Here is a 72,089-nt window from a genome sequence, read left to right on the forward strand (position 1 = left end):
ATGGTGAAGTGCCGTAGGAAGGGTGTGAGAGCACAGGTGGAGGAACAGCTGTTCCCAGTGTGTACAAAGACATCACCAACCACGGCCAGATGGAGCCTCTCGACACCTTGAAAAACACCCTCTGCTTCAAACAAAAGGCCAAAAATGACGAATTGCTTTATTAATGTGCTGGTATTGTGAAGATCTAATTAAATCACATCTGCATCTATATGATTACTTGGTCAGCACTCTGAGTGCTGTTTCCATAGATGGTGGGTGAAATTATTCCATTGATAGACCTCTTCTCACTATTTCTACAACATGACAGCCATTGACTGAACATAAAGTAACATCAGCTGCCATTGGAAACAGTAAGGGCCATTGACCATGAACCAACCATTCTGTCAGTCTGTCAGGCAGTCAATGGGTGTCAGAATGCTAGTGGGACCATTGCTTGTCTGAAATACTTTAGAATACCTGAATTTTTTCAAAAACGTAGGAAATCATTAGCATGGTGTTGTTGGAAAATTATAAGTTTGTGATTTCACAAACACCAGAATTCAATTCCAGGTGTGTTTTTCAGTGAAACCAAAAAACCAAGGCATGTGCTTCATGGTTTTTGGATACAAGTAATCCTTTATTCTGCCTCTTTAAATATTCAATTTACCGCAACCCTTGAGACCTTAAGAGAAAGTATCCATTTTTCATGAGGCACTTGTCAAGCGAAAATGGTGTTGAACTAGGCACCATATTTGTAGGCCGGAGATAGGTGTCAAATATGGCCCTGTAATTTAATAGCACTTTAGTGTAGGCCTCATATCTTGACACTTGACAGGAACCCCAGGGTTTTGTATGAAGGAATGCCTCCACAGAGCTGTTAGATAAATGAATGTTGCATGCACTTATGCTAATGGGATATGTACTGCCTGAGCATTCACTGGGGTGTATGCAGACAGATGAAAGCAGGTGATGAAGGTTATGTATGGCAAATTACTCAGGAATGGGTGTTTTTTATTATACAAAGGACATGAATGTATCATAACAAACAGTGGTTGTGAGAGAAATTGACTGTTTTTGTCAGAAAGGGGACAGGTCTAAATAGTGGTGAGCAGGCTTGCAAAGGAGGTAATGGATGAAATGAGCACTGGTGGCCTGTGAACACTCACTGATATCATCAAATGAAGACAAAGGCACAATCTTGTTGATGCTAAACCATGAGACAACAAAAATATGGAGATATATTGTAAAGATCTAAACACGGACATATTTATAATAACTAGACTACAGGCAAGCCATACGTTTGCTGAAATAGGCAGATGGTATCCCCCTAAGTGTAAGAGGTAGCCTATTATATATTATTTACTAAATATGTTGTTATACTCGGAGTAGTATTAAATCTACATTTTGTTCTGATTTTACTAAAACTGCTGCAACAAGATCTAGCCCCAGTTTGTTTTTGTTTTTTTGTAATTGTCTTTAACTTGAGAATTTAAAGTCACACCTGCACTGCCGTTTTCCTCCGCTGTTAGCCTGGTGACCGCCTGAAGGCAATGATTGAGGGCTGAAACAAACAGGAGAGATAGCACAACGTTGGGTTCCAAACATGCTGAATATACAGCCTCGGGCACAGCTTCCGCAGGGAACAACTGCTTTCTGAGAAAATCACATGCAAGTACAGCCTATACGGTGTGAAAGTGAAACACAACATTTTCTTAAGCAGTCGGTACTGCTATTAGATCTGTCTCTCTGTCTGATATTTAGTGTTGTCAAAAGCAATGTTACAGTTGTAAACGTTCCTTTTGTTGCGCAACGCATGTGGTTATCCGACGCAGTGGTGCTGAAATTGTATTTTACTCCCGGTTTTTCGGGAATTTACCCTACGCGTCCTTCAACACTTTGTAGGCTTACTAGGCTACCAGTGATTCTAGTCAGTGTACAAAACTAAAATATAATTCTGACTCCTACTGTACTTTTGGCAAATCATGCAACAACTAGGAAAAGGGTATACTGATTGTGGGTATTTGTCGCGCGAGAGAGCATGTAAGATAGTGAGGGGTGGATGTGTGTGTGAGATGTGTGTGTGTGTGTGTGTGTGTGTGTGTGTGTGTGTGTGTGTGTGTGTGTGTGTGTGGGTGTGTGTGTGTGTGTGTGTGTGTGTGTGTGTGCGGGGGGGAGGGGGGGTGGAGGAGAGAGAGAGCGAGAGTGAGTGAGCGTGTGAGAGACAGAGAAATAGAGAGTGTGTGAGACGGAGCCAGGTAGAACAGTAAACAGTGAGCAGATCATGTTGTGAGCGCGCGCTTACTGTCCTGCTTCTTCATGGTTCTAAGGTGAAGTACAACGGCTGGAATTTTACCTCGGCACCGGAGCTATTTTCTCTCTTAGACAGGATATACTGTACCAGCTCCTTGGATATCTGGTCGGTTGCGAGCAAGGTGGAAATGTCATCTTTGGCCATCGCCGTCAGTCTCACCGTGCTCTGCGTCGTTGGTACCGGGCTGGCGGGTAGTCACTGTGAGTAACTCACCTTATATGCCACATATGTTAAGTGTTTATAAGTGATGGCATTCGTAGCAGTTGTTATTTGTCGTAAATCAGTAGACTCGGGAGTATGCCAAATTGTATTTCAACGCTATCACCATCAGAAACGATTGACTGACTCACCGGCTAAAGCAGGGTTCAAAGGAATATCGTCACATTCACTGACGATTAATAATATTAATCATGTGTTCAGCGGACATGTAGCAGGGGCAGTATAAATAATGGACTCGCGCTTCACAACAGAATCATTCACACTGCTGTTGAAAAAACAATAAATCCACCCATCCGTTGAAAAGATGCGCACATTTGAAACCCCTCTTCCACCGGCAAGCGGTAGGGTAAATTGTCTAGTGTTTGGTCGAATGTTTGTTCTAATTAATTTCGGAGTCCACGCAGTCACTAGAGGTCAGAAGCAGACAGAGTAGATGGAGGTCAATGAGAGGAGCTGACAACATTATTGAACACTTGGAAGAGAGGCAGAGACATATCCTAATGGATTATGATCTGAATAGGTTAATCCTAACTATAAAACAAGCTGAGACACATGTAGATACACCTCCATAAGTAGAACTGTTGGATGGACACAGTTGCAGATTAAAAAGTAATTGAAAATTTGAGTAATATATTCAAATTAAATATATGTGGAACTGAATATGGTTGCCCTCCAACATGTGAGATATGGCTGTGTGTGTGTGTCTAGATGTGTGTGTGCGCAAATCTGGATGTGTATTGTGTGTGTGCATGTGTGAGTGTGTGTGTGTGTGTCGTATTGGTTGTTGTAATACCTTGATTACAACAGATATGGTTTTAGTAACATTGAATGTCCTTATTTTGCTTTCTTGACAATAAATCGCCTCTCCTTGTGTTGCTGTTGCAATATGCGTTGTGGACTAGCCTGAAGAATCATTGAGGTTTGTTTGTGTCTACCAGTCTGAGCCAACTGCTCTCTTTCAGGATCACTGTCTCAACAAGTCAAGCTCCTGCTTCATGAGCCCTGTCAGACCTCTGTTCATTCACCATCATCCCCCACACAAGGAACGTTTCCAAACCTGAAACTGGAGTAGTTTGAGGTGACATGAACTTGTTTGTGACTCGGTGGTTGACGATGTCAGATGTTGTAGAGATAAACAAGAGGACTTTTGCAGCCAATGAAAGCATCTATTCAAATGTTTTAACCACATCTTTGAAGACAATTCATTAATTTAAAATCCACAAAAGGGCTGTGATGGATGTTCTTGTGGTACACTCCACACAAAGTGTCGCTCTCAAAGCGTTCTGCATATTTAAAGCTGTTTAAATTATAGAAATGCCAGTGTAACTGTAGTTTCCCCCGCTGTGAATTTGAACAGTGTTTTCGCTCCAGCAGTTCAAAGCCGGCACCTGACCTCTGCTCCTCCTCATTCTAAACATGATGATATGTACTCGGAGTGTGTATGACTCAAGATGGATGGAATGTACAACTACAGCAGGTTCCCATTGTCTTCAGCAACATCCACCATTAAGCATCAATCACAACCCTGCCTACTTAGATTTGAACAGGGTGGCCTTGTTGTCACTCCTTTTGCCTACTCTGAGAGAAACATCAAAACACAAGGGTGGATCAATCATGGCAGCAGTTCTCAAATGTATCCAATGATCAGGATTGACACAGTGCTCTAGAGATGAAACGTCTAGATTCTCCTTGAGGACAAGCAAATGGCTGTTCTCATATTTACTTTTGAGAAACTAAAGGAGAGGCCAGAGATCCATCATGGCTGGTTTGTGTGGCCCCTGTGTCAGGTGACAGAGATAATGGCAGCCACATCCTCTCAGAGGACATGTCCTCAGTCGCCCCACCACCCTATCCTCTCTCTCTTTCTCCCTCTGTCTCCCCTCCTTCCTCTGCCTCTTAGTTGAGTGACCCTATGCTACTGCATGTGGGTTGAGAGTTGGCATGCTTTAGGGTAAAATATGCAATATTCTATCTTGGGTCAGTGATGGTGAGAATCAATATCCCTTAGTGGCTAGTATCTTGCAGGGCTTTCTGCTGGGTGGGGGTGTTGACTGGGTGAGCAGGACTCTGTTCTTCAGGCTGGTCTGCTCCAGACTGAGTGGTGCTGCCGCATGTCTACCCCCTGAATGTCTCAATAAAGAGAAGCAGAGAATTGTCCTCCTTCGTTCTCCTTCTGCCCCCCTTCCCTCTCTCTCTCTCTCTCTCTCTCTCTCTCTCTCTCTCTCTCTCTCTCTCTCTCTCTCTCTCTCTCTCTCTCTCTCTCTCTCTCTCTCTCTCTCTATCTCTCTATCTATCTATCTCTCTCTCTTTCTCACTTTCCACCCCTTCTCTCTGTCACGCCCTCTAACTCCCCACTCCAAGAGTCGTAGCTCTGGATTATAACCCACTGTATGTGGAGGCAACTTTGTTATTGTTGGTAATGGGATTATAATAGACTCGGTATAAACTGGGGAATGTTGAGTAGGGGCAATTTCACTCTTTGGTCCAATCTTATTTAGCAGAGCCACAAAAACAGGCAGCAGTTTGTGCAAGTTGGTTGCTTGCTTCATCCAACCATAGTAGACGAAGATGATGGTACACACATTACAGTCTCAACACCTATATCTGAAAAAAGAGAACTTCACATTTAAAGGGAGTGCCAAAACAGTTCTGAGGTGCCAGGAATGGCAGTAAGACAGCTGGGTAGATACTATATCTTTGGAACGCCAAGAGTGGATTTGAACATGTGAGGATGTACAACTGGACCGGATTAAATGTGAAAACACAGGATAAACAGGACGATTGTTTAAGGAGCCGAAATCGGAGGTTCCACCTGTCAGGAGCCCTGCATTACGGCTGCTGACAGGTGGATCTACATAAAGCAGTCCTACATTTGCATCTTCATATCTTCCCCTCCCTTTTTAACAGAATATTTTATTTCAGGTCCGGCAGACCTGCCTAATTTCACATTCCTAATACATTCCCAACTCTGTGGGGGATTGTGGACTTTTGACCAGAGCATTAGTGTGATAAAGTCTTTTACTTCAACTTTTTTATGAGGTCAAGCATGCAAAGCGTTTTAAATGGTGAGTGCCTGCTGGGAGGGAGAGTGTGAATTTGAAGGTTGCCTTGGGCAGGAAACAGTAGGGGGTTTCCATTACAAAAGCTCCCAGTGAAAGCAGAACCGGTGACATACTTCCCCTGGGCCTGGCTTTAACATATTGTTCCAGATCCTGTCAATGCCACAGGGAAAAGGGTCTTGACAACGCACACTCTAGTTGAAAAGGGATTTTCAAAAACAAGAAGGATACACAGACACGCAATTCACACTTATGGACACATGCACACACACACATACACACACCAGAATAGTCTGATATTGCCTGTCAACCTTTGAAGCCCTATTAAATGTAAATTAATATCTTCGTCGTAGATTGAACATTTCACACTGTGGGCACTTTGAGCAGAACTGACCTTGAAAGGTGTGAGGAGGAAAGTGGAAAATACATGACAATAATTTCTTTCACCCCATACACTGATGTCTTCAAAGACTTTCCACCAGCCTAATTTAGGCTATGGAGTGGGCTCGATTCACCAGTGGACATATCTAGTAACTTTCCTAAGACTCTAACTGCCCTCCAGAAAATGCAATTTTGCCCCTGGTCTATTTCCCCATAAGTTAAGACTGATGAGATCAATTAAAGTGCTGGAGGATGTTGACGAGTTGACAGAGTGTCACCATAATTTATTTAGAATGACATCTCAGAGGTGTTTGGTAATTACAAATGAGCACCCGCCCCACCTACACCACCCAATTCCCCCTTCCTCCCCCTCAAAACCATCAACAAGGCATTTCAGCATTTGACCTGCTCTTGAGGAGGACATTGTGATAAAGTTATCACTTCTTGGATCGGGAAAGTCTTCACGGGCATAGCCGCCCCTCTGCCAAGATCAGAGATAGTACAGATTATAATACGCCCCGGTCAGGCTCAGGGGGTATCAAAATGTTTGCATTGGCAAGAAGCTGAGGACAGGGCAGCGATACAGCTGGCAATGAAAAAGGAGCTGTCTTTATCCAAAGGGTTTGATCTAAATCCTATACAAACACAAATGTGGTGGATACAACCTGTACAGCCTCGTTCCTGCTGGATTCATGGTTTTCCTTCCCAGACAGCTCCTTGTCTGAGTGCTTCTGTTTCTGACAGGACGTCTTAAGTAAATGCTGTTTGGCTCTTCTTTTGTGTGGTTGATTATGGCTATTGGCTTGAAAGAAAGCCCTACAACAGCAGTGAAATGGCATTTTAATTCAAAGGCATTCCTTTGGATCAAATCTGGAACAAATTTAGCTTTGTTGACGCTGTGCTGTTGTTTCTTTACTAAGACAGCTTATGGCTCAATGCTTTGAATCCATTGCAATCAGCACTGGACTCCACTTCAGCAGAATATAAATAATTTGAGTTAACCGAGTTTGACTGAAGCCACAGATGTGAAGGAGTTCTGCATCCAAACTGTGGGCAGCCACAAATAATAATAAACCATAGTCCAGAATTATCAGTCCAAACATCCCTGTGGTAAATCTTTTTCTTTTTCCCCTCAATAACCCTCCGTCTCCATTTCTGTGGGGTTGTCTGGTGTCTATAGTAAAGAGAGGAAACCACATCATCTTATTTGCCGCAAACAAGGCCTAAGGCCAGTGCAGTTCAAGGCACCCTAGGTCTCTGTTTTCTCATTAGTCCTGTTTCCTCATCTGATAACCTATTATGAGGAAATCATGGTGGCCTGTGAAGGAAACAACTTGCTTTCATCAACTTCAGAGCTGTGCGTGCAGTTGACAGTAATTACCACACACAAACACATCCCTCTCCTTTGATGTGAGAAATTAATTTCTTTTAAAGAAAATCTCATTTAAATTTTATTAAAGAGGGTCAAAATGCCACATAAAAAAACACACGCACATGCACACAGACAAAGCTCTGTAACACGCAAATACAAACACACCCACACATACACAGCCACACACACACACCCACTCACAAACAAAGCTCTGGAAATATGATCTGAAGCAATTAATTTAGAGAGACGATGTCGCTAGTGCAAAAATGAAAATCTATTTGACTATGTGGCGCCAGTGGAGACTGTGGCATTTACATTCTAAAAGATCAGACACTGACGGCAAGCTAATATTGATGCTCAGAGTGCTGTGTATACAGTAGACCTTAGATAACATTGTGCACATTTGCCCAAAAGTGCACTTTATTTAACAATGGAATTGTGTAAAGAAGTCTTGATAGCATTGGCATGCATCAGACAACAAGTGTACTCAATTTAAACAAATTGTTGTTTGCCTCCCCAGTAGGGGTCCCCCTCCAGTCTAATGTGTACTGAAGGACAAGCTAACGGGCTAGTCACCAAGGCAAACTCACTTCCTGTTAGTCTATAAGCTAAAACAACCAATTGGAATCCATTGTCAATCTCTAAAGGAGCTTCTTAGTCCATGTGAGAAAGGAGTTCCTGCAGTGTCAAATATGATTAGAACCATCACTTTGGATTTTTACTCGTTATGCCTGGCAGGGGATGGAGAAGGAAAAGGTATATGAACAGAAATTTTACATATCCTTCCCAGTCAAGAAATGTATGTTTGGATTCACTCAAACACAAAGATGAGTTCCATAGACAGACAAAGGTGTTTGAAGTAAGAGTTGAATGTGCCTCAGTCCAAGGAGACAACATAAGAAATCTATTGGAATATAGGGCGATTTGTTAGCATAAACGAGTCTGGTGTCATTGTAGGGCAACGCTTGTTTGTTTGGTGTCTGAGATACTTGCTAATTAGCAGTATGGCCTGCCAATCTGCAGAGAGGCACTCTCAAAAGATATGGCACATTTTGTCAGAGTGAGTTCTTTGTTAGGGGTTCTACATTTCCAGAATCTGGTTTCTGAACCATAAAATTATCAAATATAAATCATAAATGAGTCAGCATATTTAAAATGTTCTATAAAAGTAAAGAAATAAATAAACGTATTGGGCTCATTTCTTTTAGATTCTAATAGTAGATAGTGTGTGCATGTCTCTAAAATACATGTATTTGGTTTAAGATCTTTACGGAAATATTGACTTCAAACTGTACATATAAATCCCACATACATATAGTTTGAAAAATATTTACTCCATTGTATGGGCAGGAACACAGAATGCCTATCCCTGCTTTGTCTTATTGATGCAGCTGTTGTACCATGTACATTTCTAGAATGCATCCCCCATGAATCCAATAGCCAGGTTAGAACATAAGAAACAATAATTGTTTCCCTTTTCCCTCTACCAGCAGAAACCTAGCAAGAGAGGAAGGTAGAGAATCCTTTGACTCCCCCTCAGCAGTAATATGCTAGTGTACCTTCATGATTTATGGAGTTGTTGCTGATTTTGTTGCTGTTTGATATTCAGCACACATCTCCAAAGCCTCAGCCTTCATGCCCTTCACTTTGGGTCGACTTTATCATGGGGAGATCCAAACCCAACACCTGAACTGAGAAGAGCCCTTGTCTTGACACAGTCCTCTCTAAGCTTATTTTAGGATGAGAGCCTTCAGGATTTATCAGTACATATCTCGGAGACAGAAATACCATGTGCTCGCATCTTAGGAGACGGCACTTGATTTGAGTATGCACCCATCCTCTTACCTGTCAGGGTGAAAAGTGCTTACATGCAAAGTGTGTCACATTTCAGTGGATAATTCTCTAACACTTTGGGAGAAAATCTCCCTCAGTCACCCACCTGTCTTGTCAGTGTGTTGTAAGCGATTATGTCACCCCAGTCCCCCTACTCCCCCACTCTGATAATTTTGCTCACTAGTCTGTATCCAATAAGGAAAGGTAAGGCACTTTTAGTTTAAGTTTTTTTTTTTGCACTATACTCATCTGTAAACTGGTCTTTAACAGCAGTTGGAGAAGACACAAAAAATGAGAGACAGAAAGCTGTAGAGAGAGACAGAGAGAAAGATTTAGAGACTAATACATAGAAAGAAAGATAGATAAATAGAGAAAGAGAGAAGCACAGAGAGAATAGAGAGAGAAGGACAGAGAGAAAGACAGGGAGAGCTCCGGTACCTAAAATCTTCCCTCATGGCTTGGTGCCGCTAGCGCCAGCAGCATCAGTCCTAACGTGCTGACCACAGGGAAATGTAATTATACGACCACCAACTGTTTTACGCTGAGTCACGGCTCCAGTCGGGGCCTCCTCTATTCCAGCCCGATGACTTGCGCCACAGGGGTGGAACTGAAGTGTTTAAACATGTTCCTGCACACATGTTGAGCTGGCTGATATGAAAATGTTCAAGCTGTGTTCGTAACATGTTATCACCCACTGATAAATAAAAGTGGAAAGATAGCATGTTTGGATCCATTGGGCGTACATTCAATAATTGACTTCAAGTCATATACTGTATGATGTGTAACCTAATTGTAGGGAAAGTCTACTTATCTGTTTTTAGATTTGGAGGTATTTATCAGGGGAGAGGTCAAACATTTGCTATCTCTCGGTCTCTCTCTGTCTATCTCTAAGAGTAGGGAGGAAGAAGTTCTGGCTGCAAGAAAAAGAGAGGGAGAGAGAGAGAAGTGAGATAAGAAGGGAGGAAGAGCAAACAGCCTGCAGCGCAGACTGAAGAGAGAGAGTCCACATCAAATCCCTTCAGAGTAAATTTGCTCTAGAGCTGTGATGTATGTAATGTACATTGGCAGATATCTCACTTCCCGTCCTTATTTGGGTCTTAGATAACAGCTTGAACCACTCGACAGAAGAGACATCTGCTGGCGAGCGATCTGAGTGCAGTCAAATCAGGTCAGAGGAGATCCAGTAGGCCAAAAACAAGCCATCATTCTTCAACATGGCGTACCGTGGCAGAATGTCTAGCAGACAGCTAGTTAGTTTTTGTGAAGGGGAATGTTATCAGCAGGCCTCCAACTGAGAGAAGATCATATCCATAAAACATGAAGCCTCTTGTAACAAATAAGACTGAATGGATCCCTAATGGAGAGAGTACAGTAGTCATTGTAATCAAACTGCTGGCAGTTCCTATTATGTCCTCATTGTCCTTAGTTGCTTTTCACAAACACACACATACATGTACATGCACATACACTTTGCCGCGCACACTCACACACACAGCTCTGCTCAATGGCATCAACAAAGCCTGCTCCTGCAGTAAGTGGAGGAGCTCCACCCCACCTCACTGCTCTTCTTGTCCTGGCAGGGCTGGATCAGGGGAAGAGGAGTCTGACACGCTCAGATCACTGGCCTCTTAATCTCCTCCTGCCTGTTGGAAGTGCTCTAATCTCACACTGCTGGATTTAAACATGTGTGTGTACATGCATGTACGTGTGTGTGCTTGTGTGTGTGTGTGTGGGGGGGGGGGGGGGGTATGAGTAAGAGTACAGGTATGCTACTTTGGGCCTGCAAACAAAATGCATTGTGTTTTTCCATTTGGCATGCCCTTACCACACATAGTCTACATTTTCAGTGAATTATAACTTGTATTTATTTTCTATGATCGTACAATAATCCCTATCCATGATAAAGACTACATTTTTTATGGAGTCTTGTTGGTAGAGCTTTAATGAGCTCTTTTACCATGAACAACTCATTACCCTTTTTTAAGGTGTTAATCCCTAGCTGTTTTTCATGCCTCAGAAAACAGGTAATAGGCTAATGAAAGCCTGTGGGCGATTTGATGAAACAGTCAAGAAAATCTATCTCAGGATTTAAGTGGTGTAGATATAGTTTGATTGGATTTAAGCTCTCATTGACTCAGGACAGGGTACGATACCCAGCAGATGCACTATTGTGACTGGTTGGTAAATAACATTGCAGATAGTGTTTAGGCTCTTGGAATATAAAATTACATGTGTACAGTATAGAGCATAATGAACTGTATGATGTCAAATTGTCAAGAAGCTGTTTACTTATCTATTCATATATCTTCATATCAAAATATATGTTGAGATGGGTTGTTTTTTTGAGTGAGTAGATCCCATGATACAAGGGTGAAAAAGGGGGGGAATGTTTAGGTATATTAAAATGGAAATTAGTTTCATTACATACAGTCAGAAATGGCCTGCATGACCGAGAATTCCCCAGTGTCAATATTGATGTTCAATTATCTTTATCATTTTTGTGTTTTCGCTTTCAAGGCCATCGATTCTTGTGAGAGGTACAAATGCAGTGGTTGAAGAGAATAAGATATCTGAATAAGAATGTGTTGTCAGAAAGGCCAGGAAATGTCATCTTCAATCCCCAGCCAGAAGCGTTTCATCTACTATGTAAATAACATATGATCAGAAAACTAATGCATTGAAAACAAAATTGCGAACACACACACAGTAGTGGAGATAAAAGAAACTCTGGAGTTGGCTTTAAAATATATTTTTTTCAGCTCTATCAAAAGCTGTCAAAAACGATGTCAGCGAATTCCTGTGTGTTTTCTGCTAAAGAGTCACTGTTCAGCAGAAGCCAAGACCTTGGGAGGAAAGGTCTACAAAGTAGGTCTAGGATTTCAAACAAGGCTGATGGTCTTCCAAGTGTCAGCTTTCTTCAGAGGAGCTCCGTGGTGATCTCCCTTTTTCAACCATCACAAAGTAGATTTTCTCTTCTTTTCTTTTTACATTTCTTTGACTAATGATTCATATTACCTGGTAGTGGGAGTAAAGTTAGAAGTCTATTCTTAAAGAAAGGAAAAAGTAACTATACACAGCAATTTTTTCATGAACATCTTATTTTTTCATGTTTGTTCCTAGTAATAGGACTTATATAATTTCTTATAGGCCCATGCTCTAGTTATTGGTTTGTGTAGAATGGGTGTTTGCACCCTCACATACAGAGGCACACCTCTATCCAATAACAAACAAGATGACATTGTAACCAATGGATTTAAAATGAGCATGTTTAATTTAGTTTAGACTTGGAAACACAACAATTTCATTGTTGTAGATTTGTTTTATCCCAGTGCATTGTGGCACCACACATGTGGCAGGTGGGGCTTTTTAATTACCATAGGTCTGTACCTGATGCTACTGTGAGAGGTGACAATTAGTCATTTTTATTGTGGTGATGAAAGTGAAAGACTGCCTGGGTGGGACGCGCGAGGACAGGTTGAATGCTGACCAGAAGAAGAGGAGGGAGACTGGATGTGTTGATGAGAGGGAACATGATTTATACATTCAGTGGGTGTCACCGTATGATTGACTTTTGCTTTTACGTTTTTGGAATTTTCACATAAAAAAAAATATTAACGAATAAAACAAAATGTGTGATGCAAAAAGTCCCCGTTGTGTAGGCTACTGTTAAAACTGTAGACTTGATGCTGATGGCTTTTGCCAAAGGTTTATGGTCCAGGACACCTCCGTCAGAATCATCCGACAGTAGTAGTGATGACAAGCTATAATAAGACCAAATGAACCAGAATGAGAGAGAAGGTGGATGTTGTCTCTTCCTTTATTTACCCCTAGATCTTGTCTTAGCTCTAACCTCAACCTTAACCAGCTTTAGTCCTGACTCTAAACTTGTGTATTTCGAAACAGTCTTCTTTCTTTTCCTGCCACAAACTGCTTTACTGTTATATTTTTTACTATTGCAGTTTGCATAGACAGAGCCATTACGTTAGAAAATGGGACAACATTACATTAAAGGCCTGTTTGAGCACATACTTGTGTAGAAATTGGTTGAAGGATGGACTGCATCTGGCTTGTGAGCAGTCTCAGCACAATATGAAGATAAAAACACCTACTACTTAGATTCATTGAACTTCATTTAAAGCTCTACTTTCTTTCAAGGACTGAGTAGTCCAGTTAAACTTGATACAAACCTAGATGCATGCATATCCATCACCAAGGGCAGTTTTTGAAATCCAGAAGGACAAGAACCAATGGAGATGATGCTGTAAACAAAACAAAAGAAAGAGGAAAGACAGCTTCTTCAATCTTTACAGACGTCTTTGTGTTTCTTCCCTCTGTGTGAAAGGTTGAAAGTTTCTGTCTCAAAAAACGCTAAGAGCTTAAGGACACATCCAAGTGATTCAACATCCTGTATGTTTCTGAGCGGATTTCAGCCTTCTTGCTGTCCATTCCTTTAGGTACTTAGTGCCCCCATAGTAAGATTAAGGCAGGGTATCATATAATTCTCTGTCCAGCACCGCCTCAGAGCTTAGAGTCCAAACCTCACTTTCAACCTGTTTTTCTTATCCTTTTTGTACAGAAAATGTAAAGCCATCTTCCAGGGTTAGAACTTGTCTCGACTGGTGTCTGAACGGTATCCCTTCTGATGTGCCTCGGAAACACTCACACTGAGAAATAACTAGAGATCTCCACAGGCTACAGACATCTCTCCACCTCCTGCCCTTTCCACCTTCTACCCTTTTCTTACCTCTTTCATCGCCATCCCCCCTTCTCCCAGCTGTCACTCTGTGTCGGTAGAGATCGATTCATAAACCCCTGGCCATCGTTTTCTGATGTCAGGCTCACTGAACAGCTTCTAAAAGGTTAATTAGCTGAATAATCAGCTTAAGGCGGGGAAACTAAAACTAGCGCCCATTGGGAATGTAGGCATGCTCATTTTCCTTAGCCTGTTCTGCTATGTATTTAACCACACCAGTCACAGCGACGGGCGTAGCCACGGGGCGGACATCTGGGGAATCACGTCGGCCTTAATTTCAGAGCACTGTTTCCCATGTGCTCTTGCTTGTCAAATCATTCAGTAAAAATGCATGCAGGGGTGAGGCCAGGGTGAGGCTAGCCTCTCAGCGGACGCTGGGAACGCCACTGTTCACCTGCAGATGCCCTGTGGGATGTGTCCAGGACTGTCAAGAGGAAGAGAGGGAGGAGGGGTCAGTGACAGGTCTGCAGTTTAGAGCTCGTTCTCTGTCCAGCTGACGAGGGAGAAAGCTGTCACACAGCGCCGGAGATGAGGAGGAAGTGCTCTCTAATGAGGAGGGGAGAGAGACATTGAGGTGGAGGCGGGCAAGTGTGGAGAAACAGCATCAGGGGGAGAGAGAGAAGAAAAAATATCAAGAAGCTCAGACGTGAGTGGGAGGGAGGAATAGAGTGCCAGGGAGAGTCTAAGGTTATGAAATAGAAATTATGCATATGTAGGAACAGGAACCTTCTTCTATTGAGAATGAGAATTGGGAAATACTTTTTTACACCATTTCCAATACTTACCCAGTGAGACCTGGGCTGACCACAGAAAATGCATGGGACTGGACTCTAGCACTGAAATAATGAAAACTTTTGACAGACAGCACAAGAAAACTATGTGTGATATGTGCCTGAGAAAATCCCTTTAGCAAAACAAGTGAATGCAACACAGATGCTTTGAAGCCGCAATTGAATAATACAGCATACTAATGGATTGTCCCTTGGGTTTTCTTGACACTGCTCCAAGTAGATAAATAAATGTGTCAAGTGACGAGTAAGGGCAAACTGCAAGCAGCAAATGAAGAAAAACTATTTGTGGTCTTTTATCCGAACAACGATTGCTTGTTGTTTTGTTTAGAACTGAAAATGACTCTGTCCCACAATGGCAGATTAAAGAGACGGGTATCCCCTTTGGACACAGACGGATCGCTTCAAACACTTGCAGAGCAGTTTGTTGTCGGTCATTTCAAGGGCTCTGGTTCTGCATAACCCAATCCTTAGAGTAGAACATTCCTCTGGAGATGAACCATGCCGTAATATACTGCAGAGCACAATCAGAATCTTCAAAATTCTATATTATCTGGTTCAAATCGATGATGTATGACACGCATGACTAATCTCTGAGATGAGTTTATTTCCTTTCATTGCTGTCACATAGACGATGAGAGTGAGAAAACGAACTTTTACTGCGGTGCTCCATCATAAAAGTCACATTTGACTGATTACAAAGTAGGTAATTAGACCACATATCCCACTGCACAAAGAATAGCCTGGCTTGATAAAACCTGAAGAAAAGGTTACAAGAGGGAGTATTCCATCGGCACATGCATGACTTTGAGAGGCTGTGTCCAGGTTCATCCCTGACTCCCACCCATTTATCTACACTGTTTCCGGTGTCATTGCAGTGTAATGAGTTGGCTTCCACATTTGTCCCCACACTATGATGTCATTTGTCAGGTATTGCAGGCAGTAAAATCTCACTAGATAGTCATCGATCATTTGCGGGAGGCAGAGTATGATACTCAAGGGGATTACACAAAATAAGATTAACACATTGGGATATCAGTATTGCATGATGGATACGTGGTATATCATACATTAGTCACTTACAGGATTTCTAAATGTTTTTTTGGAGTTTAATGACATATTAAATATATAGTAATAACTAGTCATCTCACAAATACAGGAAATTGCATTTAAATGTAATTAATTTAGCAGATACTTTTATTCAAAGCAACTCAAGTGTATGTTAAACAATTAGGCCCCTACGTGCTGCAGATAATCAAGGACCAGAAGTGCACAGTTCTAACAGTAGATTATACCTCAGTGGTTAGAGCCAAGGAATGAGCTGTATTTGTACACAGTAACATTATCTCAACTACAATATTGCATAACTCTGCTCATAGGACAGTGCAAAAATACTGTAAGATTCAATGAACACTTAAGGTAAACTGAGCCCAGAGGAAGTCGCTAACCTGATGCTGGTGCTGTTTTGTTCCCTCCAGATAACTGTGACAGCCCGTTGGTGTCCACGTTGCCTCCATCGTCCTTTCAGAGCTCCACCCAGTCCTCTCTCAGCACCGGCCCTCAGTACGCCAAGCTTAACAGGCGAGATGGTAAGTACAGTTAGACACAACACTCTCTCGGCTGTTGTTATCAACAACAGCCGAGAGGCCATCATTGTTGCATTATCTTCACATGCAGTTGACTGTAGATTACCTGTGTTTGGTTATGTGAAATCTTGAGGCTTCCACCTTGGTTTCCAGAGATGTCCGAAGAGGAAAACTAGTAGGTTTTTCAACTTACTAGCAAAACTGGGTCATGTGACTTGGGACATTCAGTTAATGGTGAAGACATTAATCAGTGTCCTATCATATTTTGCTACCAATCGGAATGTGCTACCAGTACTGCTGGGTTAGCTACAGTCGCAAAGTCTGGCCGAACACCAGTCCTAGCTTTATGTTCGCTCCCAGAGGAAACATCAAGACTTTAGCTCTGTCAATGAGCTTCCAAATCTCACTCAGAACTGTTCAATACTCAGATATAGGTATTTAAAAATATATGTGTTCCTTAATCCATACCAATCAACCACACATGTTTGATCAAAAGATGGTAAACATTAAAATGGTGTCATTCAAGTTCATGATTTGACTTTGTCGTAAAAAGGTGTTGCCACCTGTTTTAGCTAGAATTTAACACCTGTTTTTGATTACACACTTGCTGTGAATCTTGTGTTGGTTTTCCGAATGTTTTTTTAATATGGACTGACGGAAAATGTTTTTAGACTAGTTGATTTATGAGTGTGTCCACCTGTGACATCTTCATAAATATGCAACAATCAAATATAAACATTCTCATACATATTTTATATGCCACAAACACATTTTGCAAGTCTATCATACCCTAACTGTATCTCAGGTTATTCTTAGCGGTGGCCAACCTCCGCTATGTGTGCCTGTAACAACAGCACGATGCTGCTCCCTGGGGGGCTCCGTAAACGATGCTTCCTCCGTGGTGGAGACTCTGGTTTGATATTCTGCACTCATCTGCTCCCATGGTGTTGTGTCCCAGCCCACAGCGGCTGAGTAATGAACCTTCCTGCCAGAGCTGACCTGTTTCTCCAGCCTGATAGCTGTGGAGCTTGTGGGGTTATACACATATCTTCATGGAGCACATGATACATTATGTCTCAATATCTACACTCTGTTTCTTCCATGTCGCCTTGCATGATCTGCAGAAATCTAACATGAGATCATGACAGTGTGTTGAGGAACATGATTAAGTGCATGCAATGTAACACACCAACACTACCGACCATTAATCTTTGTCTTTCGGCATGTCTGCCTCGGCAAGTTTATCTTGGAAGCAAAGTCAATAGGCTATAGGTTATCAGGACAACACCCCAACTGTATTTTCTCCTAAAATATTTCTATATAACAGCTTGAATAGCAGCTTGAATGTCAGACCAGAATAAAAGCAGTTTTTTTGTTTCATTCTGTTAGCTTTTAATACACTTGACCAACAGAAGATATCTAAAACGTGAAAGATAATCCATGTGTGGATAACAGATAAAGAGATCATACATAGAAAGTACAGACAGGCAAGACCAGACTGAGGGAGCAGATGAACAGACACCATCACTGACGACTTATTGTGTCCTCAGACTCAAAGTCAAGTTTGGAGAAAAGTCTTTTTTTACTAATTATGTTGACTTATGATGGATAAAAAGTTCACAGAACATGTAAAGATGCCCTTCTGCAGACTTTGGCAAGAAAGGTCAGTTCAATTTAGGGAACCATCACAATAAATCCACTATAATCCCATCCAGCCCAGATATAGAAAACTGATTTATAAACCATTTTATTTATTTATAAACTGATTTATTTATAAACCTCAATGTAAACAGCGCAGTTCAATTCCCCATGCTATTTCAGAGTTCATCCATGGTATCCCCATGTAGCCAAGTCACTGTACAGCATAACCATCTCTGTGATCAAACACAGCCGTCCTCACTCTCTGTATTCTCCTCACCCTCTAGTCTTATAGCACAAGCTGAAAGTACTGTTCGCCATCTGTTAGTGGTGCGCGTGTAGCCTTCTGTATTTTCATGTCGAGTGACACCTATGACAGCTCAGTCAGCAAGTTTGGCTTTCTCGCTCACTATCTTTCTCTTTCTTGGTCACTCTTTTTCTTTCTCTCCTCCCGACTCTCTCTCGGTCTCTCTCTTACTACTTCTATCTTCTTTCCTCTCTCTCTCTCCTTCTCACCTATTCTCTCTCCTCTCAACCTTTCTGTCCAATGACTCTCCCTTGTGTGCTCTCCCCAGGAGCGGGAGGCTGGTCTCCCCTGGTGCTGGACAGGCAGCCCTGGCTGCAGGTGGATCTGAGAGACAGGATGGAGGTGACGGCCGTGGCCACACAAGGGCGCTACGGCAGCTCTGACTGGCTCAGCAGCTTCCTGCTTCTCTACAGTGACACGGGCCGGGCTTGGCAGCAGTACCGGCAGGACCACGGAGTTGGGGTGAGTCTTGTTTGGGGGGATCGGTGTCAACGGTATGGTGCTGCTACGTGCTGCATGATCATGGACCGTAATACAAGCTCAGATTTCCCAGATTTCATTTAGGTTTTAACCTGTAACAATATCACACAGTAGTCTGAACACGTCTGATATCAATGCAGAATAGCATTTAAAGTTATTAACTAGTAGAAGAAACGCTCTGTCAGTTATGTTAATCCCCCAAAGTACATACATCAACCAAGCTTCATAAACACTTATTTCAGAAGCTGACAGGAAAATAATGATGGGCATCTTTAGGGACAGACTTCTCTTCCTGCCTGTCAGCGCCCACCTTCTAAATGCTGAATGTGATGTTTAGCTGTACTAAAGATCTGAATCAAGCTGGAAAATGACATTGCTAAATAAGACCTCTTTGCCTCTCAGCTCTATCTCCCCTCGGCAGTTTGAAGCAGTGCTTTCAAGTCTTCTCTTCTTTTCAGAGATACTGTTGGGGAGAGATAGGAGATGATCAAGAATTTTGAATTCTTGCACTTTCTTTGCTATATCTTTTAGAAATTCCTTCAGATGAGGGGTTTTAGCTAAGAGCCTTTTATTCATGACTCTAACACATTGTGGATCACATGATAATCATGGTAATCATCTTCATACAGTATTTCTTTAAAAACTTGTAGTATAGGATAGACTATGGAAACAATGGTATTTATTTCAAGTTGTGAAGTGCTGAGAGCAATGCCAAAGCTCATCTCTGAATGGCAACATATGCTGTGACTGACTCACACAAACATAAAGTAATCCAGTAACAAAATATAATCTGTGAATGGACACACATTCTATGCACGGACAAATATCGGTCCTGCTCCTGATCATTCCTCAGCCAAACAGTCCACTAAATGGAAGACCACAGAGGCAACAGCTGCATATTGCTACACATAGCTGGAAGGTTTGTCTTTAAGTGCACTCCACTTAAAGGGCCTGACTGACTGAAAGCCCTGCTGCAGTGAACAGCCATCCCAGTATTCCTTACTGCATTGATGGAGGTGGAGCCACCATTGGATCCAGCGTGGTGGTCTTTGTTCTGTCAGACTCCAGTAACCCTGACGCTGACTTCAGTCCTCACCTCTCACTTGTTACTTAGCGCCAGGCCAACCTCGATACTCTTTTGAGTGGTCTGCAAAGTGCACAAGACGTTTTGAGTGCTTTCAGCCCAGTTATTACCTTACCCCAAATATATGGATGTTGGACAATCGGAAGATTTGAAAGATGTCGTGTCAATGGTTCATGTTCAAGGACATGTTCTGCTTGTAGCTGCTCTTGGCTCTGTAGGACTTGTGTCTAATTTATGTTAGACTTATTGTGCTGAAAGAACAGTAGGGAAGCCATGGAGGAATTGAGAAATTTTAACATGCATCAAAAACCTATTGTTCGGCTTATGTTTGGGACTTGAACTAGTAAGTGACAAGGAGTAACATACTGATCCACCTGGAGAAATCTAAAAGATTGACATTTAAAACTGACCTGTTAATAAATTATATTACTTGAATTTGATAACCATATGCTTTGCTAATGCACACAATATAATTAATGGTTATAACATATTATGTAGAGAAAGCATTCAATGTAGAAATTCATGAAAAGGATTTCCAGTAAAAATCATAATCATAATAATCTTAACGTTAGACATTGTGAGAAGGATATCGACCAATATCTCAGTTGCTCGAGTGGTCAGTTATTTCCATTAAACAGTTTCCCCCAGGAGTCTCTGGGGCTTTTTGTCTTCATACAGCGACTTTGTCCTTGATAAGAAAAGAATGTCACTGTGGTTCAAACTCTTGTGCTGCTGAGGTTTCAGAAGTTCAACCGCATCATAATTCCCCATGAAAGGTGTCAGAAAAAAAACATATTTTGATGTAGGCGCACAAGGTACTTTTTAGAAGAAGAAAAAAGTTTTTGTTTCTTTAATCAGAGATGGGAGTTGAGAGAAAGAGCTCTGAAAGAGACGGATGGAGACAGAAACAGACAGCTGAAAAGAGAGGCTGAGGATGAGAATAACAACAGAAAGAAAGAAAGAAAGAAAGAAAGAAAGACAGAAAAAAAAGAAAGAAAGATAAAAAGAAAGAAAGTCACACAGACAGAGCACCTTTTAAAAGAATTGTATTCATTGACATGCTGCTGGTAATTTTCTCCAAGTCCCAGGATCAAAGACATTGAAAGACCAGTGCAGCTGCAGCAGATACGTCCCTGCATACAAATTGGGGTGAAGCTAAAACAGCAGGATTCATTAGCCCTGTGTGCTTCTGTCATCTTCCTGGTGACAGTGTGGGCGTCACACTGCCTTAGGCTGGAAGGAAACACAAGCAAACACACCTTTCATTAGTTCCTGGAGACCAGCTCCAAGGTCCTGTTCATTTTGGTGGATCACATGACCAGAAGTCTGATCATGTGTACTCTCTCCCTCCTATTCATCCCTTGATTCCAGCACCATAATCTACCATTACATGGTGGCCTGGGCGGCCTGTAGGTAATCAATATGGAGTCTATTCTCATTTGAGGATTGGGTGGCTTAGACCTTATGGTCCGATGCTCAATGGAGATCTTCCATGGGTTTAATTGATATTGAGTATGTGACTCATTTAGCTGTTCAGGAAACGGACAAAGGGTGTTGAGTTTGTAATTGTTCATGGATCTTCTGAGGACCAAACCCAAGCATTTGTTTTCTTTAGTGATCAATATGGGCCCTTAACGGAAGGATCTCAGTGGTTTCAATATCTATCTGATGTCTTGAATCAGTTCTGAGGAAAAGAGAGAAATACTTTTATTAGGATTTTAGAATTGAGCTTCAGTCTAGCTTCAGAGTACAACATGGAATAAGGCTTTGACTGTATGATTATAAGAAGGTACAATCTATTGGCGATTTGGCTATTTTTTTGTTTGTATTTGACACTATTTGACTGAAATACTGTATGTCTCTGAGCAGCTATGAATCAACAGTGTTTCTGCAATGTGAAGATAGTTTACTTTTATCATTCATATTTTATTCAGAGAAAAACAGCAGCTCTTGACAAGATTTCTAGAAAACCTTCTATGTAGAGGTTAGAGCTAGCTTCAATATATTACTTCCCTCTCTGCTCTCATGAATGAGTCATATATTTTCACTAAAAGTAAAATGAAAAACTACAAAAGAACTTAAAGCTAATGGTTTTAATTGTATTTGTATACAATTAAGATATGTATTATTTAAATCACTAATGAAATTGTGTGAGTGCAGGTTAGCATTATTTTGTCAATCATCTTTCATGTTTTATATTCCTACTTGGGTAACACTTTATCCAACGCTTTTTTTGAAATTTACAAAGTGTTAAGATAATAAACTAACTTATTATGTTTAATAAGGCATAGATAGTTCTCACTTTAGATTAGATCATGCAAATAACCTTCACTAACAGTTAGTACATTCTTTAGAACTTGCATTACTAATCACAAGTTGCATCGTTAATATGTGGTTAAAAAATAGTTGTTAACACATCTGCTCAGTATTAGTGTGTATCATGTATTTAACTTGGCCATAAGTATAGAATATGTTGTTAGTTATTTACTCATGCTTTACTCAGGTTATGTAAATAGTTAACACTATTTGCTAATGCTTTCTATAAGAGCTCATGAACCATTAACTGCTTATGTTACTGCTGGTTTGAAACTATGTTAACAAGCTGCATAAAGTATGGCAATGCAGTAATCAAATACCTTATAAATTGTATTATGAATCAAATAAATAATTTTTAACAGTGTTTATTAATGATTAGCATAGTGGTTAATAATAGCTTAGCTAATTATTTAATAATGTATTGTTAATGTTTTATGAAGGATGAACTAACTATTAGCTAACACTTTGTAAATGCCAAAAAGTGTTGACTTATTATAAAGTGTTACCAATACTTGTATTAAATTAAAAATCATGATTATATTTCAATTTCCTTTTACCACACATCAACAGAGCAGCAGCAGATCACCAGATGTGATGACATCATCTCCCATCTCAAGTCTCATCCCAGGTGCTATTCTGTGTTTTCCCTCTCATTGAACAGAGTAAATAATAGATTTTCCTCAGATGTTTGCCTATGTGCAACTGTACCGGAAAATCTGATGCAGTGGAGGAAAGTAGCACTCCCTTGCCTCCTCCATAGTTCTTCCCCCTGCCTCCCTCTCCTGCTCCCCCCTCCCCCTCCCACCCCTGCCCCTTCCACCGCTGCCCTATCCTCTCTTCCCTCCCCCTCCCCAATGGGAGAGCTTTGCTGTCTTAGCCTCTCTAATAAGCCTGGTAACCATGGCACTCAGGTTTTCTCTGTATTTGACACGTAAACAGTTGTCGGGGTTAGGGGGGGGATTAGAAATAACAAACATCCGGTCATTTCCTCCCGAATGCCCTTCATATTTAACCCTGTGTCATTTCTTTATTAAAGTACTCCTCTATTCTACACTGTTCTACCCTGCTGTACTCTACGTTTCCCTGCTCTTTTATACTCTACACTGCTCTATCCCGCTCTGCTCTGCTCTACCCTGCTCTACTTTTCTCTGTTACTCTTTGCTCTTATGAAGAGTGTCTGTCTTACTCTCATTGGAGAGTTGGAGACTGTCAGTCTCCAACTCTGTATCTGTAGATACTTTCCTGTAAGTTTCCAACACTAATCTAGCATCCTGATTTTAACAATTAATGGTTGTTGTGTTGAATCTAGTTACATTACAACTAGGGTTGGATCAATAACCTACTGGAAGGTAGCTCTGCAACATGATGAGTTTCTTCTAGTGTGTTTGGCTTGATTATGTCTCCAGCAGTAGCAATGCAGCACACGCATGCAGCTACAGTAGCAGCAGAGCGCTCTGCTTCACCCAGGGACAGGCAGTCATTCAGCTGATGTCAGTGACTCGAGAGAGGACCACACGGGAGAGGGGCAGTAAAGACCTCTAATGACAGAGGAGGGAGGATTCAGGAGTTGATACAGGAATAGAAATAATGAAGTCAGGGCGAGGTTGGGAGCTGTTCATGTGGACAGTGACTAACCTGAGCCCTGGGTTCATCTGGGAGCTGGGAGCCCCCTCGGGCCTGAGTCCTCAGACTCAGGCATCACATCCGCACACTAATTACCAGGATGTATTGTCACAACTTTTTTTTCCGATATGGAATAACAAGGAGCATTCTGGGACATGGTTTGTCGTCTTTACGCGATAGACTCCATGTCTCTGGAGGGAGTGAGGCAACATGATGCAAGACAACTGGGAAGGGGGGGTTAGTGTGTTAAGCTTCTTGCTCGCAGGTTTCCTCCCACCTGAGTGAGGTTGTTGTACATCAAGTTGTCAGGGTCACGGATCTTGGTCCCTCAGGTTCATATGTTAAGTGACGCATGTGAAAGTTGTGTTTCCAGTGATGCAATTACCATGGACACATGTAGGATGTTTTTGACCATGTTTGAATCCAAGGTTTTTTATTTATCTGACATATTTATGATGTTGTGTAATATATGGAAAAAATAAATAATAAACGGCATTATTACCTGTTACAGTACAGTTGAGTTACAATTGAAGTGAATGCTGTCCCCTGGAACACATCGCACCACTTAGCACGGTTCAGTTAAGCACAAACATGTAGACTGAATCTCCAGTCGATAGATGTCAATCTGAAGTCCCCTGGTTCCTTTCGCTTGTTCTCAAGGAGCGTAAGGAGAAAATATCTGGTCCCAGTGACTCTGCGACACTCACAGACTTTATCATATCGATCCAAATGTTCAGATCAATACACTGCCAACACAGAAGACATCATCTTAATGAGGATGCATCAGCATTGTCCAAATACAACATCAACAGCATGGCTGCGGAGGTAGTTACATCATTGCCAGGCTACGTGCTAAATGGCCACCCCATAATGACTTTCTGTTTATAAACAATCCATAATAAGCCCATTTATTTCACTTGTGTTTTTCAAGTAAGCTGGCTTGATTGTGTTGGAGAGCTAGTTTTGGCTATAAAGCTTAATTCGACGAAAACAAGACATGTCTGATGCGGCCGGCTAAGTAAGAAAACGAGAGGATGTTTCTGATAGAACAACTGTTCCAGGTGTATAATTGAAACATAGAAAAAAATAAGAAAAAACCATGAGGGCCAGTGAGGTGATTCTGACACAAGCAGGGAAGGAAATAAACAGAGAAACAATAGAGAAATTGCATCATGTAAATGGTTCCAGGGCATTCTAATTCAAACAGCATGCTAAATAGCTCATGCTAAGGAAAAAAATTGAAATGGATTCAGCCATGCTATTTATACTGTAATAACACAGCACTTTGACCAGGGCTGTGCTATTCATACTGTAATAACACAGCACTTTGAACAGGGCTGTGCTATTCATACTGTAATAACACAGGACTTCAATGAGGACTTCATTGTACACTGATGACTGCAGTGGGACAATATGACGAATATTTATGGATGTGTGGGTATGTTTGTGTGTGTTTGTGTGTGTGTGTGTGTGTGTGTGTGTACAGCATTTACAGTATGCATAGATGCAATTTCTCATTTGATGTACTGTACTTCGATATTTCACAAACCTCAGACATAAACATAAAACATATAGGTAACACTTTAGAATAATGGTCCGTTGTTAACGAGTAGCTATGCAGGAAGTAATAGGTAGTTCTGCATTAACACCGAATTTAATACTATTAACTAATATGGAACCAAGATTAACTAAGCAGTAAGTAATAGCTAATTTATGACAAAGGTAGTTCCTTGGTAGGTATTTGATTATTACTAAATAAATATATCCTCATTGAGAACTACTTGTGAACTATGACCAATTAAGAAAGAATAACCAATGAATTACTAATCACAAAAGTAATGTCTAAAAAGTGAACAATTGTGGGGGTTTTTTACTCTTAACATGGTCATAACATTTCAGAAGCTTGTGCCTCAAATTAGTTCTTTGTGGAAACCAGTTTATGAATATTAACGTTATAACACGTCCCCCCCAATAATATGACTGCTATTACGTCTTTCTGCAGCTCAGAAAATATCAAATCCCGGCCGGTACATTTTCCAAATCCAGTCGATTTAGCTTACCGAAACCTATTTGTCCTGAAATTCATGTCATTTTTTCCCTAAACCTATACTCTGGTGCAACTTCAATGAGTGAGTTTGGAGCGCGAAATCCTTTGGCACATTTTTATGGATGGTAAATATCCAGTATTTGGCTAACATAATCCCTTAGATAACGACTAGGTGAATTTCACTAGAATTTCGAATTGTAGAATTAGTGCGAATTTCGAATTGTAGAATTAGTGCGAATTTCGACTGCAATACTATACAGTTTGTATGAATGGGACTTTTTACAAACTAGCCGACAGCTGTACTAGCGTTTTGGGCCATGTCCCTGTTCTCTGAATTGGGTTATCTAGCAAGTTATTTTACAGTCCTGCCATTTGTTCTTTCATCCTTCATCATTTTCATCCCTTTGGAATTGCGTTGCTGTTGTATTTCGCAGTAGTGGCCAATGCTAGACTCATTATAGAGTGAGTAGGCCTATACGTTAATTTGGGTTAGGGTTAGCCATGTACTATTACTTGTTTAGCCATTATGTTTGATTCAGTTTCTCATCACAGTTTGTTGAATGTGTATGTTTCATTCCAAAATACAGCATTTTTTGTTTAAATGCTAGGTTTCATCATTGTGCCAAACAAAAAATGTTTCATTCAGACATATTTTACAAAATTATTTATATTGCATGCCCATGTGCATTTTTGCATTATGTAGGATTTTCTTTTACGATTTCATGGAAAACTTCCAGTGCATATAATTAAAAAAAATGTTATCACTGCAGTTGTTTTATGTAGTAGATCTTGCGAGGTGACATGTTAGTGAGGTGTTAACATGTTTTTCACTTTGAAATAATGGTCCAGATTACAGTTACTGCAGGATGACAGGGTAACGCTTGAGTAATTAGTGAGGAGTTAACATGTTTGTCACTTTAAAATAATGGTCCACATCACAAGTAGTTCCTGCAGGATGACAAGGTAACGCTTGAGTAATTAATGAGGAGTTAACATGTTTGGCACTTTCAAATAATGGTCCCCATCACAAGTAGTTCCTGCAGGATGACAAGGTAACGCTTGAGTAATTAGTGAGGAGTTAACATGTTTGTCACTTTAAAATAATGGTCCACATCACAAGTAGTTCCTGCAGGATGACAAGGTAACGCATGAGTAATTAGTGAGGAGTTATACTGGTTTTCACAAGTTATATAATAAGTCTAATTTTATATTTGACACATACGGTACAGGCATACATTTCTGTGAGGCACTAGTGATATTCTAACAAACATTGTAATCTGGAAGATGTGGTTTTACGCTTATCGCAACATAAATGCAGGATGCAAATTGTTTTTGACAAGAGAACATAAATGTTTATATTCATATCCTAAAGAGAAGTCCTCCTCAGGCGGCTACTGTAACACAAAGGTAGGTCTTTGGAGTCTGAGACATATTGAACTGACACTTAAGAGCTCATAATAGTAAACTAATCCAATCATGAGCGTGTCAGCATCACTTCCTAATTATTAAAAATGTTAAACAAGTTATCATTATTTGTATTATACCATGTTTAAGTTTGAAATAAACAGAGAACATACGTCCATCCTTTGGTAAGAGTAGTCACAATCTCAACCTGTAGCTAATGTATTTGGGGGGGATTTAATATTCATAAACTGGTTTCCACAAAGAACCCATTTGACGCACAAGCTTCTGAAAAGTTATGACCATGTTAAGAGTAAAACAACCAAATTGTTCACTTTTTAGACATGTTACTTTTGTGATTAGTAATTAATTGGTTATTCTTTCTTAATTGGTTATAGTTCACAAGTAGTTCTCAAGAGGATATATTTATTTCGTAATAACCAAATACCTACCAAGGAACTTCCTTTGTCATAAATTAGTTATTACTTACTGCTTAGTTAATCTTGGTTCCATATTAGTTAATAGTATTAAATTCGGTGTTAATGCAGAACTACCAATTACTTCCTGCATAGCTACTTGTTAACAACGGACCATTATTCTAAAGTGTTACCAACATATCCGTAAACATAAAACACATCCATATACATCATCTTGATGCACACACTTTAGGCAATAAAGCTGCATTGCACTTTTCTTTGTCTCTCAATGTCCTTTTAAGAGAAATGCAGAGACCATACATTAGAGACCATACTGTAGTCCAAACTCTTCACACTTAACCAACACTAATCTCTCTTCATCCTGCTCTCTCCTGTATCTGCAGAGGTTTGTGGGGAACATGAACGCTGACGGTGTCGTCCTCCACAAGCTCCCCCACTCCCTCAGAACCCGCTTCCTGCGCTTCGTCCCCCTGGACTGGAACCCCGTCGGCTGGCTGGGGCTTCGGGTGGAGCTGTACGGCTGTGCTTACAGTGAGTACCCCCCTGTAGGACCCAGCAACTTACCTAACACCAGTAACTGTAGGCCCCTAAGACAGCAGACAGCATCTAGCCTCCCTGTAGGATTCCCACCCAGCACCTAGCCCTATACCAGCACATGTAGATCCTTACACAGCACCTAGCCTCAACTCAGTAGTTAATGAATTTCCAGACTTTTGAGACATTTGATGAGTCCTAACTTACCATGTAAAACATAACATACCACATCAGCATGACAGTCATTTGTTTTCATAAAAATGGGAAATGTCATGTAACGGTTGTCTCAGTGCAGGTCAACACCCATCACTGTTGGAACATTATCTGAACAGGGTGGGGCTCTTGTGCTGACGCTGTGCATAGATGCCTTGTGATTACATGAGCTATAGACAGGCAGGAGTGTTCTGACATCCATCATCATCAGCGCCAAGCCACCAAGCCTGTTCATATGAAGCATGTCCTGGTTCCCCGCTAGCATCTTGGTCCAGAGGCTGTATGCTGGAGGACAACCAGAGGAGCAATGCTAGTGTTCCTGAGGCTCTATAGTGCCAGTGTGCTGACCCAGCCCAATGCCAGCAGCTAACAGAGACAGACAACATCAGGCCTGCCTGTTCCTGAGCAGCCTTGCTCAGCTTGGGAAGCCAATGCTGAATAAATAAAGAGGGCCGTCTATGGGACGCCTCTGCCTGCCACTCTGCTCTTACTGGATCAGCAGTGAATTACTGCCCTGTGAAAGACAGTTATAATTATCCCTGAGTGAGGGCTTTCATAGTGCCCAGGCGCTGCACAGCATGATCTCTGTGTCAGTGCTGGATGGTGGTTCACTGTGCTAATAAATGCAGAATGACAAGGCTTTTAACTTACCAATGGAATGAAACTCCAGAGTGCAGTTACAGTGCAAACAGAAAGGCAGAAGAACAGAACCCCAGAGCCAAACACCATCACGTGGTCTGTCAAAGAAGACAGACATGCACTTATGGAAAAGCCCATGGATTTTGCTAATGGAGTAATCATCATCGTTACTAAGATGTGTCTTTTAGTAACGGTAGGTTTTATACATCTTGTAAATGATTTAGGAGGCCAAGACATGGTTCCGGCACGATCGATAAAAAATTGAGAAGTTCGATATAATTAGCATAACTGTTGCCTTTATGGCCTAAATTAGCACATTTCAAACAGAGCATGTCAGGTTTTATTACGCCAAAGACATAAAAGTGGGTCATTATTAGAACGAGAGAGCATCTACCTTCACTTCAATTTTTGCTAAGTGTCTAAGTCATGTACGTGTCCTATTTTCACGTCAAGAAATGGCACCAGGGGTAATTTCAGAGATAGAGAAGGCTTGTCTTCCCTGTTCTGACCATAGACTGTATATAAATATTATTTATTTACAGGCTATGATTCTGACTCATAATATTTTTTATTTTGAAGTTAGCTTGATCTGTAAATTCTCCTTAAACTTCAGAGACAGTTAAAAGACCCCAAAAAAGCACATGTGACATTGTCTTTCCATTCTTGAAAGATACAGTGTATAGTTTGTGTTAAGATTCTGTTTTAAATTCAGTTAAACCTTACAGATACCTAAGGGTGTGTTTGGTTGTCATTGTTTCTACGCATGTGAGTGTGTGCAACATTCTGGGGAATGTGTAAAACCTCTGAAAGCATTTTGCATAGACATGCCTTTGATACAATGTGATGTAAACGCTATTTGAACGATTTAGCCAAACATGTCAGTTATCCCCAGGCTTCGTGCAGACTCTCTTGTTTCTTTCGTTGTATCATGCTCCCTGAGCTCTGAGGAAGAAGAACAGGTGCATGTTAGAGATTGCATTATTTATTCAGATAGTTTTACCTATACCAGCTGGATCTCATTGGGGAAATATAATGTATTCTGGCTTTTAAAAACAGCAATTCAACATTGTCCCTTCGTTCTGTAGCACTGTGTGCAGTTTGAAGCGAAGACTGGCAAATCTAAAGCCATACGAATGGTTTTCACACAGCATGTGTCAGGCAGGGAGGAAAAGTGTGAGAAAATATATAAAAAGTTGAACATTGTTCCAATCAGAAGTGTGAGTGGCAGCCAATTCAGTTCAAAGAAGCAGGGGACTCTACTTCAACTACACTCCAGGCGTAGAGGCAAGCATACACCTAAAGCTCAGTGGCAATGCAGCTAGCTGTGTTTGGGCTATTTTATGAAATGCATTGATTTCTTTGATCTCTCGCAATCCTTCTTAGAATCGTACGTGGCGGACTTTGATGGCAGAAGCTCTCTGCTGTACCGGTTTAACCAGAAGTCCATGTCGACGGTGAAGGATGTGATCTCCCTGCGCTTCAAGAGTGGTCAGGCTGAGGGGGTGCTGGTCCATGGGGAGGGCCAGAGAGGAGACTACATCACTCTGGAGCTGCACCGGGGCCGACTGGCACTCTACCTCAACCTGGGTGAGACTCTCACCAGGGGGCCTGGCCTCTAGGAGCTGTGGAGGGAAGGTGCTTCTGGAGGACCAGTTAACATGGAGTTAGGGGAGCAGTTTGGTTAATGGACTGTGACTGGTGGGTAGTGTGTGCCTGTGTGTCAGAGGAGAGAGAGACAGAAAGAGAAAGACTGAAAGACTGAGAGTGATAGCAAATAGACCAGTGTCAGATAGTGTCAGCGCCTGTGTGTGTATGCTTAGGTGGGTGTTTGTCAGTGTGTGTGTGTGTGTATGTGTGTGCCTGTGCATGGATATGAGCGTGCGTGTGTGTCCTTGCCCTCTCAATGAACACTCCACCTGAGCTCTATTGACTAGCTGGTCTAAGATGGTTAAGGGTTCAGTCAGTAGCTCAGCTGGAATCCAGTGTTCTCAAACAGAGGTTTATGTGCTTGTTTCCAGACGACACCAGGCTACGGTTCAGCAGTGGGCGTGTTGCGGTCACTCTAGGCAGTCTTCTAGATGACCAGCACTGGCACTCTGTCCTCATCGAGCGCTTCAACAAGCAGGTCAACCTAACAGTGGACACCCACACACAGCACTTCAGAACCAAGGGGGAAGGAGACTCACTAGAGGTGGACTATGAGGTTAGTCCTCCTTTCTCCTCAGACTAACTGAACTGAAGGTGGACCACAAGGTGGTTCTCTCCTACGTTCTCAAGCTGTAGCTTCCCAGATGTCCTCTGACTCTTGCTGAGGAACTGTGGAACCTCACGTTAACATCATTAGCAGGAAATCTTAGTGAAGCCCCTTAGGTGTAACCTTTTGTTCTAAAACCATATCAGAAGATTGAATCTGTTTATGTCTGACGGCTCCTTTCCCCAACCCTCTCCTCTAGCTGAGCTTTGGGGGCATCCCACTGCCTGGCAAGCCCGGAACCTTCCTCAGGAAGAACTTCCACGGCTGCATTGAGAACCTCTACTACAACGGCATCAACATCATCGACCTGGCAAAGCGACGCAAGCCCCAGATCTACAGTGTGGTAGGAGCTTGAATGTGTTTCTTTTATAGAGGCATTGTAGGGTTTAAGTGTTGCTGCTGCTGCAGCACACTAACACAGTAATTTATGCCAGGGGACAGGATGCATGTGTGTTTGTGTGTGGGCGTGGATGTATGACAGAGTTGGGCAGGTTAACAACACATAACCGTTCTAAAACAAATGAATCACAGCAGTTGTTGCGTAACAAACTAGAAAGTCTTCACACAGGAGTGGCGCTTCGTGAGTGCTTCCAAGAGGCCAGTGTTGTATTGTCCTCTTTAGGTCTAGCTCTGGAGAGAGATGAGCTCTTGATGATGCAGAGAAGAATGTATCCAGGGATCTCTACAGTCAGGTTATTATTACCTCTCGCTCCCCTCCTGGGGGTAGATTGCATTATTCAAGGTGGCCCATGTCTACAGTGGATGTGTTGAGATATTGTGCCACCTTAGATGACGTGCCCTGGTGGATACAGTACTAGCCTTGGAGGAGTCTTCTGGCTCACTGAGTTTACAGACGCAAACACAGCAGCTTGCCAAACTGCAAGTGTCACATGGACGCTGGCAACAAAGAAGCTAACACAAAACTAGCATTAGCATGAATAAGTTATCGATGGTTCCGAACTACATAGGACACTTCCCGTCGGCCTAAAATGTTGGATTCCCCATGGAGGGCTTAATTAACGTTACTTACTGTTTGCCACATTGAGTCACTAGGATCGATGACGTGTTCAATCCTGCACTGCAGTGACCTTTTCTTGTGTCCAGGACCTCACATCCTCTGCTCTCAGTCGTCCTGCTCTGAGAGTCACAGTGGGGTTGGCAGTGACATTTAACCCAGCTTCCTGCCCTCCCTCCCTTCCCCCACCACCACTCTTTAGTTCCTCCCTGTTTCTCTGCACCCTGCCCTTCTCTATTTCTTTCTCTTCCTCACACACACACGAGCATGAACATACACATACATTCTCTTTGCCCTCATCCACCTCTCTCTCTCCCACTGGAAAGGAGGCCAGTGAGTGTGTTTGTAGTCATTAATAACAGCAAAGCTTGCATCATATTTTTAATTAACCCTGATATGTTGAAAGTTGATCTTGATCGCGGCAAGGTGACTGTGGTTCCTTCGTCTCCAGGGCAACGTGACCTTCTCCTGCTCAGAGTCCCAGCAGGTGGCCACCACCTTCCTGAGCTCCAGCAGCAGCTTCATGTCGCTCCCGGCAACGCCGTCCGCTATGGGGGGTCTGGCGGTTCGTTTCCAGTTCCGCACCTGGAACCCAGACGGCCTGCTGCTCTCCACCCTGCTGGCCCAGGAGCCCCGGAGACTGGAGCTGCAGATCAGCAACAGCCGGCTCCGTCTCACCCACCACACATCAGCCCAGCAGAAATCCGAGGTGTCCACTGGTGAGGCCCTGCCACTGGCCTGCAGGAGCCAACCCACACACACATACCCGGACAACCCTGGGATTGAGAGGGCTCAGAATATAAAAGGGTCTATTATTATTCCACAGACAAACAGAGAGGCGCGATCAGTTGTGCCTTAGATGTTTGTCATTTCTCACACTGATGGTCTGTAAACGTTAGGAGGAGGACAGATTTGCTCAGTTGGCCCTCAGCTTATTTCCAAGTCTGCAAACAAGATAAGAATCAGGTTTTTTCGGATGTGTTCCCACAACGGGAAGATGAATCGTGCATATCAGTGGATTTGGTCATTCATACCAGCTTAGTGAGACGGTTATCCCGGTCAGAGCCAAAATCCACACGCTCCTTAGGGGCTGATTGTTGTGGTCCAGGTGTGAATGTTAACAAACGGAGGTCAGTCTCCATCTGTTGCACATTGGAGGATCTGCAGAGTCACTGTCACCACCGGGGTGCTTTCCTCTGCTTTTTTCCCTCCATTGTTTGTTTCAAACAATAACTGTTTGAAAATCCAGCTCATTTAAGGGAACTGAATGGTAATTCTTTTAGCATACAACCTACCTCTCACTCCGACACCAGATGGCTAGCACAGAGGGGATTGTAGACACATTGCAGACAGGAGCTGCTCAAATGCCCTTCATTGTAAAGGCCCACGTTTAATTGAATAAAAAAGAAAAAAGAATAAAGGGCTGCACCTGTGAGGCTTCATGTTGGTTCGCTCCCAAACAAACAGCAGGAAACAGGCTGTGAATCAGCTTGGTTTATTTGATAATGGAAGGTTATATACAGTGTTAATTAAATGAGGGAGAAGGAAATCTATAAAGTCAACATCTTTTAACAGCTTCTGACAGAATGGGATGTGCATAGCTCTTACAAACAGATTAGGCTGTGTACTGTAGATGGAACACAGAAATGTATTAGCTTAGCTTGATAGCATGTGTTTGTTAAACAGAATATTCATATGATTTATATTTAAAAAAAACAATGTCAGGATGGAAATATTAAAAAAAGGATTGGAGAGATTTCAAACACCCTTGAATACATCAGTGACATGTAGAACCCTTTCCAGAGCGACTGATAATGTCCTGTTAAGACACTCTCACTCAGACCTGTCCAATGTGCTTCCTTAGGTCACAGAGTGAATGATGGACTGTGGCACTCGGTGAGTCTCAGCACGCAGGGTCTGCAGGTGACCATGAGTCTGGACAACGAGCCGGCCTCCACCATCGAGCTGGGGGAGCACCTGGAGGCAGGACACAGCTTCTACTTTGGAGGTCAGATCACACACAACGACAAGCTTCAACCTCAGAACATTCCTGTCCATGCCTCATATCTCCTACTTTCCCTCTCCAACAAATCCAAGGAGATTATATCAATGTGACTCAATGTTCAATGTAGGGTGGTTCTGATGTACAGTGTGTTCTGGCTTCTTTGTAAATTTTCTAAGCATAGTGCCCTGGGTAACCCATTCCCGATGCTTACGTAAAGTCTCTGTTCTCTTCATTTAAAGGGATGTGTAAGCAGAGATTTACTTCATCTGACCAAACTTTGGAGTTCCCAGAACTTGCCATGTAAATCACAAATCTTCTGATAGCTGGCATTTTACTAAGCTCCTTTAAAGGTCCTTAACTAGCAAAAATGGAGATTCTCAGCAGGTTTAATTCTGTTCTCTTTCCGTCTCCATGGTGGCAGACACCCACCCATCAGAAAGGTTTACCACAGAGCTTGTTTAAAATGTTTTATAAATACATGAACAAAATTGAAAAGAAATAAAACCCTGAATATTCTGTTTAGATCATTTTCATCAAATCACAGTTTTCTGAGTATTTGGCGGTGCATCAGCAGCCAGTCAGCACACCACCCTCTTAGCATCTCAACATATTTCTCTAAGCCTCTTTTGTTGCATTAGTTTGGTGATGGCTGCTTTGACAGATGTCAAGTTATATAAACCCTCCACACTGTGTCATTTTAGGTTGTCCCTCTTCCCAGAGTGTCTCGGGCTGCAGGAACCCCACGCTGGCATTCCAGGGATGCATGCGTCTCATTGTCATCAACAGCCAGCCAATCAACCTCAACCACGTCCAGCAAGGCCTGCTGGGAAGCCACAACGAACTTCAGTTTGACACATGTGGCATACATGACAGGTATGACAATTAGCAGATGTCAAAGTTTGATGAGATGTGCTTTCTTCAATGGAGCTAAGGTTTGTTTCCTGCAAGTTTATAACACGGTTCCTTTACTGCTACTGCATACCCAGTGACCATGTTAGCTAGGGCCTAAACTCCAACATCAACACTACGCCGGTACTGTCTCTACCACCATTATGTATGGGTCTATCTAATTGTCAGACAGTTCGAAAGTTATGCAAAGTTACCTTGGAACTCATATTTGCGGATTTCTTGCCTGAGAGTGTGTCAGTAGCTGAAGCACAAAGGAGGTGACACAGTATGGAAAATGATAGGAAAGAGGTTCACAATGGTTAAGGTTGCATAGAGGCTTTCTTTGAACTGTCTCTCTAGTGGTGTGACTGATTAGCCATAATTACTGTTGTCAGTTGTCCTTGTTGCCATGACACCTGGTGGAAGGCAGCCTGAATGAAGATGCACTGTGCTGTGGTGGTGTTCGCCTTTCATCTCGGGGGAACTCTTCGGAAAACGACCACTGTGAAGCAACGCACAAAGAATGTGTATATAGGGCATGTGAGATGTAACATAAAGAAAACAAAGGATTAGTAAGGTTACAGGGAGCAGCACCGGCAACGTTTGATGAATGATACACTGTTATTCTCAACCGGTAAATCTCCATTGGTCACTGTTCAGAATGATGTACATAATTCCCATCACATATTGTAAAGTATTGGAAATACGTTCAGGTTGGTCTTCACAGCAGCATTTCAGAAGAGGAAGTTGGAAGAACGTTGATACTGTGATAACCCTTCCTGTCAGCCCCTGTGGAGAAACAGGATTAAGAAATCAGTTTAAGTCTGTGGGGTTCCACAGCAACACATGTTGCAGCTCTTTGCTTTGACCTTTACAGTTTTTTAACATAATTGTGTGAAAGTTAACAAAATCACTGTAATCAAGCAAAATTACCATCCTTTACCAGGACTTCCTGTACCTTAGTGTGGAAGATGATTGATCATTCTGTGTTTGATATTTTTGGCAGCTTAACAATGTTGCTGTTTGTCATTACAGCGTTTTGTGTGCTTATTCAATCACCAATACCCCTGCTTTAGAGCTTGGCTGTAATTTGCCATACTCTATGCGGCCTTGCTGTGTTACTCACATTTGTCTTGACAGCAGGCTGTCCCCCCCCCCCCACCTCCCCCCGTCGCCCGCCTCTGTGACCCCTCCATGACTTGAAGCTCCATGGTTCTGAAGAAACAAATAAAAGAAACACATAATTGATAGTGAAACACAAGTTGGCTCTCCAGCTTGTCACTTCCATTACAGGGAGGGGGAAATCAATGTCTTTGTTCCTGTGGGAACCAATTATAGTATGAATGTATGTATCCAATGAAGATCTTGAACATTGGAGCAACCATTAGGCCATCACTAAAAGCATCACTACCCATGACCAACAAAGTTCACATGTAGCTTTAAAGAAACTAAATGGGAACAAAATTGGCTTTACAGCTCACACACTCCACACTAACAACAGTTGTCTCCCGGGATTAGATGACATTCAAGAATTTAACAACATAAAAGATGCTGGTCCTGAATCAATCTTTGGAAGCCCCTTTACAAATCAAGTCTGAGGCATGATGCAATATACTTTTTTTTGTAAATATATTTGAACATAACTTTGGGTAATATTGTATTTCTTCTTCCTATTCTCTCTCTCTATCTATCTCTCTCTAGATGTCTTCCAAACCTGTGTGAGCACGGTGGTCAGTGTTCCCAGTCCTGGACCACCTTCAACTGTGACTGCTCAGGAACAGGATACTCTGGAGCTACCTGCCACAACTGTGAGTCTGGATGTTCTTGGTGGAGGCATCTGGAGGCGTCCCAGGCTATGTGTGTGCTGGGAGCCAGGGAGGAAGCGAGGCACATGAGAGCATTGCTGTTCGTCCTCCCAAATTGACTTTTAGTCAGATTTTTGGTCTCACTGACTTCTAGGTACATTGCGTGAGCAAGATACTAAATTAGTTTTGCTTTGCCCGGTGCTTTAGACACAGTGGGCGTCATATACTAACGCTTTTGCGCCCACTTCAGGCGTATTTGTTTTGCAATTTGCGCGTAAAAGCATGGCGAGGTATGTACAAACCAGTGGCGATTTCTTTAAGACTGCAAGGGAAGCTCAGCGTCCCCTAAAATTTCAAAAAATTAATGGTCAAATATTTACCATTGTGTTAACATTTTAAATGCGTTAGAACACGTTCATATCGAAGACGAGTTCTTTCAGAATCAGCTACACATATTAGCAGCAGGTCGACTGACTGATTTCCTTCTCATACATTCCCGTAGCGTCACAGTGCATTTCCCTGTTGAAGCTCAGCTTCCATGGACTTCAATGGGGCTGCTTTTTAACAGTTTTTTTCAGTGCTTCGAAACTATAAGGTCATTGGATGAATGCTGAGATTATGTCCCGCCTCGGACGCTCAGCGTCTCTGGGGGTGAATGGAGGAGTGGGCTGGCCTGGACGCTGAGCTTCCGCGTGATGATTGGAGGGTCTGTCGAAAGACTGCATCTCCTTTTGATTGACAGTAATTTTGTACTACAAAAAGTCACCGAAGCTGCAGCAACCTATTTCTTGGTATTTGCTTGGCGAAATTGCTAACCAATTTTCATCATACATTTCATACAATTATACACCACGGTCCTTGTTTCAGTTGAACCTAATTTCCACATTTCCTCCTTGATTAATATTGTTTTGTTAGATCGTTCGTTAATTCATTCAGTAGGCTAGGCTCGTGTCGTAGGGGTGAACTAGCCAGTGAATAGCCAAATAAATAAAGCCTTTTTAGGATGTAGGCCGAAAATGAGCTTACCCTCTTTGAAAGACCAGCAGCCGCCACTGGTACAAACATGCCGCACTGAGGTAAAAGCGCAGATAGCCTGTCGCGGGAACTGAAAATGGCAAATTACGCATTTCCGTGTCATGCATATGAATTCACGGGAGGGTCAAGGGGAAAGTGGGAGTTTCCCATAAAGAGATAAAGTGCGCCTAATTACGCCTATGTATTCCGCGGTATGTATACCACCCGTGACAGTGCGCTTCTATTTTGTGGTGAAAATTCTGCGCCTCTTAAAAGCAGGTGTAAACCTGGATGCACGCGGGTTCCCTCGCATATGCCTCCTGGTGAAATGACAGCAGTAATCCAAGCAAGACGAAGACATAGGCCGAGGAGACGATTTGAAAGGATTTTTGCCACAAGGATCACACTTTTTCAGTTGAGTAAATACGAAATCATTACGCGTTCCAGATTAAGCAGCCATGCAATATTACAGTTACTGGAATTTGTAATTTCGGTCCAGATTGCAGATTTGTGTCGGTGTGGAATTCCGACCTTGTATAATATTTAAATTCGCTGTTACCTCATGAATAAGCACATAAATGTCGTTATCACTAAATCTTTGTTTTCGCTGTTTTTACTTTGGTGGCTGATCCATGATAGAACGAGAGAAGGAGGCCCATTCAATTGCACGTTTAAATGCTCGCAATTTACGGTATAGTGCGCGGAGAAAGGCGCTGATTACCCGATGAACTGCAGGTTTCGTAAATACGACGTAAACTGAAGTGTCACAGCGTGCGCAATCTGCGGGGTTGGCCATATCATATGGCGCTAATAACGTTTGTAAATGTACGTACATGAGGACCAGAGTGTCTGCGGTTCCATACTGTCCGCCTTTATCCAGACTGTTTACTGTTTACTTTGATTCCTCTTCTGTATACAGTATCCTTTTCAAGGAAAAACTGTATAGTTGCAAAAGTTCTATCCCACTGTATGGTAACAAGCAACACCATTATGTTTAACATGTTGCTGCTGTCACCATGTGCATTAAAGACAGTATGATAATAAGTCATGAATACAATGAACTTTAGAACTTCTTGGTGCCTGTGTTTGTTACCACTGTCTCTTCCCTGCTGGTGTGTGTTTACAGCTTCTAATCATTCAGCAACTGTAAACAATTTAGCACACAATACACATCTGCCATTACCAAACTATTTTCTATGCCTGATGACATATGCTCTGTAAATGTCATGCTATTTCTAGTTCATTCAGAAACTGTACATGAATCTCCTTTTCATTTGTTTTCCTTCCAGCTATCTATGAGGCGTCCTGCGAGGCCTACAGACAGGTGGGCAGCTCCTCGGGCTACTTCTCAATTGATCCCGATGGAAGTGGACCTCTGGGGCCCACACAGGTCTACTGCAACATGACAGGTGAGCCACTGTCCCTACATTCCACCCAGCACGTGGTAACCTCTGTGTATGTTAGAAGCTTTCCAAACAGAACAGGTTCCTGGTAGAACACAGTAAGGAGATCAAGTGGCAGCTGACATGTACAAGAGTTACAAAATATTTTTATCCGACCTGAGAAGGGTCCTGACTGGAGTATACGCGTTACAGTTTTGGGACAGAAGCTTTTTGAGAGTGTGTTCATATCTATCCCTACTGAAATGGCTGAGCCAATTTCTAAATTCCACAGTAATCTGTCTTTATGAGCAGAATATGGTTTCAGATTGGATTACATATCTCTTAATCCTACAAATATGATCATTCAGAATATGTTGTGTTCTATATGAAGGCTTTATCTAAGGTCTTGATGTAGAGGCTTAAATGAATTCCCCCGATTTCAGTTTATCCGTTCATGTGAGGTAACAACACATTACACTAATTTATATCTGATGCAGTAAAATACAGACATAAGACTGTCTTCTGAGCTATACACTGAGCAATACACTGAACTTTAGCCACTGTTTTAATAAAGTGCATGTATATGTGAATGTGTGTGTGTGTGTGCAGATGAGAAGGTGTGGACAGTGGTGACCCACAACAGCTCAGGTCCAGTGAGAGTCCAGGGGTCCTCCATCCTGAAGCCCTACATTATGAGCTTCAACTACAGCGCCTCGTCTGACCAACTACGCGCCCTCGTAGCCGGGTCCGAGCAGTGTCAACAAGAAGTGACATACGTTTGCAGGAAGTCACGCCTCTTCAACACTTGGGGTGAGTCTTGTGAGTCTTTCAACACTTGGGGCACTATTCCGTTTTTTGTTGTTGTACTTCTCCAACAATAAGAGTTCTGCTGCGCATATCTTTCACACTTCACTAAACAGACATCAAAAGCAGGAACAGTACTGCATGACCGAATGTTTAGTCACATCCTCTCCGTGTGTTCCCTGATGATTTTGTTCTATTAAACAATGTTTGTGAGCGGTCGCTTGGGGAGTTGAATAATACATCGCTGAATGTGAACTCAGTTAGTCGCTCGGTTCCTGCATAGCTTGGGGAGAATCGACAAAAGGCTCATCATTTATAAAAAATGTATGGAGGCAGATCTCTATGAGGTGAATACCATGTCACAGCAGACAATAAACAAGTTTGTTATGCCCAAGAAACAAGATCATTAAAGGACTTTTCTTCAGCCCAGCAGATCTGAAACAAAATATAATTGCATCCATTGTTTACTTCATCGCTTTAGAAATTGACGCTGTCTAAAAAGTTATTTACTATTATTTATTTATTTAACTGGTCGCTATAATTGTACTCGCCTCAAAAACAGATGCTTTTCACCGTAGTCAACGTTATGGTCGTTCTACCCCCAAATGTCCCTGTGAAGACAGTTCTCATATTCTTCGGAACTGAACTTGGATGTGTTAATCACAACACAATGATGGAAAAACCTACAGCACTCTTAAACGCAACAATTTGCATTAAAAGTCAACTTCCCAACTTTGTCACTCTTTCTTACTTCAAGGTTTTATAGCTGATGTCAAAATGTGTCCTTCAGCAAAATAAAAAACCTTTATGACTAAGTACTTTCTGTCACATACTCCGAGACTAAGTAACTCTTCTCCCTTCAGGGAAAAATATACAGTGGATTTGATTAAATTTCACCTCTGTGTTCAAGTACCTTCAAAATCTCCTCATGACTATTTAGATTTAACTAGGAAACAAGGTCCTCTAACACTACTTACCTGTCATCTGGATGCAGATCTATGGAAGATAACAACCTCTGTGTTGTTGAATTATTATCTTGGCTTCTTTCCCAGTCACCCAAATCCATAATTATATCCCATATCACATTGTTACAAGCGCTAATGAAACGTAAACAGGTGATTTATGGTTTTGCATCATGATGGAAGCTTAGAACTTGATGAAATCTCTTGGCTTTTTACCAAGGTCATCTTGAGTTTTGGCCAAGCCTCTACTGTTAGTGTAAAACAGTTCACTCCAGGTTTAACTTAACCAGCTTGTGTTTTGTGGTTTGTGTATTGCTGTATGGGTTGTGGGAGCCATTCAATTATTTTCTCGAGGAAGAACACTTTTATTTGAGGTTGATAATGATGTTAAATTTGTCTGTATGGTCCTAGAGATGCTCTCATCTACTGCAGGTCAGCAGTCCAATGCAGGGTCCTGTGGAGAGGCAAAGGAGAGAGGCAAGGCCATTTAGACAGACTACAGTACATGTGACCAGTCTGACAGACTTTCGTACATGAGACCAGTCTGACATACTTCAGTACATGAGGCCAGTCTGACAGACTGCAATACACGAGGCCAGTCTGACAGACTGCAATACATGAGGCCAGTCTGACAGACTGCAATACATGAGGCCAGTCTGACAGACTTTAGTACATGAGACCAGTCTGACAGACTGCAGTACATGAGGCCAGTCTGACAGACTGCAGTACATGAGGCCAGTCTGACGGGCATCACTCAGCACTCATAGGGATGGTGCCAGCAGATACCAGCAGCAGGTTCCATCAGCAGGGCTCTGACTACCCTCATTAGGCCACTCTGCAATGGTGAGCCCCAGACTTTCACCAGGTTCCTGATGGGTCCATGCCCAATTCTCTTTGGGATGCCAAGCGTGAGATTGTTTTCTGAAGACATGTCACACAAAGTCTTTTTGTTTGTTTTTTTGTGTGTAAAAAAAAGTGGTTTTCCCATTGCAAAATATACAGTTCTGCTATCAGGGTTGTTGTCTTATGATCCTTGTCGTCGGTTCTTGTGTAGTAATCCTGAGAGTATCCGTGTGGGGAACATGAATGTGCGTTTGATCTGTGTTTGTAGACGGCACCCCGTTGTCCTGGTGGGTGGACCAAGGTGGAGAGAGGAGGACCTACTGGGGAGGCTTCCTGCCTGGGGTCCAGCAGTGCTCCTGCAGCCTGGAGGAGAACTGCAGAGACATGAACTACTTCTGCAACTGTGACGCAGACACAGACTCATGGTAACATACGAACATCACCCCCACATGCTATATCTCCTGGGGTTCAAGCTCATCACCACCATGAGCTGTATCTGCCTGTGTTCATGATCATCACTCTATCTCCCTCACAATTTAATTTGAGCTGTAGGCTACTGTACCGTAGTACAGTAGCCTACAGTAGTGTCGTTCGTGAATGATTCGTTCATTTTGAACAAATCCTTACAAGGACTCGGGAGTAACGAGTCCTCTCAAAGAGTGATTCGTTCATTTTCTTGTGGCCGCGCATCAGGACTGTTGCATAGGCTCGTCCAAGTAAACATAAATGATTCGTTCATTTCCTGACTCGGTCTTCGGGTACGAGTATTTGGATCATTTTTCACGTGACCTGCATAGGCTCTGTAGTGGTATCTAGAGGAAACGCTAGAGGGAACGATTCGTTCATTTCCCGACTCGGTCTTTCTACGGGTCTTTGGATAATTTTTCACGTTACCTACATAGGCTCTGTACTGGAGGAAACGAACGATTCGTTCATTTCCCGACTCGGTCTTTCTACGAGTCTTTGGATCCTTTTTTCACGTGACCCGCATTGTATTTTTTAGTAGAGGAAACAGTTTCCTCATTCCCTTTCGCTTGGCCGCTGTTTTAGTAAGACGTGAATGATATTCGCTCCAGTCATCATACTGACTGGTTTTGTTATTTTCACTTACACTTACAGTTTAGTGCAGTGTAATTGTTTGCCGTGATAATTAAATGCTAGTGTGATAATAAATGACCAAATCATACAAACTGTCATGATACATTATTTTAATGCAGGAATTTCTTTTAAAATAGTATCTGCTGGTGCACATGTCATGCACTAACCTACATGAGAATATGATATGTGTTTGCAGTGGACGGATAGCTCCCCCCCCCCCCCCCGTTGAAATGAACGAATTACTCAAAAAAAGATTCGTTCATTTTACTGAACGAGATTCAAAGAACCGAATCAGTAAAATGATCCGAACTTCCCATCACTACTGTACCGCTGTCATGTAGTGTGGGCAAACTGTTTGTTCTATTGGTATATACTGTTTAGTGGCTGCATGTTGATTATTGGCTACCCTCAGTGAAGCCACAGCAATGGTATCACACTTCACTGCTGTAAATGCAAATACTGTAATGGTACTGTGTAGCTTCTCCATTTTAGGATGGTTAGGAACAAGGTCTATTCCAGTAGAGCTCTGAGGTAGCGGGCTCAGACTGAAGGACAGAGAGGGCTCCTGATTGCTTCATTCTGCCCTCAGCACTGAGGTCCTTTTCCTTAATTACAGGTCTAATGACACGGGAGTCATCTCCTACAAAGACCACTTACCCGTGAGGGAGGTTGTTATTGGAGACACCAACAGGACAGGCTCGGAGGCCGTCTACAGCATCGGCCCACTCCGTTGTTATGGAGACAGTAGGTGACCGCTTTTATCTTGTAATCTTAAATTGGGACAAAGAAATGGAATGAGATTGTAACACAGATTTTTTGGGGGGGAGAAATACAATTTCTTCTAAGATGTGTTTTGACAGACTGCATGGAAATGAGTATTGTTGCCCATACAGAGCATGTTGAGATGTTCCTCCATGCTCTGGTCCATAATTTCTGTGTGTTTACCTTGTGAATGGAGCGCTTCTCCTGTGTCCTGCTGACCCTCCTGTCTATTGTGCTGCAGAGTCTGTCTCGAATGCAGCGTCCTTCTACCAGGAGTCGTCCTACCTGCACTTCCCCACCCTGCAGGCAGAGCTCAGCTCTGATATCTCCTTCTACTTCAAGACCAGCACCCCCTCTGGGGTCTTCTTGGAGAACCTCGGCCTCAAGGACTTTATCAGAGTGGAGCTCAGCTGTGAGTCTGACCCACACACACACATTCTCATACACGCACACACAAAAGCACACACACAGCTACTCAGAAAAGTGCACACACACACATTCACAAAGGGCATCATGATAACAGGTCTCCAAAGCTTCTTTTTCAATGGGCAATATGAGAGCAGTGTATAAAATATGCATGATTTCATATAATGTTCACTAATGTATGACCATATAAGCCCAATTACATAGATACGTGATCAGGAAAGTGACAATTTAGTAAGGAACAATGTAATCAAATGGAGAATAATTTAAAATATACATCAGCATTTATCGTGTGAGGAAGGCAAAGGTGGTACAGGCATGCGTGTGTCAGCTTGTGTGTGTTTTGAGGGAGTTCTCACAGGAAATGCCAAAGTGTATCAGCTATATGTAATAATAAATGTACTGTATTTCCTCTGACCCCCGTCTGTGGTGCCTGTGTGCCCTCAGCTCCGTCCGTGGTGACGTTCTCCTTCGACGTGGGCAACGGCCCGGTGCTCCTGGTGGTCAAGTCCCACGTGCCCCTGAACGACCGTCAGTGGCACCACGTGAGGGCGGAGCGCAGCGTGAAGGAGGCGTCTCTGCAGGTGGACCAGCTTCCCTTGCGTTTCCTGGAGGCCCCACCTGACGGACACCTCCGCCTGCGACTCAACAGCCAGCTCTTTGTAGGTGGGTGTGGTCATGACTCACTAGACCCCGCCCCTAAGGAAGTAACTGGCCTATAGAATCACTAGACCCTACAGACAGTTATTTAATTTGAATTAGGAGATTGATTTCCTCAATTGACATCCATAGGCCAGTTCAAGAAATACGATGTTCCCAAACATATACTAGGTCATGGAATGAATTATAAGGCTATTAGATTTTTTTTTTCAGATTCATTATCATTACTTCACAGTAACTTTCTGGCTGTGCCAAAGCATTACACAGATGAATAGCTTTGGAAATTCCATATAAGCTTCCCAGAGATGTAATCTTTGTGGGTCATAAATCCTGCTTAGTCATTCCCAGGCTCGTTCTGTTGCCTCTAGTTATAAAGGCTGGAAAGGTCAGCCTAACACTTTATCCTAATAGATATTCTTCCATATTTGCATATATTTAGTCTTAATGAGACCCCTCACACTTGAGTGCTTTCCAGAGTTCACTTGGCTCTCTGGAATTAAACCAGAGGGTGTTGTAAATCCTCATCAACATCAGAATGGACTATAATGAGTATCGTATACAGTAGATATGGATTCCTATGAGTAAACATTATAAATGTTTGGGACAACCAAGTCTATCAGACCAACTAAGTCTATCAGACTTATGAATAAAAGATACCTTCAATGCTGTCTGTCATTCAGGAGGAAGCAACTGAGGTATTAACTGGCCTATAGAATCACTAGAACCTCCCCATCAGGTATTAACTGGTATATAGAATCACAGGACCGTTAATAAACGAACACACTCTCTGTCCTTCAGGAGGAACGGCATCCAGACAAAGAGGCTTCCTGGGCTGCATCAGAACCCTGACCATCAACGGCGTGACCTTTAACCTGGAGGAGCGGGCAAAGATGACCCCAGGGGTGAGCTCCGGTTGCCCTGGCTACTGCAGCGGTTCCAGCAGCCTGTGCCACAACAGAGGGAGGTGTCTGGAGAAGAACAGCGGCCACGTCTGTGACTGCTCCCAGTCCGCGTACGGGGGACCATCCTGCAAGGAAGGTGGGTAAAGATGGAGGACTGTGAAAACAATGTACACAATTTGTTAGCCGTCATTAATATAAAATATACATTGAAATTAGGATTGCTTCTTGGAATAATTAATTTGTCATTAATAAATAATGTATTGATAACTCAACCAACAGTTACCTTCTGCCTTTTGCACTCTTATCAACCTGTAAATGTATAAATGTATTGTTGTTTTTCTCTCTGAACCATGAAGCAGTAATGTTCTAAGCTCTCATATGAGCCAGACGATCAGCTATACTCATTTAAAACTCTTTGATGTGTCTGTTTGCAGCGGTTTGAGTGGGATTCTTGCATATTTTATCATTTTCTCTGTGAACTTAAAATTCCCTGCTACTGTAAAGAAACCATCACCCTTCATTTACACTGAAGTAAACATCCATTATTGACTTGTCTCAACCCTCGTGTGTGTCTTTGTAGATTCTCTCATGTTTCTGTGTGGGACTTTCCCTCTAAAGAAAGTCATGGCTTGTTCAGAAAAGTTATGCAAACAACAAAAATCCCTGAATACATACTCGATTGTGCTTTTCTTACACAACTTACTGGAATTGTAGTCATCCAAATTCAGGATCTCGGTGGAAGAGGAAACTAGTTTTTTTCAGCCGTCCTCCGTCTGTTGAAGGGAAGGTGTTAAGATCAGTGGTGTTCAAAGAGCAGATTGGGCAAACAGCAAGTGAGGAAGTGATCAAAGCAGGAGAGGAGAAGAGAATGACAGATCCTGGCTGCTCTGCTGTCTCCAGTCTGTCTGGGAGGGTCCTTCTCTGACTCCTCATGGAGGAGTAGATGCGTCCTCTGGAATAACTAGACTGTGAAAAAGGTTGTGTATTGGCCCCTATGAGCCTCTGTATTTTCTGAACACGGCAGTGTTGTTTTGGGAGTTCAACTTTCAAGGTTTAAGGTTATAAAAAAGCTTCTCATTAAAAATCCACATGTCCAAGAGACGTACAACCTCTGAATCCTAGGATAACCTTTAACATCTTTTCTCTCGCTCTTTCCCTTTCTGTCCTTCACCTCTTCCTCACTTTCACTTCCTCTTCTATCCCTTCCCCCTCTCTCTCCCCATTCTCTCCCTCCGTTTTCCTCCTCTTGGTTTCTCTCTCTCTATCTCTCTCTCTGACCACTCTCACTCTGTCACTGTCCCTCTCTCCATCTTTCCTCTCTCGCCCAATCCCCCTCTCTCTGTCTCCCTCCAGAGGTGTCTGTGTCCTTTGACCAGGAGTCCTCGGTGACCTACACCTTCCAGGAGCCTTTCTGGGTGATGCAGAACAGGAGCTCCCAGGCCTCCAGTGTGTACAGAGAGATGAGCAGGGCCAGAGAGAACATGGGTTTCAGCTTCCTGACCTCCCAGAGCCCTGCCATGCTGCTCGCTGTCAGCACCTTCAGCCAGCAATACATCGCTGTCATCCTGGCACGCAACGGTACCCTCTGCTTATTACCATATGATTAGGATGCATAATAACGTATAGCCAATTCAATCCACTGACTAGTTACAGTACTGGGACTTCTTGAAAAACCACAGGGACCGATGCGACACTGTACTCTTTTTCTTAGTGTTAACTTTCTTTTTTTTACCAAATGAGTTCACAACACCAAACCATCAGTTGAGAAAGGCTATAATTAATATAAATCGCAGAGGTGTTAAAAGCGGTAAAAAGGTGATGTCTCAATTGTTCCTCACTTTGCCAAGTTTAGAGGAAGACAATTGCTTGGAACAAACTTTCAATTGAAAGGATGTGCAATTCCTATCCTATGAAAGGATTCCGTTGTAATCCCTTCACAGCTTATTTGTCATATTAAGAATATTTGGTCCATCCCAAAAAGGGACAGGGGAAATTGATTTGCCCGCTTGCAAACACTGCCAAGTTCACCGATGCGTCAACAGCTATTCAGCTCAGAGTATAATGAAGCTATGAGTGCAGGGGACCCCTCACCTTAGACCTCTAAGCTGACAGCTTCTGGGTCAAATACAAAAGGCTCAGAGCATCATGTTGAGTGACACCCCTGTGTCTCTCCAAGTCACTGCTCTTTCAAGCTCGTCAGTTGAGAGCCCAAGGATGTGTACAGGTTGGGTAAATATTGAGAGAATGAGGGAGAGGGGAACACTTTATTCAAGGTAATCTCCATCCACCAGGGTTCTGTTAGGATTCTCTCAAACACAACATGAAAAAACACGTTGCTTTCACCGCCTGAATTGTAATATTGACCCAACTTCACTTGATAATGCAAAGCTCTCTACCTCTCTGATCTGGTGTCGTGTGTGTGGGGGAGGAACACTGAGTGCATATTGACATATTCAATACAAGAGCAAAGAGCTTTAGGCTGCTCCCAGAATAATTATTTATATATCTAAAGAGCCAACTCTAGGGGCCTCAATAGAGAACCTTCTATTTATATAAAATCTCAATTTCATTGCTCTTACAATGCATTTTTGTTAGAGTATTAAGTACAATACATTCCTACCTCCCTCAGTGGTCACAAGGCTTATTATTATTGATTGATATGCATGGGTGTGCTGAATATGAAGCAGAGGTTCTTACAATATATTGAGGCAGAATGCAGGCTTTTCAAAGGGTACTCTCAAGCCCCCAGTTTTCCAATCAATAAACATCTCTGAGAATTTCACTCAGGCACGACTTGAGGACAATTGAAATCTTCAAAGTAGCCTGTGTCCCGTCCCCCCCCCTCTATAAAAGCATCTGAAATAGATTTTGAAATGCAGCACAGTAATGTCTGTGTTGTTTTGAATCTGTGTCGTCCAGGGAGCCTCCAGATCTGGTACCACCTCCATGCCGACAGGAAGCCAGATGTGTTCAGCCCCAGAGCCTCCAGCCTTGCCGACGGACTGCTTCACCGCATCAGGATCCACCGTGAGGGCAGGGACGTCTACGTACAGGTGGGTCAGAACACACTAGACCATCACTTCATCACTCACTGTAGAAACATCCTCACAGGCACACACAGGCCACAGAACACAACTGCTTCAGAAGTTGCGCTTTGAACATAGAACATTGAGATAATTTAACTTACTGTAAATGTTGGCCGGTTTATCAGTGTGGGTGCTGAAGGTTTCAAAATGCATTGTCTAGAATCTTTTACACCGTCGTTTGAAAAGATCATGACAGAACTTAATACTCAATCCATAATATATTGGAAAAACTGCTATGGTTTTAGATTGCTTGAAACCGGGCTTATTATTTGATTATGTTCCACTCACCAGATCGACCAGGACATCCACCGAAAGTACTCCCTGTCATCTGATGCTGAGCTGATCCTAATCAGATCCTTGACTTTGGGCAAAGTCATCGGTAAGCCCCTTTATGAAATGCAACCGTAATGATAATGATTAGATATTATGCTGCTTAAAGACGAGCACCCACGTTCAAATATCTATCAAAAAAGAACATTGTGGGTCACTTACTGAACTTTTAGAGGCCTAAATTGCATTGAAAGTAAAAATGAATGTTTAAAGAGTAGAAAATAAATGTTTCCCCTCATATTTTTTTCTGATTTTTTTGGCTCAACATTACCATCATGCACCATTTCCAGATGTCAGGAGAATAGCATAATATCACAGAACAGCACGGGTACTGCACATGCCTCCTTTTTGTTGAGAGCTAATGCCATTTAATCTTACATTTAGAGATAAAGAATATGTTATGTAATCCACCAGCCAGTATGGTAACATTTACACAAACGATCATATTGTCAGCTTATGTTTGAAATAGCTGCCATAGATACAGAGTCCTAAAATCTTTGTTGTAAAAGACAAAGATTTTGCTTTGAGATAAGATAAGTAGCTGGCTCCTTTTTTCATGGCTATTTCATATTTATTCAGTTGAATTGGTCCTTCTTTTATTTCATCTTTTCTTTTTTATCTTTAATTTTGTTTGTTCCCATTTTTTTCATATAAAAAAATCCCTTTTTGACCTTCTAATCCTATACAAAAAAATTGAGAGTTAATGATCAATGCTGAAGGATGATTCTTTTGATATCCCCTGCTGCTGTTGCCATAGAAACATTCATCTTCAATTCTGTTGGCAACGAGATATCTAATTCACTGGGAAGAGAGCCATTGGTGTTACATAAAAAAGTTCACTGGGACAAAGACAAAATTGTGTCTTTTCAATAGCCATGACAGAAATTTCGCTTTTAAACAGTAAAAAAAAAAAAAAACACAAAACATGGTAGCATTATTTGTGTAGTGGTTAATTTAGTCCGAAAAAAGGTTTTGTTTAGGGTAACCTTTCTGTCTTCTCTGATCAACCTGCTCTCTAATCTTTCCCTTGTGATTCTGGATCACAGGAAGGGAGAACTTTGACGAGGAAGTGATGCAGGCGGGTTCAAAGGGTTTCATTGGCTGCCTGTCATCGGTCCAGTTCAATCACGTGGCACCCCTGAAGGCTGCCCTGCTGAACCGAGGCAGCTCATTGGTCAGCGTACGGGGTCAGCTGGTGGAGTCTAACTGTGGAGCACTGGCTGACTCCACCCCATCACATTCACTCTCAGGTACGAGTCTGTCCCACCCTGTCTGCTCTGTCCCTGGATGAACCAACACTGAATTAACAAACGAACAAGATCCTCTCCACCTCTCATCCACAAAAGTTTGTGTTCCCTGGCAGCAGACTGGAGGAGTCTAAGTCAGGTGTGGGTGTGCCTCAGTCTTGCCTCCAGCTCAGAGCCCGTTATTACATTCCGAGCATAAATCAGGACACAGTCACAACAATAACGAGCTGATACCTTCCAACCTAATGGAACTTTTGTTTATCATTGTTTGTGAACTTGCACAAATGCATTATCAGGAGCTGCAAACACCCTGTTGAAAGCACATCCATTGTGCCGTACAGCTCAGTCACTCATTACTGAAAGTTAATGAATGAACCTGTGGCTGCCTTCCCCAGATCAAGCTTCCAAGCCAAAAAAAGATAAGGAGCACCTCGGTAATGATACCCGAAACAATTCAGCTGTAATAGGAGGTCAGTTTCTCTGTGTTGTGTTGATTAATGTGGACTAAGCCCCAGCTGTCTGATGTTTGACTCTGTCTCTTTCTACTCTCTCTGCCGCTCTCTCTTTCTCTCTCTATCTCTCACCTTTTTTCCCCCTGGTCTGTTATTCTTTTCATTTTCTACTGCTTTGACCTAAACTCACTCTCTTCACTCTCCTTCTTTCCATTATATTTACTTTACAGTTGACTTACCTCTAAAATGCTCTCCATTATCAAACCAATTATCAAGATATTGCGTTATACTACAACAATTCAGTTTGCTATACAATACATGACACTGAGATCCACCGTACATAATCCTATCACAGTGTTTGCTTTTAAATCACAAGTTCTCCACCTTGATCAACTAAGATGGCCGCCCCTGGCCCTTCCTTCCTCCTCAGGTGTGGTGACTGCAGTGGTCTTCATCACTCTGTGTGTGGTGGTGGTGATGAGTCGTTTCCTGTACCAGCAGCGCCAGGCCCAGAGGAGCGCCAGCAGCATCAAGGAGAAGGAGCAACAGCGGCACAGCCTGGAGACGGCCTACCGGACCGAGCTGCACCTCCACAACCCAGTCAGGGACAACATTAAGGAGTACTACATCTGACACCCAGAGCCCAGCCAAGCCTTCAAACCATTGCTTCCCTCTCTTCTGTTTTGTCCAGCTGTCTGCACAAGATGTGGCTCCCCCTGGCATCCTCCTCCTCCCAGAGTAGAGACCGAGAAGTCCTTTCTCCCATAGGGAATTGAGGGAAGAAGGGAAGATGTCCCTGCTTCTGTCTAGATACTCAGTAAAACAGAAGTTGTAGCTGACAAAGACATTGTGCTGTGGACCAACGAATGATGTTGGCTATGTTGACGGGAGGAGACAGTCCGCTGATAGAATATGACTATGGGTTTGGTGCAATGGATTTATCCAGCGATTTTGTGTACACTGTGTCAGGAGAGATGGGAGGGCGGAGGCAATATCAAGGGTGAAATGCATAAAAGGTCCCTCAGGATCCTCCAGTAGAGGTGGAAGGGAAGATGGACTCTACGGCTCTATTAATGGAATGATGGAGGCACAGAAGCAACAACAAATCATTGAGCTTTTTTTCTGCCTCAATGTGGTTAGTGCAATTAATGTACTTAAATGGCTAGAATATGGTCCAAAATGTAACAACTTTATCCTAGATAAAGAAAACAAGCGTGTAGGACAGATCTTCCCAGGAAGTGAAGACTGTTTGGTGATCGTATCAGTAGCTAATGACAATGTGGTGCTCTAAAAAAGGTAAAAACTGGAAGTTATCTCTGGTGAGATCTTGAGGATCTTGGGGAATTTAGGAATTAAGAGGATCACTGGAGTGCTCCTCGGCCCGTTTCACAATTCTAAATCAGATATTTTTATTTCAGACATCTGCACACTTCAATGCGGAGTTTCCGCATGGTGGTTCTCAAACTGAAGGGAGGGGAGGGGATCGATACATATATGAATGTATAATATATAGAGAGATACAGTATATTATAATGCAAGGGGAGGCCTCTTTTTTTCTCAGTTTGAGAAACACTGCATTTTCCCTAACAGAACATTCATTATTGCGTGTTAATTCAAACAGATCCTTAATACATGATAAAATTGCAAAGATGTTAGACAGTTCTCTTTGTTCCTCGAAAAACCTTACCTCCAGTTTGCTTTCTGTTTCTTTCAAAGCAAGTTTGTTTTCACTGTAGAAGCTGTATGGATGGGGACTGCACTGTGGCAAGGCAAGAGTGTGTAAAAATAACTGCTGCCTGTCCTCTGGCTGGAAAACCTATCAAATACCACTTGAGTGGCGTCTGGCCAAGGGTTAGAAGACCATCAACGGAGCTGAGCCGTGTGTGAACATCTATATTTTTCCTCCACATTCTCTTGAACTCTTGTATTTTGTTCAAAGCTATTGTTCATCTTCCGATATTTTTTTTATGTGTGTGCTTTCCTGATCAGGGTCACGTGATCTTGTATACCTTTTGTAACATAGCATTCCTGTTTTAGATTTAGGTTGTGGATTAGCACTGCCGATTGTTGTTGGAGACATGAAAAAGTGATGCATAGCGTAGATGTGTTTTCTGTCTCACAGTAAGAGGGATGATTATGAATGACAATACTCTGAGTCTAAGAAAATGGTACAGTGACAGTCTAACTACAGCAATGGCAACAACAACCAAAAGAACAAATAATGCATATATAATATGCTGAAGTCCTACATGAGTAATTATTCATTAACACACTCAATCACAAAGTAGTGAGGTTAACAAAAGCCAGAAAAGTTTTGCCTGAAAACCTTTTTATTTACAATTAAAGTGTCCTTGACTGCAAGTTGTAATTAACCTCTGAGACCTTTTTTGTACTCATGTTGATATTGTGGTTATTTTGAGGGCCAGTTTTGTATGGCTTTAATTGTACAGGTATATTATTATCAATATATGTTTAATAAAATCTGACATTCTTTTTTGAAACCAACCATCTCTTCTTGAACACATAATTGCTATTCAGATTACCCTCTTCTTGTCTGTGTGAGAGGGTGGGTGTGTCTGAATTCTGGAGCAGCAAGCAAGCAGATGTCTCCTCAAAGGGAAGACCAGACGTGAAGACGGGGAGCATTCATTTAAGTCCTTAAATAACCACAGTAAACTGGAAATGGAACAAACAAATTCAGCTTATGCATGGATAAATGCATACCTAATGGAGTTGTATCCTGTCTTACACTAAACAAGTTCATGGTTAACACTGAACAGAATTAAATCTGACCAAAGATAACTAGATGCTTATGCAAAAATTAAACATCTGGATGGATCAGACAATGTACTCGAAAGGATTTGTGTGTGTTCTGGGATTATTTAAATATTGAATCGCCCATGCCACCATGTCCATGCTGGTACATATAGATAAATGTATTCCTTGTAGGGCCTCAACTTTAAGGATGGACATATGATATCAGACAGAGGTATGGTCTAATGATATTGAGTCGCATTTTAAGTTGCAGGCACCGTGCAAAATGAAAATAATAATTTTCACTCATTTGTCCAACGGTACAAACCAGGGGTTGTATGAAAATAATTTGTAGTATAGCGTGTCAGGTCTATAATGGATACCTTTCACCCACTCATACAGAGCTTAGTTCTGGAAGACAGGAAGTTAAGAATTCTGTCATATTAAAGAAGTATACCCTGATTCAGGGTAGTTGCAGACATGACATGACATAACCTCTCATTGAACACAACTTCAACATTTACGCAATTTAAACCCATGTGATTTACATAGATGGTATATGATATAGTGCTTCATAAATAAATGTTCTTGATTGACTGAATTATGATTTTGGAAATAAATGAAGTTGTGAAAGAAATTCCTGATGAAGATGCAATTTGGGAGGAAGAGCAGCACTGCTCTCATGCGTTGCTGCTCTTCTTGACACACCCATAACCTGTGCCGCCTACTCTGTGTTCAATTTTACACACAGACTCTGCAAACTGCACTGGAGGTAGCATTAAAAATATCAAATTGAGCCTGGAGCATCAGCCATTAGATGGCTGCATGACCAAAGAGCGGGAAAATAATTGTCCCCAAAGTCCAGAATCTGAACAAGAGGGAACAATTTGACCTGGGGGGGTCCTGTCCTATTAGTGTAACCCCCCGCTTATCTTTGTCTATAAAAAGAGAGCTACCATGGATCTTTGGGAATGCTTAGCCCTCAGTTTTCCCCATCCTCTCTGTCCTGTGCCAGTGTTTGCCTGCTGTGTAAGAGCTATGCAAACGATGCAATTGTGCAGTATGCATGGCTGAATGTGAAACCATACACTCATGTGCAGACAAGTCCTTATTTTCCATATATTCTGATGACTAATATTGTTGTATCACCATGAAGAATTGTACTGTAAGGAGTGATGTAAATCAAGTATTTGATTTGCATGCATGACATAATGGTCATGCTCATGTAAACTGCCCCTAGCAAGTGCTTTGAGTACTGATAAGGTAGAAAAGCAATGCAGTCCATTTACCATTAGCTGGTTTACATCTATGCAGTCGGGTATAGTCTTGATCAAACTCTGAAACTGACTGAGTGGAGAGCAGGAGTTTTTACTATCAGCAATACTTCAAACTGTTTAAAAATGACAAAAATCAATGGAAACATATTTGCCATTGTGTGTGGATCTATTACTTTTGCAGACATTTTTTTAAAGGTGTTTTTCATACTTTGCCTGGTGCTCACAAGAAGGGAACCAGGTGTCAACCAACAACATCTTCTCAGGTTTGTTATTATAGGTTTGGTTATTTTTATCAGCTTATTTTACCAAATGTGTAAATTTCTAACGGTGGTTTTACAGGCATTTGAAAAATCTGTCATCCACTCTCTAGCCATGAATTACTTAGCTTACTTGCTTTTCATGGCCAACTATTCCTGCTCTTCTTGGATCAGTGTGTTTTACTACTTCAAGATTGTACAACGGAACACGGCCATGTTCACCTGGGTGAAAACCAACTTTGATAAAGTCACATATTGTGGTCTCGTCATAGACTGCACTTTTCTCCTCTCAGGTCTGAAACTCTACCATATTTGACAAGCTGCGTACTCTGGGCCTGGTCTACCCTGACGTCAGCATGGTCCACCACAACTCAACACTTCCCCAGGCAAGACACACCGCCAAGAGTTATCTGTTTTTCCTGTCTCGTGTTTTATTATTGACATATTTCGTCCGTCCTCTGAGTTGTATGGTGTGGTGCTCCAGCCGCACCTACATCTACTTGCACAAGCACATGAAGAGCATAGTGGACAACAGCAGCTCCTTCTCCCAGCCGCAGCTGGAGGCTCTGATGAGGGTTGCTGTCACATGCATGGTCCAGGCAGTAATCTTTTTACTAGGGAGTGTGTTTAGCATTGTAGTGATCTCCATTTATGACAACCCTGAATACCTGAAGCGTGATCCAGAAGGGTATAGCCACAGTGGTATAGCTATGTACATTATTTTTTCAAATTCTTTGTGTTTGGGCTTCGCACAGTCTGTTTTCAGACACAGGGTGATTGCTCTCTTTAACAAAGTAGTTAAATGGATTCACATTAAATGATGAGCATGTTTATGGTTTGTGCATACATCTTTCAGAGCTATGTAGTGTGCATTAAAATGTGTTAACAGTTTTCATAGAAAGATACTTAGCAATTCCAAGAAAATATACGTGTTCTGTTTTATCTGCTGAAGCACACTGTGGTATGTGCTAGGTGAATAGCATACTGATTTAGAATTTGTTAGGACGAGTATTGATCAATTAACTTGTATTAACTTGTAATAAGTTGCCTTATATACAGGAGTCAGGCGGCTGAGCGGTTAGGGAATCGGGCTAGTAATCTGAAGGTTGCCAGTTTGATTCCCGGCCGTGTCAAATGACGTTGTGCAAGGCACTTCACCCTACTTGCCTCGGGGGGAATGTCCCTGTACTTACTGTAAGTCGCTCGTAATAAGAGCGTCTGCTAAAATGAGCAAATGTAAATACAGACATGGTGGGATATCTTACCAAATGAGAAAGAAATAAAATGGCTACTTGAAGCACTTCCTCATCTAATAATTACAGAACTTGCCACCACGGATATAGTTTTCCATTAGACAAACCAAAACGTTTGTGGTTTTGGATATATATGTGGTTGTCCTGTATTTTACTACAGGGACTGTGAAACAGGATGTCTGTACAATAATATAGACATTATGAGAATAAAAACTGTTGCATGACAACCGCGCAACATAATTCCAATTTAGTTTTTAACTTTTTAAACTAATTGCTGAGCTTTCCATTATAATATTTACATATTAGGTGGACTTTACCATTAAAAATGGGACTGGCTTTATTAATTTAAAATGGGACTCACTGTGTCTAATTTGCATATTCCATGAAGGATTGATATGACCTCAAAAAGAAATTAGTCACACAAGTGCAAAAGACAATCCTACAATACCACAAAGCATAATCAGATTAACCATAGAACATTGGAAAACATTCAACCATAGAATGGCATTGGATAATTTTGGATAATCATTTGGCATGAAATGTTGCACAGATCCCTATGGGACTGAACATTTCCAACCATGATTTGATGGTACGCAGCACTTTTCCATTTCCAATATGAGAGTGTGTTGACATCCACATTGTTGATAGTCCATTTTTGCCTAATCTGTGGCACTAACATTAGCATATGCTACAGACCATTGATATTAAAATTGTGTCTAAGGATAGGAGCTCCAACAAACATAACAAACAGAAGTCCTTCACTGTAGACAGGACTGGTTCACCATGTCAGTAGTTTATTCTTTGCTGTTGGTCTTAATATCATTGGGTGTGCTTTGCCTTCAGCAAGGGCACAACCTTTGTTCTCTCACATATATATTATTAGGGTTCCTCCGGTAGGAGAACCCTATTGTTATTGGTGGTATTATTATTTTTTACCCATGGGAGTCAATGGCAGCCCCTAGACCAGTACCGTAAAAAGTTGTGAAATTTGGCATGTTGAAACTGCAGACCATTAGTAACTACCATACCAAACATGGGCCATGTGAGACAATAGGTGGCGCTACAGGCCACGCCCCAATATGTCAATTTTCAAATTGATGCCATTTGCAGGCCATAAGTCCCAAAATTCTGAAATTCATTACATATGCCTTATTTCTCATGAGGAATAAAAAAGCCTCAAGAAGCTATAACGGCCGCCATATTGGATTTTTCTGTACAATAAAGATTAAGGAAACGCGTTTTTTCCCTACTCCTCCTACATTTTTGGTCGAATTTTCTTCAAAATTGCCATAGATGATATCCAGACTGAGCCTCACAAAAGTTATCGTAGGGATTTCTGATTTTCAAAACCGTTTGTCCGGTAGAGCCAATCAAAATCTGCAACAAAGCAACCAAACAGGACGTTTGGTCAAATCTCAGCAAATCTTTGAGATATCAACACCAAACTTGGTATGTCACGTGGAAGACACTACAACATGTTACCATGTGCAAAGGCAACTTCATACCTCTAAAAATGATTGATATAAAGCAAATTGAATTTATTGCTAATGCTAAAATAATGCTTTACACATCCGCCGGCCAAAAAACGATACTCTGATTCAATCACTAGTTCATATGAAGACTCTTGAGAATGTTGAGTACACAAATCTGAGAAAAAGTTGACTGTAACATGAAAACTCGATTTTTAGTGAATATTTGAAACATGCATGCTTGGCTAATTTCTAGGGCTGTTTCCCCAAATCCTCTCTCCCTTTGCTCCTGTGCGCGCGTGCTCCACATTCTCTCACACACAAGGGGCCAGAGCCCCTTGACACACGCATGCTTTCTTGAAAATGTGTGCTGACCAAGCCCCCACCCTCGTTTTTTAGCCCCTGTTTCATTTCGCTTCCAATCGCAGCTCGCTGTTACGAATACAAATTATTTTTCGGCGGCCATTGTTGTTTCCCGTGTCCCGTGAAAGTCGTCTCCCGTGAAAGCCGTGTTGGAGGCAGCCACTTTCGGTAAGTCCTGGTTTTACACATTTTAAGCTAGAATTAATGATTGGGTTTGTGAAAGTACACTACTCTTGAATTATGGTGAAGGTTTAGCACTTTTAGACCTTATAGATCGTGATTCTGAAGTGACGGAAAACCAAACTCGAAAAGTAGCTACTGTAGCTCTAGCTTTTTTCCTCTGTGTTTTTAATTAGTGAGTCATTTTGCATCTCGGCGAATTGTTCATCAAAAATGTCGAGGAGAGCAGCCTTTAGGAGAAAAAGCAATTCCCCACAGACCTGTCGGCTCATAATGGTGATTTTTGGCGTGAAAGTCTTTGTAATAAGCCTATGCGGCAGGGAGACTTTTTCAAGGCGAGCCTGTTTCATTCGTCATATGCCCTGAGAAAGCGACCTACGTTAGCCAGGCTAGTTTTGCCAATTTCGGTAAGTCAGGCTATTTAAAGGTCTCTTACAGTCAGAATTTGGCAGAATTCTTTGGCAGAATTACTGTTTACAAGCAAAGGTCGAGCTGGTCTTTTGTCAGATGTGTATATATTGACCAGTTTAGAGGTAAATACTCTTGCCAGAGCCTGGAATCGAACCTGTGTTTTGAGTGACTGCATGGGTCTCCATGACGTCAACACATTTGGATTCAAGTTCAAGTAATGACACTGCATTTCACAGTCAAAACTGAAGTCTGTATCAAGTGTAGATGGGAAAAGCTTCATTTTTCACAACTGACATGGACCCTTTCTTCACTTTGACAGGTCTGGAGGGTCATGCAGAGGCCTGCTCAACAGAGTTCAACAGAGGATGCAACAGACTCGAGGATGGTGAGATCCACACAGACCCCTTGCTGGACTACCCCTCTCTAGCTGGACAGCTTCTCTTCAGCCCTGACCCCAGAACAGCTTGATCCAGCTGGCCTGCCTGCCTGCCTGCCTGCAGGCCCTGCTTGCCCCTGCCTGCCAGCCCTCCAGAGACAGTCACCCCACAGACACAGTAGCTCTGCAGCCTGCTTTTTTGAGGACATTGATGAAAAAGGACAAGCCAGCATTACTTTAATGAAAGTCTAAATGTTTAATCCTTTCCATGTGCCAGTATGCCAAGCTGCTGACTTTGTGTCTTAAGTGATGAAACTAGTTCAAGTGATAGACTTTTGACCTGAATCCAATGATTATTCATCTGAATAAAAACCACTCAAGAGAAGTACTGCTTCTTGGAGCATTTGTGCTCCACATCAGTACATCTCACACATTTGCCTTTGTTTCCATGGGATTCATGGAATTGTTAGTTTCTGCTCCACCATTTCCACCCTAGTGTAATAATAAGTATAATTTAGGACAGCAATTACATTTTTGTGTTATCCTTCCGCATTACACACATTTAGTCAATGTTCTTAAACTCAACCGATTATTGTCATTTTACCATACTGTTCATATTGAACAGACATCAGTGTTTACTTGGAAAGATGACTGTATATTTCCACTTTTGATTTGTATTTCCATCGTAAGTTTGGTCTTTAATTTCATTTGGAAGTGGTATTAAAAGGTCTTACATTTAACTTGTTTATACCTGTAGACACCCTGTGAAGCCCCCACTGCAGAGACAGTTGGTGACAGAGAGGTGCAGACATTAAGTTAAACATGCCTTAAGAATAGAGTAACAAATAGAGACTAAATGTGTAAATGGCTGTTGAAACTGAGTTGGTGCATGTCAGTTTAGGCAAAGGTAACCTTTTAAACCTCTAGGTTTAAAACAAATTCAGATTTGATTGGAACTCTCTTTTATACATTTATAGTTGGATTTGACATTTAATTCATTTAGCAAGTTGTTTAACTCAAACAACCATAACACGGTACATATGGTATACAATGCTGCAGTCAGATTTGGCGAAATTGTTAGCTTGGATGTTATCTTTACATATAGATGGGGTCTTGTTGATGCGCACGCAGCTTCAAGGCAGAAAGACGCGTTCCATTTCACTTTTACTGTACCTACACCTTTAATGTTCCCGCCATCCCCCCATTTCTGAATAAAGTTCGACTGATCTGATTTGTTGATTTCTGTTGCTATGAAAACCAGTTTAGCCAAGCTAACTAACATTGTTTTTAGCTAGCTTGCATTACCATTCAATTGCTAACAAAACATTAGTAAAAATAGCTTGCTAATCGGGCAGAACTTGAACTCGGGCAGGAGACTCTGAGACCTCAGCGCACCACTAGCATCTCGTCATATCACGCAGTCGGAGCACAGCTAGATAATCAGCGTCAGCGCTCTTGGGTACCCAGCATGCAGTGCGGCATGTTAAAAAAACAACAGCTACGCAAGGGATTTCAGTTGTTGTGTTCGTTCAGTTAGATGTGTGTAATGTTATTGGCCGGGTTTCCCAGATTCGTTAAGAAGCTCTTAACGCTAAGAGCTTCTTAGGAGCGTTCTAAGAGCGTTCTAGAGCGTTCTTAGAACGCTCTTAAGAAGCTCTTAGCGGCCATTGTTTGTTAGTTAATATAATCTTGTTGGTCACCTTGAGTGTGCATGCTGTGTAGTTTAATGGGAACAGAGAGTCGGCCATTTTACTATCACAGGCTATACTTGCAAGGAGCTGAACGTGGGCTGTGCCCTAGACCAGACCAATTGCCTATGAGGCTAATCTTGATTCTGGATTGACTGAGATTCTGGAAAGAGATCTACTCAAGAAGAGAGTCAATATCTGTGGTTTTCAAGCCATCTTTGAGAAAGTTTGAAAACAATGTTGCGGTTAATATGTTTTGATTGTGGGAGGCAACTTTTGGACTACACCTAAACCTCATGCGGCCACCGCACCACCCGCACTGGCAAAGAGGGAAACAGCATGGATGGGGAAAGTGTGTGGGCAGAGCAAGCAGTAGTAGTACATAAACTACACACGTCCTTTACTAAAGTGTATTCTGACTTTCATAAAGTTATTGTTGTAATCAAAGCTTTTAAAGAATGGATCTCTGCATGATGGGCCTGACCAGAGCACAGGTGGCCTGACAGAACACGCTTCAAAGTTGTCACATTCAAAAGGGTGGAATTTTAACCCTGTCAGTCCAACATGTCTAAAAGTTGGTACGCATGCCTTATTGCCAATGGGGAACAAAGAAGTCTCAAGAACCCATAATGTCGGCAGCATGGATATTTCTCTACAGTGACAATTTGTGAAGAATTTCAAAAAATGACTTCAAATCAGCCATTGATCCAATTGTATTGAAATGTTGTGTACATGTATGAAATACATGTCTGTGTCATGTCAATTTTGTAATGGTTTGCAATGCTGAGGAGGAACCCGCCATTGCTGCCTGCAGCTATATGTATTATTATTTCTTTTTGCCCCCCTAAAACTCAGTCAATATTTGGCCTACATAGACAACATAGGTGTCAAAAGTTTCGTCTTGGTAGCGATTGAGTTGCTTCTATTGGAATTTACGTTCCGTTGCATGGTTTAGGCTCAAGTTAAGTTTTTGTGGCGAAAAGTGAAGCTAACGGTGGCTAATTTGCTAGCCACAGTCACTGACGTTACTAACGTCACTACGTCACTAACGTCACGAAAACACGTGACTACCTTTGGCAGAACATTCATTTCGCATCTGTTAACTTGGGGGATAGCTAGGCTAACTATAGCTTTACTGCAAGGCAGCTGCAGAAACACCACAAGCAAAGAGGCCAGGGTGATAACTATTTACTCATTTTACTTTGTGATATGACACACAATTGTGATGTGTAATGTACAATATAAGCTGATATTATTAAGGAAGTACATCTACTTTCGGAAACAGTAGTCTACTATTTCACTGAAGTATTAGCATCATGACATTAGCCTGTGTTGCCCGGGCAACACATACTACAGTGGTCTATGATGTATCTGTTTTCAATCGTTAAAATAAACATTCCTCACATATACATTTTCGTTGTAGGATTTATTCTGACATTAGTAAACGATTTGTTGGTGAAATTACCATTACCTGTGGTTTCAAACCAGTGTAGCTCACTGCAACGCTGTAGCTTACGCGAGACACACTACAAAAACATCTACAGTACTGTACACAGCTGTTTAGGAAGTCAAACGGCGACAGAACATGTTCGGCACTCCCCTTACTTAAATCAAAAGTCTATCTAACTACTAATCTGAACTTCATTGCCACAGCCTAAACGTTGTCAATCTGTTCATGAAAATAATTAATTTCAGCCTAAACCGTACAGCGGAACGTTAAATCCAATTCAACCAACGCAATCGCTACCAAGACGAACACAGGTAGTCTACTACTGTACTGTAGTAGTACAATTTACCGGGGCAGCTTCTCCACACAGGGCTATATCGCATTTTGCATTGTTACTGACAATGATCGCTACCAGTGAGCTTTTTATGAATGAGCGATTTTCCACTAAATAAATGTCAAGCTTATTTACGTTTTGGGGGGCATATTTTCAGTTAGCAGATGGTACTGTTTGAATCGCGATTCCATCTTCTACTGCCGGGTAACGTCGTAGAATAATCTTCAAAGGGGGTTCTTTATTAATGAATGAATGCAATGAGTACGCTAAATGCCTGAAAATATCATGAGAAGGGAAAAACTTAAAATGACGTTTAAGTCATAGAGATTAGGTCAATTTTTACACCGGTCTGCCAAATGTATTCGTTTTGATTCAACGATGAGGCTGCCTCTTGCAGGGGAAATGAGAAGACATCTATTTCATTCTACACTTCACTCGTATTTTCAGTTGTAAATGAGCAGCAAAAAAAAAAAGCTTTTAAATCTATGTAATCTTTATAAATAATTGTATGCATTTTTATATAAAATATACAGAAATATCAGTTGTAAAAATGTCATTCAAAAACGGACCCCTGTGCAACCGACGAAAGCAAGCACACCCTACAATTTCCCCAGAAATTGTACCCTCTCTAGTTTTTAGGTGTTGTTAAAAATATGTTTTATGCTCTGTGCGTGCTATGTGATAAAGAAGGAAGATTTAAACAGTCTCTATTTTTTCTTATCTGCTCCACTTTGGCTGTGAATGGCCTGTTTCAGGCAATGATTCTTCTTCCCATGCTTTTTACATCTTTGATATCAAACAAAACACTCGAGAGAGCTTATTACGATGTTTTGATATTTTGTCTCATATTGTAGCATGTCTTCTTGTGTGTGGCCAAGCGTCTTCTACTACTCCAAGATCGTGCCCAACCAACGACCCTTCTTCATCTGGATGAGGAGGAACATCAAACTGGTCTTTTACTCCTGCCTCACCGTTGACAGACTGTTCCTCTTGTTGGATGCATGTGCCACGACATATGAAATAACTCAAGCCAGGCTTGGCTTGTCCCTGTTTTCCAACACCAGTACTGATGATGGTACAATAGAGGTCTACCTAAGTGTGTTTAGGCACATCCATCCTTTATACATGTTCCTCTTCATTGTGATGATGGCGGCATCTTCAGGAGCTACCCTTGCTTACCTTCGTGGGCATATGAAGAGCATGGAGGGAAGCAGCTCGTATAAATGTTTCAATGTTTCCATTTGCAAAACACAGGCCTGGACCTTTCTCCAAGGCGTCTAAACCCCTAAATTAATAAAGGAAGACATCCAAATATGGCCTTTTTTTGTTGTTGTTGAAAACTACTGTTCGATTTAATAGACCTGATCAAGATCATAATCCATGTCAATATACACTTGGAGAGCAGCAGAACACCAGCAGGAACAGTGACCCTCATTCAGCTGACTACAGTGAATAACTCCCATTCATATCATCATCTCAGTAAGGACACACATCACTTGAAAGCGGATAATTGTGAAACAAAGCAATTCACTATATTCTACTAATCGGCTTAGGTCAACAACAATACCAAGAAGGAAATAATATTCTAATGTGCTTCAATTGGGGAAATATAGATGTATGTTGTCATGACAGTGGTTATGTTGACCTTCTGACACCTGGTTAATTGAGACTTCTGGCCAACAAGTAATCTTGCAAGAAGCACCCATTCAGCCATGCAGTATCTGTTGTAATATGGAATAAAAGTGTTGACGATACAATTACACATTTTAACCAATATAAATCATTGGCTTGTGCATTTGTCAGATACATTGTGTTTGCGGAATGGTTCAATTGAACAAAGATGTCCTCAGGCTTGGTTAAGATGCAACACTATTTCAAGAATACATGACCCCATAACTGCTGAAGCTGCTAGTACACAGATGGTGAACACCTTCTAGTTCCAACAATCAAGATAATCATGTGCTACACAGCTCTAGTAAGATGCGAGTGAAAGGCAGAACAGGGTGACAGTATTTAAATTGTATCCATTAAATTACTATCTAGATTACCACTTTTCTAGACTTTTGTGCATGTATGGCATCATTCTTGTACTGCTCACTTGAAAGGTGTCTCTACCCGGGAACGTTAAAAGACAGCCATATCCTTGATGGTTCACATGTCTAATTTACCTTCAGATTTGGGTTCAAACTACCCTTCATTTGTTCTCAGTTTAATTATTTTTATTTTGACCACATCTTGTACACATACAGTTATGGCCAAAAGGATTCTCAGTGACATACATTTTGTGTTTCGCAAAGCCTGCTGCTTCAACTGTAATGGTGTTGATTCCCATTGTTTCTCGATAATTGTGTAATGATCAGATACTTTTGAAATAAAAGCTTAATAAGCCCCCCCAAAAAAAGATATTTATTGCAAAAACCCACATTGCAACATTTTTGGGCCCTGGCACAAAATGACAAGCTGACATCATTTCAAGAATCATATCATCAGCCCGTGGGAAAGTGCGAATGAGTACTAGTCAGGTGAAGTCAAAGTCAAAAGTCAAAGTTAAAGTAGTTTATTTGTCACATTAGCACCCACTAGCATAGAGTCCTTAAGACCAATACATTCTTATGACCTGGCAAGCAACTACGCAGTAGCATCATAAAAAATACAAAATAAAAATTACACTTATATATATACTGTATGTATACCGTACAGCAACACAAAATATGCAAAGATCAAATTACTATACAAAGATGGACGCAAAATAACAGAAGCAATAACAAATATAGCTGCAGGCAGCAATGGCGGGTTCCTCCTCAGCATTGCAAACCATTACAAAATTGACATGACACAGACATGTATTTCATACATGTACACAACATTTCAAGACAATTGGATCAATGGCTGATTTGAAGTCATTTTTTGAAATTCTTCACAAATTGTCACTGTAGAGAAATATCCATGCTGCCGACATTATGGGTTCTTGAGACTTATTTGTTCCCCATTGGCAATAAGGCATGCGTACCAACTTTTAGACATGTTGGACTGACAGGGTTAAAATGCCACCCTTTTGAAAGTGACAACTTTGAAGCGTGTTGTGTCAGGCCACCTGTGCTCTGGTCAGGCCCATCATGCAGAGATCCATTCTTTAAAAGCTTTGATTACAACAATAACTTTATGAAAGTGAGGATACACTTCACTAAAGGAAGTGTGTAGGTTATGTACTACTACTGCTTGCTCTGCCCACACACTTTCCCCATCCATGCTGTTTCCCTCTATCCCAGCGCAGGTCATGCCAAGGCATAAATGCGGCAGCCGTATGAGTATTAGAAGTAGCCCAAAAAACATACCATACACAGTCACACTGTTTTCAAAACTGAAACTGGTTAGAAGACCATGGCTATTAGAACTCTACCTGAATTGAGCTCTCTCTAGAGTCACAGTCAAACAACTGTCAAGAGTCATGTAGGGAACTGGACCAAGGTATAGCTAATGTCCAGTTGTTAGCAAGTGTACCTTGTGATGGTACAGCAGCTTAACAATACTTTGTCATGGTCAGACTCTCTGATCCCATTAAACTACACAACATGCACAATCAGGGTGACCAACAGTATTAACTTAAGTAAAAAACAATAACATTACACACATTTAAGTGAACGAACACAACAACTGAAATCCCTTGCACAGCTGTTGTAACCAAACTATTTTCCACAGCTATTTGCGTTTTTGGTGTGCACTGCATGCTGGGTACCCAAGGGCGCTGACGCTACAATATTTATTATCTAGCTGTCTTCCGGCTGTGTAATATGACGAGATGCTAGCGATGAAAACATGAAAGCTTGTCTCGGGGGGTCATGCATGTGATCTCACTACAAGCTTTTGATTACACGTGAGGACTGTTAGCAAAGTATTTCTATTCGTGTTTTGTTAGTGATTGAATGGTAATGTCAGCTAGCTAAAAACAATGTTAGTTAGCTTGGCTAAAATGGTTTTCATAGCAACAGATATCAACAAATCAGATCAATCTAACTTTATTCAGAAGGGGGGGGGGGGGGGGGGGGGGGGGGAACATATAAACTAGAGGTGAAATGGTAGGCATTGTTCTGCCTTGAAGCTGCATGCGCATCCTCATTGTTTGTAACCACCAACCCATCTATATGTAAAGATAACATCCAAGCTAGCAATTTCGCCAAATTTGACTGCAGATTTTTTACACCATATGTACTTCGTTATGGTTTTTGAGTCAAACAACTTGCTAAATGATTAAATGTCTGTTAAATGTCAAATCCAACTTTAAATGTATAAAAGAGAGAATTAAACCTAGAGGTTTAAAAGGCTACGTTTGTCTAAACTGACATGCACAAACTCAGAGCACTGAGTTTCAACATCCATGTACACATTTTGTCTCTATTTTTTACTCTACTCTTTAACGCATGACTATGTTTAACTTAATGTCAGCACCTCTCTGTCATCAATTGTCTCTGGAGTGGGGGATGGGGGCTTCTTATCCAACAAATTACATCCCTGAACTTTAAAAACATATCAATGGCCTACTACAATTGTAAACATCCTTTGGCCTTCCCATGCTGGGAAGAAAACTACAGTTTTTCTTTGATTAAACGTTGACCTTGAATAAACGCTGCACCAAAAATGAACATTGTGTAATAAATGGCACCTTCGATTAAACGCCTCCCCACAAAAATCAGAAAACGGTTATTTAATTGGTTAAATTAAAACACAGTATTTATTACACAAGTAATTTACAAGTGTAGCATACTATTATCCCATGAAACACTGGCAGGCACAAGTGTCTTTCTTGCTACAGATTTATTTGAAGCTTTTTCTCCAAATCCACCGTTAAAACTAAACTCACGCTGTAATGAGAAAATAAAGACCACTTTAGCTTAATATGAACATGCAATGACATGCGCAGCATGTAAATAACATTCACCAAAGTCAAATACAGACACAAAACAACATACTTTGTTGGCTGCATGCTGTAGCCTACACAAGGGAATAGAGGTTTCCTTAGATTGCTAACAACCTCTATAACAACCTTAAACTTATCACTTAGAGTGAATGTGCATAAAGCTCCAGGACCTGACAACATCCCTGGCTGTGTTCTCAAGGCCTGTGCTCCTGAACTGGCAGAGGTGTTCACTGACATCTTTAACCTCTCCCTGTCGCAGTCTGTCGTCCCCAATAGGTTCAAGGGAGCCACCATCATCCCAGTCTCTAAGAAACCATCAGTGAGCTGTCTCAATGATTACCGCCCTGTTGCCCTGTTGTGATGAAATGCTTTGAGACGTTAGTCAAAGACCACATTACATTCTGCCTGTCACCTGCATTAGACCCACTCCAGTTTGCATATAGGCCGAACAGGTCTACAGATGATGTTGTAGCTTTGGCCTTGAACACTGCTCTCTTTCACTTGGATCAGAACAACATATACGTGCGGATGCTCTTCATCGACTTCAGCTCCGTTTTCAACACCATAGTACCATCCAGGCTCATCATGAAACTACAGGACCGGAACATCAGTCCTTCCATGTGCAGCTGGATAGGACACAGGCAGTACGGCTAGGTAACATCACCCCACCAGTCTAACACTCAGCACTGGTGCCCCACAGAGTTGTGTGTTAAGCCCACTGTTGTACTCTCTGTTCACCTATGGTTGTGCAGCCACAAACAGCTCCAACACTATCATTATGTTTGCTGATGACACCACCATTATCGGCTGCATCAAGAATGGTGATGAGTCTGCCTACAGAGCAGAGGTGGCAACAATGACATCCTGGTGTCAGCATAACAGCCTGTTGCTTAATGTAGCAAAAACCAAGGAGTTGATAGTGGACTACAGGCGGCTGCAGGGAGAACATGCACCCATTCACATCGCGGGCACAGCTGTGGAGAGTCAAAAGTTTCAGATTTTTTGGTATCAACATCAGTGAGGATCTGAGCTGGACCACCATATTGGTGTGGTTACAAGGACAGCGAAACAGAGGCTCTTTTTTCAGCGGCGACTGTGGAAATTTGGCATGGACTGCACTATACTGACCAATTTTTACCGGTGCACCATTGTGAGCATACTGACTGGTGGCATTACAACATGGTTTGGCAACAGCACTGCCCAGGACAGGAAGACACTACAAAGAGTGGTCAAATCTGCACAGCGTATTACAAGGACTGCATTACCATCCATTCAGGACCTTTACAGCCAGCGGTGCAGGAGAAAGGCCAAGTGGATCATTTCTGACCCTAGTCATCCCTGCCACAGTCTTTTCTCCCTCCTGCCTTCTGGAAGGCGATACAAGAGTATAAGGTCCTGTACCATCAGATACAGGGATAGTTTTCTCACACATGCCATAAGGATGCTGAACTGTCCTTGAAATATCTTTTTGCACTACAATTTTTCTTATTTTTTCTACCCTTTTTCTCCATCCTTTAGTATTGAATTTTTTTATTCTGCAAGTTGAACGGACATTGAGCACAAAGAATTTCATTACTTATAAATGCTGTTTATGAGTATATGATAATAAACTTGAACTTGAAACTTTTATCAGAGCTTTAAATTGGCCTATAGATAGTTATACATATTGTATACAATATGGCGAGGTAGCTGACTTAACCATTCCTGAATGTGCTTTTCATCAACACCAAGTTTGCGTGCTATAGATCTGTTGCTGGTGGTGAGTGCTTTCTGCACAGGTTTCTGTTTGAAAGCTGTAAGAATGTTACGGCATGCTGCGTCAGATTTGTACACAAAGTAGAGACACGCGCGGCATACATTTTACACTGGGCTTTTGTTTGACTTCCTTGTCTATTCTGTGTTTGTCTATGGCTGCACTGCAGCTACAATTCACTGAATCTCTCTTACCAATTAAACGTTGCCCTTGAATGAACGCCACCCTCGAATAAACGCTGCACCACTAACTGCTCTATTAAAAGGGTTCACTATGAAGCAAACCATTCTAACAAAATAATAACAACATTTACAATGATTTCAACAAGAAGTCTCTCTGACTTGACAACTCTCTAAACAAGCAACTTTCCAAAGCAATCTCTGAAACAGCTGACCAGTGTGGTAATTTTATGTTGACAACTAAACCGCTGATTGGAAGTGCGCAGCTGATTGCCAATCACGAGATAGGGAGACTGATAGCCAACCGCCAACAAACGCTGACTAGACCATACCTGCATGCAGCGAATAGAAAGAAAGAAGGGAGAAAAGAAAAAACACACAACCACAACTATACAGACTGAATTAGGACATTTTAAACATGGGTCCGTAACAAAGACGTTGTTAAAAATGCTCATTCACATTCATTTTTCTCAATTAATCTTATCACTTAAACACACTGGTTTAGCATTTTTTCCCACAAGGAAGTCTAACCTCAACAGTGGATCCTTGGTCCCTGGATCTCTTGCTGGAACATGGCATCTAAAAAACACATAGAAAAACCATCAAAAACTATGAAATGTAACATACCACACTACTGCTTAACAATTTCATAGTCTTACATTATCATAACTTCATACTCAACAGTTGTAGTATACAGACCTTTAAGAAAATATTGAAATGGTTAGGATTCTCAAAACACCAATCTCTGTACTTAAAAAAAATATTTAGACATCCATTATTTACCTTTATTCAATTTACACTGTCTACATTCAAATTTAAGTCTGTAAAATGTAAACAGAGAAACGGACTCGACTATAAATACAAATTAAGACCAATTGAGAACAATTTATCTTGCAAATGGTTTTTACTTTAAATTCATGTTTCACCAAAAGAATCATCACAGTTTAACACAAATAACCAAACCTTACTGTTAAAATACTGCCAAGCCACTGACTCACATTAGAAAATTAAAACAAATAAACATAGCCTAGAAGATGTACCTGTAGGTCAATTACATAATCAAGAGCATGGAGTAGGAATGGATGGATGACAAAATACCCCGCCGAGCCCAATCCATTAAATATTTCCTACCCATAAGTTAATTTCCTGAAATGCAATAATTCACCAACATTTTGACAATTTCATGCTCCAAACTTTGTGGGAACAGTTTGGAGATGGCCCCTTCCTGTTCTAACATGACTGTGCAACAGGGCACAAAGCAAGGCCCATAAACACATGGATGAGCGAGATTGGTGTGGACGAACTTGAGTGGCCTGCACACAGTCCTGACCTCAACCCAATACAACACCTTTGGGATGAATTAGAGCAGGGACTGCGAGCCAAACCTTCTTGTTCCACATCAATGTTGGACCTCACAAATGCACTTCTGGAAGAATGGTAAAACATTTCCATAAACCTCTTAAACCTTATGGAAAGCCTTCCTAGACGAGTTGAAACTATTATAGCTACAAAGGGTGGTCCGACATCATATCCTATGGTTTAAGAATGAGATGTCACTCACGTTCATGAGCGTGTAAAGGCAACCGAGCGAATACTTTGGCAATTTAGTGTATAAAATTGATACAAATATAAAATGTTATCAAGAGATGGGAAATCGTGCAGCATAGTACAACATGCCGATTACAAACGTATTGTAGCTCTATAGGCTTTCAATGGAACTCCTAAACGATCAAACCATGAACCCAAACAAAGCTAGCAAGCAAAACAACCATGGTACCATTGCTACTTGTTTAATGCTAGGTAGCTCTATCTGTGCAGCAAACTAGGCTACCTAGCTACAGTTTCAAAAAGAATAACTTACAATGTGAAGACCGTCAGAAAAACTTGGAACGAACAAACAAAATTACATCAACAATGACATGTAGCTAAAGATAGAATAACCCAACCGTAGGTAGGTACAGTACATAAATTTGAAACGCCGTCCACAAAAGCAAAAACTAGCCTTTACAGTGCGTTCACACTGCAGCGTTTTTTAACGCTCTGCATCGCTTGCCTTCCCACAGTACACCACGCTCGGGGGCGTGTTAGACAAGTTAATACAGAGTTGTAGTTCTCTAAGGTCACTGTTGTAGTCATGGCCAAGCGTGCAGATTTGGGTTCATGTACTCACAATATCGATCAAAATACCACTTTTACACAACATTTATGTAAGTGCAAGATTTTACTAGTGCAAGATTACAGTAGAATACATGTTACGCCACCGGTCACTCAACCAGTCGTTTGTAGGCTGGGCTCAGTAGCGAGCTAGCAGTGGCACAGAACAGTCACGTAATGTGACGACTACATTTAAAAGTAGGCTATAAAAACACACTAGGAACAATGACGACATCGGCAACCATGCACCATGCATTATTAGTTTAATGTAATCTTTAAATTCAGGCTCGTCACATTTGTAACTTTGTTCTGAACAGAACTGGGTGTGCAGACACATACGAAAAGTT

The 72,089-nt window shown here is 41.7% G+C and overlaps 1 protein-coding gene across 1 annotated transcript; it reads left to right on the forward strand.

Annotated features, from left to right (window-relative positions):
• The first annotated feature begins 2,189 nt into the window (after nt 1-2,189).
• LOC134017540 (contactin-associated protein-like 5) lies at nt 2,190-53,433 on the forward strand. The gene is made up of 24 exons (XM_062457261.1): nt 2,190-2,490; nt 16,174-16,284; nt 18,495-18,688; nt 27,998-28,145; nt 30,384-30,587; nt 31,019-31,203; nt 31,454-31,597; nt 32,721-32,988; nt 34,134-34,277; nt 34,976-35,147; nt 36,864-36,970; nt 39,271-39,390; nt 39,973-40,173; nt 42,241-42,397; nt 43,687-43,814; nt 44,074-44,244; nt 44,703-44,921; nt 45,714-45,953; nt 47,171-47,395; nt 48,737-48,870; nt 49,195-49,282; nt 50,280-50,483; nt 50,876-50,950; nt 51,363-53,433. Exons 1-24 carry the CDS (start codon nt 2,418-2,420, stop codon nt 51,563-51,565), a joined length of 3,915 nt encoding a protein of 1,304 aa, XP_062313245.1. The 5' UTR covers nt 2,190-2,417; the 3' UTR covers nt 51,566-53,433.
• The last annotated feature ends 18,656 nt before the right edge of the window (nt 53,434-72,089 follow it).

Source organism: Osmerus eperlanus, chromosome 3 (genome assembly GCF_963692335.1).
Source record: "Osmerus eperlanus chromosome 3, fOsmEpe2.1, whole genome shotgun sequence".
NCBI classification, from domain to species: Eukaryota; Metazoa; Chordata; class Actinopteri; order Osmeriformes; family Osmeridae; genus Osmerus; species Osmerus eperlanus.

Excerpts from the sequence above, each read along its gene's own strand:
- LOC134017540 (XM_062457261.1), top strand. The coding sequence starts at position 2,418 with ATGTCATCTTTGGCCATCGCCGTCAGTCTCACCGTGCTCTGCGTCGTT. Across the intron at positions 31,598-32,720 it reads AGCCCCAGATCTACAGTGTG|GGCAACGTGACCTTCTCCTG; the intron begins GTAGGAGCTTGA and ends CTTCGTCTCCAG. Across the intron at positions 35,148-36,863 it reads ACATGTGGCATACATGACAG|ATGTCTTCCAAACCTGTGTG; the intron begins GTATGACAATTA and ends ATCTCTCTCTAG.